The sequence below is a fragment of the Gossypium hirsutum genome, chromosome A11, assembly GCF_007990345.1.
Source record: "Gossypium hirsutum isolate 1008001.06 chromosome A11, Gossypium_hirsutum_v2.1, whole genome shotgun sequence".
Classification (NCBI taxonomy): Eukaryota; Viridiplantae; Streptophyta; class Magnoliopsida; order Malvales; family Malvaceae; genus Gossypium; species Gossypium hirsutum.
Window position 1 is genome coordinate 111,810,765 of NC_053434.1, and position 64,920 is coordinate 111,875,684.

The following is a 64,920-nucleotide window of genomic DNA, read 5'->3' on the forward strand; positions in this document are numbered from 1 at the left end:
AAAGCTAAATAAGTTTATACGGCAAAGAAAACCCTATCAAACTTCTCAATGATTTTTTTTAACAATCTCGTTATAAGTTCTGATCATATCTGTTCTTTTTGAGACAATGAGTAGCCAAGGGCCATGACCCCCTAAAATAATTTTTTTTTCATTTAGGCCTTTTATATTTATAAAATTTTAAATTAGTAATGATAAAATTACACTTTAGCCATCCCAAAAACAATAAAAATTTGATTTAATCATTTAAAAATTATAAAGATATAGACTATTAAAATAGTAAAATTACATTTTTACTATCGTAAAAACATACAATTAAATTCCACTCTCCTCCCAAATTTTTTTTTTGGCTTCTCCACTGCCTAGAACTACTCATATCTCCACGCTTTAGTGCACTCGAACCCACGTCTTCCTACATTGACCACAACACCTTACCATCGAGTTAAGACTCAATGGCCTTTTTTAATTATTGAATAGCTATGTAAAGACTAGAGGTGATCATGGGTTAGGCTACCCGGCCCGGCCCAAAGGCCCGCTCAAAAAATGAGAGAGTTATGGTAAAAATGTAGGCTCGAAATATGAATTTGGACAAAAAAACGGGGCCCGTCTAGGCCTGGCCCGGCCCGAATTATATACTAAATAATTTTTTTTTATTTTTAATCATATTTACTTTTTTATTTTCAATTTTAATATAACCACTTTTTATTATATTTTCAATTTGTGTATTGTTTTAAGAATTATTTTAGTCTCATTTTTTATTTGTTTCTTATTTTAATATTTATTTTTATGTTTTTAAAAGTATTTGATTTATTATATTTTAATTTTTTTATTTAATGAAATAAGCTAAAAAAATTAATATGGGCCGGGCCAAGCCAAGCTCGGGCTTAGCAATTTTATTTTGGGCCAGGCTTGGACAAATTTTCAAGCCCATATTTTGGGCCGAACCAGGCTCAACCCTAAAAAACGGGCTTAAAATTTTGTCTGGGCCTGGCTCGAACCCAACCTGGCCCGGCCCATGATCACCTCTAGTAAAGGCTATTTTTTTTAAACAAGTGTGTTTTATCCTAGGGCATAATTATGGTTTAAATACTTAAATTTAAAAATTATCAAGAACATTTATGATTTATATTTCTCATTGCAGTTAATTTAATTTCATAATTTTCATGAAATATAATGCTGTACATAATGTAATTACCCTACAAACAATAACTCATCATCACATCTATATTTACAAGATTTAGAAGGCGGAAATTTCTGGATTAAAAAAGATGGACAATTTTGAAAGCGGGAATCATTGTTTAGCAATGGGTCGAGTGTTTTTCCAAAGCCATTGACGAGCAGAGCCTTCCAGCAATGGTGAAACCTGTGAAATCAACTTAAGTTAGCTTTATCATGATTTCAAACTCTATAAGGAGGAAAATAAAAATTAACCAAGAACGTTTATCAAACTGAAGGTTCTTCAAGATTGAAGAAACATGAGTTTTGGGAACTCGAATTCATACGTAAATACCTACCTTTTCCCATACTTGTGAATGATAGCTGTTCAGCCATTGCATCTCTTCGATAGAAAGTAAAGATAAGTCAACCAATTTAGTCTGCACCCAGATATGAACATGATTAGGGAAAAAAAAACAAATTCTTAAGTTCTTTTGGACAGGCAATGAGATTGGCTATGAGACTCAAAAACAGAGGTAGCGTTGATATTGAATACTACAATGGTGAGATTAAAAATAGTGGTGGGATGTGATTTGGATTCTACGCAATGGTTGCGGTGAGATAGAAGTAGAAAATGACAAGGGAATGAAATTGAGTACTATGGTCCTAAAAGTTTTGTTGGGCTTCATTATCAGTATTTTCCAGGTAGACAATCAGTCCCCTTCTCGCCCTCTCTAGAAGGAGATGCCAAGGTTGCTGATTTACCTCTCTCATTTTCTTGTTCTTTCATCAGCTGACTCGTTACTTTGAGACCAACTAACGTCTCTACTGTTTGTATGAGGATCCATTTTCTTTCTTTTCTTAGGGTTTTTGAAATGAATAGAAAGATAGAGAATAAAAGGTGTTGACATATTTGAAGTTGCTGCAATGTGTCAAAGGAAGTGCTTGTTTCCAGCACCATTGCACAAAACAAGAAGTTGTCATATTTAGAAGATTGACAAATTATTGAAACAAATCTTTGGGCTGTGCTAATATCGTGGAATGAGCAAACCTATCAATGAAAATCAATTCACTTGGAGAAACATATCCTTATGATCGGACCGGATCGGATCGATTACATCAAATCACTTGGAGAAACAAGACTTCTTTGTCAACTTTTTTTTATTTTTTTAGCTTTGGTCATTAATATCATATTGTATTTAGTTTTTTTAGTTGCTATTTAGAAGAGATTGTGATTGATCTTTTAGTCTGTTAGCAAATCTAAAAAGTCTCTATATATTTAAGAGACTTCTACGAGTTTATGTATTGATTATTGTAAAACATGTTTGTGATTGATTTTACAAGTTAAGTTTCCAGGAGAAGAATTTAGTGGTGAGAGCTCTAGTCTTTGATATAAAGAGTGAGATTCTCCTTTGAGGTGCGTTAAAATTAGGATCACTGGTTGTATTTGTTTCAAAGATAGCGATTCATCTCTCTAAGCTAGGCTTTGTAGACATAGGGAAATTGAATTGCATAAATAATTTTGTTGTCCCTGTTTTTATTGTGATTGTCGCAGTTATAGCGGGAATGCCCACTTCCTTTGCCACTTCTGCTCATACTTGTTTCTTGCAGTTTATCAACTGGTTCATGAAGAAAAATGGTTATAGTGAGAAGAAAGAAGATAGTGGTTGGGTTTTGAATTCAGACCGTAGGGAAGGTTTGGATAAATAGATAGGTTTTGAGTAGACGTGGGGAAAGACAAAGGGAGCTCTAGGTTCTTGATAACTATAGGATATCTACACTAAGGAATACTACAACTAAGAAAAAAGACAGAAAAGAAGATAGAAACAAAAAGCTAAAAGATTAATCACGGGTAACTAAAAGCCAATGAAAATAAGGAAAAGCTAATAAGAAAGAAGGAATCACAGCAGCAAAAGAGAATGGAAAACACGAGATAGGGGCTACTACCACCCCTAAGATACTGCCTAGCCTAAGAGAAAAGGAACGATTCAGAAAAGATTACAAACGAGAGGCAGAGATTTGTGAAAAGGTATAACAGGTAATCAAGCAGAAGAGTGGGGCACAAAAGGTTATAGAAAGTTAGGAGAAAACTAAACAAAGCTTTGCACGGTGGAAGAGCAGTAACGGAGAAACCTTTTAGCATGCCTAATCCATATATGAAACCATAAAACACACTTGACCAACATCTAAATTCTAAATGAAACTAAAAAACCTCAATACAAAGAAAAGACCAAGATACAAGCAAAAGCATCAAAACATTGTAGTAAATGTATCATAAAAGCATCCTAAATTCTTTTACAAAACAACTATGTATTGATCACCGCAAATCTAATTCAATTTCATATAGTCCTCTTGTTCAATTCAATGTTTGTCAATTTCGCAACTTCTTCTTCTACTCCCATTGCATTGAGACCTAATCATCTCTTCCAAGATGCTATGGTGACATTCTTTCATTATTTCTTAATACTTTAACATCCTTGTTGAAATAAATTTCTTGTCACCCTCCAATATATTTTTCCCCAATGAACCATTGGTCTTCACCTTTCCAATATATTTAAGTTTTGTGAATCAGTATTCATTACTATTATCCAACCTTTTTTCTTTGATCTCACCTGTCGTTGCACATATCATAGCTTCCGATTGGCCAACCATATTATTAACTAAAAGGACCTCAGCTTGGTTTGTTGCATCAAGGCCCTCCACTTCAAACTCCAAAATCGCTTCATTAGGCCCTTGATCCATTACAAAACTTTACACCTGTCATCAGTTTTGAGCTGTTTCATACATGTTGTTCCCACATCATCAACCGCCATTTTGTGGATATTCAACAAGCTCAAGATCTTTATGATGCTCTCCAAGATCCATTACTCCAGTATAAAAGCCTCCAAACTCAGTTTCTTCAATACGACCAATAGGAGCCACCGGAGTTTTTTTTTTTTTTTTTTTCCTTATTGTCAGAAAATATATGACGGCCTATATCACTACCTCTTACGTGATCATAATCGCAAAGGATTGAACAAACATTGACCCATCATTAGGAAAAAACCCTCCACCTCCTCCACCCAAATAAAACAATCCTCCCTAGCACATGAAACCGGAAAAACCTCTTTTATTTTCTCCCTATGTTTAGTTTCAATTAGAAACAACCCTTTACTAAGGTCTGAAAAACTCACCGTTCTACTATCAACTTAATCAGGAAGCCTAGAAAAACTGCGAAATTCTGAAAAGTCATAATATTCCGAGCTTGAAGGGGAATACCAAAGCAACAAATCCACATAAGTCTCTTAGTAGGATTGAAACTTCCTGATCATACCTCTACATCGGCTAACCATTCATTAAGCCAACCCTAATCATCATTCTTAAAAATGTCAATGTGTTAGGTTTTGAAATTTGATTGAGAAGTAGCCAGCATCCAGTTTGATTACATCGACATAAGCACAACCTAGTTGAATAAAATTTCCAATCATCAATCACTGCCATAAATTCCTTTTGCTTTCCCTATAATACTCCTTGAAAGCTTATTTATCATTTCATCATTGACAATTGTATTACGGGATTTTATAAATTAATATTTTCCGATATTGCATATATTCATGTTATTAGCAGATTATCATTCCTAGAAGATGGGATTTTTTACACTTCCTCACAAGTCGATATTTCAACTTAATCTATTAACAAATTTGAGTTTTAGATCCCAACTAAGTTTCTTAAAACGCATCTAAAACCAGTTGTGAGTCCTGTGACGAGTAATTTATGCCCAGAAGAGCTTAAGATATTGGAGTTAGTGGACAGAAAAGTGGGTAGAAAAGCATATTTTAACATACAAAGGAATATTCACAAAGAAAGAGAGATAGTATACCTGAATGGGAAAAAATGTTAGTTTTTCGAATCCAAGATATTCGATTCCTCCATAACGATTCGGTGTATTAATCTCTTGTACACAAAGGAGATTCTGCAAAGATGAGAAGAGCCTAAGTAACTAGAGGGTTTCTTATAATATTATAAAATAGTAAACAATGCCTGACTCTGATATAACTTTTAAATTTTAATCACCATGCATTTCAAATAATGTGTAGCCAATGGCGCTAGACTAACTGACATTTGGTTTTACACTAGCAATAAGAACATTAAATGAATTCATCAAGAGAATTCAGCTAGAATTGTTATAGCTATTTCAAAGTTTAAGAACAAACAGATATGGCCGAATGACTTTGTACCTCAATCCGAATGCCAAAGGCATGATCTTCATAGTAGCCAGGTTCATTGCTAACAATCATGCCTTTTTGTAGGGGGGTCATATTTCCATATCTAAAGCTAATACTTTGTGGACCTTCATGGACATTTAATGCAGCTCCAACACCATGTCCGGTACCTGCATGAAATGAGAAAGACAATCAAGTCACAGACCAATAATAGACCAAGCTTTTTGATATGGTTGAAAGTCAACAGAAAGATAGGAGAAATACCATGTCGGTAATCAAGTCCAATCTTCCAAAGGGCAGAGCGGGCAAATGCGTCCAGCACAAAACCTGGAGTGTTCTCAGGGAATACTGCCTCATCAAGAGCAATGTGACCCTGCAATTTGATGATGTATCAGGAAATACTGACAATAACCAACACAAAAAGCAGTTGCGGCCTCATAACTTGCAAGCAAATCAACCAATATTCTCAAATATTCTAAATGATCTAACAGAAAATTTTCGCATACGAGTCACTCGATCTCTTAATTTAACAAATACGTAGTGCTCCTTTGCAACCAACAAAATAGATGAAAAATGAAGCAGCACCTTTAGAACACGAGTGAAGCATTCTTTTTCCCTTGCAGTTGGTTCACCAAAATGTACTGTCCTTGTTATGTCGGTCGTTCCATCAACATATTGCGCTCCGCTATCCAATAGGAACAATTTATTTGGATCCACAACACTACAACTTTCTGCTTCAGGTGTGTAATGAATAATAGCACCATTTGCACCCGAACCTGAAATATCATTCTTAATGTCAATTGTGAAAAACCAGAGATTAGGTTTTTTTTTTTTTCTTGACAATTTTGTCAACATACATATTCCATTCCAAAATAAAACAAAATGGGACTATTTCACGTTTTTCCAGCATTCAAGAATTAAACTTGTCAGACTTAGACTGGAATGTCTAGAGCTGGAAAAGAGGGGATCAAGAAGTCAGAAATTAATATACCGCTTATTGTATCAAAGCTCGTATCTAGGAAACCATCTTGCTTCGAACGGAATTCTAGAAGTTTGTCTGCAAGGTCTACCTCAGTAAGTTTCACGTTCTTATGAATTTCCTCTTCCAGCCAGCACCAGAACTGTGCCAAAGCAGCTGCATCCCTGCATTTATATTATGATATTATTTATCACCATAATCATAATTCATTAAGTTTTTTCTCTAAATATTTTTTTCTAGCAGACAATAGCTTTTAGCTACGCTGAAATAGGAAGTTTCACAAAGAAGGGCTATGGTATGTTTGCATGTCCACCGACAGTGGTAAAAACAAGAGTTGCAAAAACATAAATGCGGCTTAAAAGGAATAACCTACAAAAGCAATGTGTCAACAAAGGCCTGCAGCCCATTCTTATTACTATTACATGGAGAAATCAGATACCTCAAGTGAGAATTCTGCATCCCTTCTAACTCAGACGGATTTTTCAATGCCTTGGCCAAGGAGACAGGGGATTGCATATAAACTCCAGAAGGACCAACAGGGAGACTGTCGGATTCAAAATATTGCTTATTCTTTCTTTTGCCTCTACTCCCACGGTTCATAAGATATTTATCGCAAGCAGCCTTATAGGTCTCCACAATAGCAGCATTAACCGATGATGTATCTAACCAAAGGTGAGCCCCTTCCGCCGCCAATCTGAAAAAGTTATTTCAAAAGTAAGTTCAGATGAGCACATCCAGGGAAAATCAGCTAAGACTATATCTAAATGACAATGTATGAGATCTTTTGAAAATCTGGTCCAACGAAAGATGCTACTTCATGATAGGATGAAAAAACATGCCCGATTCAACGCATATATAAAAATAACAGTGCCCCAAACGAACCTCCTTATTTCAGAAAGGATGGAGTCATATGGCCTTAGATCTACACCTGCTTTTTTCAAATGATACATCACCTCTGACGTGACTTTAGAATCATCTACAAATAACTTTGCCGCATCGACCTCAACAATCAAGTATGCATACATAACAGGTGAATGTGGGACATCACTTCCTCTCTTCAAAACAATATGTGGGACATGCATAAATATTGCTTTTAGCAAGTTGAACGATCAGATTTCTTGCAAAGTACCCAACATTAAACAAATCTTGACAAAACAAAATTGACCAACATTTTTATTTCTAGGAAAATAACCAGTAACTAAGTGCTAGTATCAATACCAAGTTCAGCAACCAGGCAACTTCATCAAGCATGGATATAACAATTGCAGATGAACCAGCTGCAACTAGTTCGGCCCTGAGGGAAGATAATTTGGACACAACGTCTATACCGGCATATTTCAGATCATGAACTCTAATTGGCTTGTTTGGGGGTTTCGGTCTTGATTCCTTCCATATTTCATCCACAAGATTTAAATCGTACAAGTAAACCAACTCAAGGTTCTTCTTAGATATAACCTCCTTCAATTCTTCTGCAGCATCATAAGAAAAAAGAAACTGCTCCCTTCAAATTATCAGATATCGTCCCAAAGAGCTAAGCATAAGTAGAGGGTATACCGAGTGCAAATTGTAAGCTAGATGCACCCGTTTAGGAGGTTGAAAAGATTGCTCACAGGATCAATACCGACTCGTCCACCAGGAGCCAAAACATCATTAAGCCATTCACTAGCTTGTGGGACTCCAAAATTACCAGCACGCATGAGCTTCCAGCTTGTATTCAATTGCTTCTCAGCCTAAATGGTCATAGTCAAAGAAGAACTACCGTCAACAAGCACTCATACCATATTGCACCAAACTCGATAGAAGTAGAACTCCATTAAAATGACTATAAAGTTTGTCAACAAATAAAACCTGCAGAAAATAGCGACCATCGGTCCATAAAGCTGCTTTATCCTTTGTAACAATAGCAGTCCCTGCGCTGCCAGTAAAGCCTGATATATAAGCTCTCCTCATGTAGCATTCAGCAATGAACTCACTCTGGAAGCCATGCCAAAAATGTTAGAACTTGGATGCTCTACTAACATAAATTTTTAGTCCTACTTACAGAAGCTCTTTTGCATAAAATAAACTTGAAAACAATCATTGAATCAACTTCCAGGACCAACAGGCAAAAAAACAAAGAAAAGTACATCAAAATGATATCTTTTTTCAATTACAAACATGCAAGGACCAACGTACATGATGAGATCTGAGACAGTTCATATAATTTATATCAGTTTATCATCATAATTCTCAGATAACATTTCACCTGTATTTTTTTCCCCTAAACAACAAAAAGTTATGTCTTTTTGAGCAATTAAAAAGTATATTAAAAAGAAAAAGAATTGAACCTGATGAGCATCCTGAGAAGGGATGATATAAGCATCAATACCAATTCCAGGCTTGGTAAAAAGCTGTCGAAGAGCATCAACCTTTTCATCTGGTTCTTGAACAGCAGCACGGTTCCTACGAAGCTCCCATGAAGGCTTGGCGGTTACAGAGCCTGAACCACAACATCTTATGCTAAAAAACGGAGGACCCTTTTGTGATTTCTTATAAATTGTGGGGTTGTTTTTGAATTTGTGGAAAATGGGGATTGAAAAGGAGAAGAAAGGGAAACGAGAAGAGCAAAGAGATGGGTTAAGGCATAGAGGACGCATCGCATGTGATGGTAGGGAATGCATAGCTGATAATAGCAGCTAAATTCCAATATAAACAAGGAAAAAGAAAAAAAAAGATAGCTTCCTTTTTTTTTTCTTCAGACAGAGAAGATAAGGTATTTTAAGGTTTCTGAAAGAAGATAAAGCAGCAGAAGAAATTATGGAAGTTGGTTGAAAACTGTGTCGTATAAGGAAGGAAGACAACAAAGGTTGCTTTGAAAGTGGGCACTGTTTTTTACTGAAATACTTACCAACAGGCAACAAGTTACAACCAACAAGAAGACACTTTAACAGTGTCTGTTTCGAAATGGAAAAAGCTTTTTCAGAGTATAAAAACTAGATTGCTGAAACGTTGTCGTTAAGGACTAAAGATAATTTTCATCATCATTCTAAAAGAAATTTGCCAATGGATTAGACCAGGGGTCAGTTTGTTGGGGAGGAAAACATCTTTAGGAAAAGCTTTTCAGCCTTTTCGCACGTTTGTTTAGCTAAAAATAATTTACCAAGTAAAATGAATTACAAAATATGAGAAAACAAAGCCATTACTTTAGGAAAATGTCTTACCGTTTTTATTTCGGTAAAACATTTTCAGGAAAAGAAGCAACACGATCTTTCCTTTCTCTTTGCCTTCCCCTTCCCCTTCCCCCATCCTTTTTGGGAAGAGTTTGCTTTGATTCGTGATAAATTCCCCCAAGTTTCTCATCAAAATTGAAAATTTTTAATCGTCTTCTCTTTTAATCTTCTTGATTCCGAATCTCTCCCAGAAGGTAATCTTCTCTTTACAGCTTCTTTTTCTATTTTGGTTTTTATTTCTTTATTCATGATTTCTTTGTCTGTTTCTTATTTTTAATTTTTTTCTAGGTTTGGGATTAAATTTTATTCTTGTGCTTGTTGTTTTTGTAAATGATGCACCTTTTAGTTTTCCCCAGAACATGAGCTGCATGTGCATGTCTCACACTCTATTTTGGTCTACTTTGACTCAATAGGTAAATGCTGAAAAAGTTGCTGTATCTGGAAAGAAAATGACACAAAAGCTCTACAGAAGGCATTCAGGAAGACCAGGTGGCATGAAAGTGGAAACATTCAACCAGCTGCAGCAGAGAATTCCTGAAAGAATTATTGAGCACGCTATTCGTGGTTCCTTCCTAAAGGAAGGGTAAGTTCATTGGTTTCAAACTAAAGACTAATAATATGTAGATCTATGTTATCCTGACTTGGTTTCTGTATCAGAAATAGGTATGTGCTAGTTATGCTCAACCTTTTCTAAGTATTTTCCATATATTTGGAATGCTATATCTCCATATCCATGTTTGAATGTGTTAGACATAGGTGTAGGACACAAGAACTTTAGAGAAAACGAAGAATCTGGAACATATAACTTTAAATATGAATTGGTATACGGATATAATTTTTTCCATCCCTTACATCATTAATTTAGCTCGCTTATTAAAGGGATAGTAAATCCTCATAACCCCTTGGAATTTATCTATTTGTATCATCGTGTGCCTGGTTTCTTTGCATGTCTAACTCTCATTCTAAGCTTATTAGGAATTTTCCAAATATGGCTAGACTTCTGGTATCACATTTTCACTGACTAGGTGTTATCAAGAATGAGAAAAAAACTTATTGTGGGCTTTCTATGCCCACTACCTTGAACTTGGTGATTTAGGTACTCTACAAATAGCTTTACATTTGTAATAAAGACAGCAAAAAAGGCCCGTTACAGTCATAGATGATGGAGGAGTCTAAAATGTACAAGTGCTGAAAGAATATTAACCCCGAAATCTGAGGAACTCTGTTAATGGTCTATGTAATGTGCAAATTTCCATGTGCCAACCTTTGAAATGAAGAAAATAGGATATGGTAAACAATTTGACATCAGCTAAGCAACCTCAATTTGTGAATACAATCATGATAATTCTTAGTAGAGTGCATTTGTTAAGGTTTATAAAAGTGAATAAATCTAATTCAAGCCAATAATTACAATGACTTGTATTGGCTTTTACATTGAATCCATTGGTTGCAATCTGTTCCAGAAGTTTACTCCAAGAAACAATATGCTGTTTCTTTTGTATACTGCGTACATGATGTTCAACATCAATTATTGCCTAACCCAACACTAATATTTGCCTTCCTCAACTTGGTAGAGCATTGTTTAACCACTTAAAGGTTTACAAGGGTCCAGACCATCCACACGATGCTCAGAAGCCTATTGAGCTGCCAATACAAGACAAGAGGGTTCAGAAGCAGAGATAAACAAAATATAAAGCAGGGTTTGGCTTGAGAATGCGCAGACAATGCTTCACATCCTGCTTGCCATTTACTCATGTTTCTGAAAATAAATCATGTGACTGGTTAAAATTTAATAGTAGCTATTAGAGGGTATCCGTAATCATAATATACTTTTATTTATGTAATTGATGAAAAATAATTTCATTTCTAAATTTTTGACATTTACTATCCCTAATTTGAATATATTTTGCTGAAATTTGATAATAGGTTCAATGGAAATCAAATTGTATATGAAAGCTCTTTCTATGCAGTGATGTTGTACTTGTCTTGGATTGGAGATAAAGCAGATATAATGTGTAGACATGCAGTTGTACTCTTCAAATTCTGTAATGATGTATGATTGTTCATTATTGAGTGGGATGCATTTGAGCAAGTTTGCTGAAATTACGGAGTGGTCCGATCAACCATCGATGAAGGTGGCGGTCACAGTTAATGCACCTGCTGTTCTCAAATTGGTTATGGAGAGGTTGATGGAATGATGATAAGGATGGTTGTATTGTGTAATCAGTGTAAATGTTTAAGACTGTATAAGCTTTGTCAGTGGACTAATTTGTTCTGTTACGGTAGCTGTTATTGTTTCAATAAAAGGTAATAATTTTATGCTATTTTTAGTTACTATTGTAATAATTTTATGTTATTTAACACATGTTTTATAATTTTTAGATATAAAATAAAGAATAATTAGTACACATTTAAATATGCAATAATAAAGATAAGTAAAAACTTTTGTAAAAAATAAGACTTCTTCAAAATAAGTAAAAATTTTCCTTTTTTTGCCTCAAGCAAGTCGTACCAATAGCTAAAAGTTACCAATTGTAAGTTCTCACCATATTATCATCTAATTCATGTCACAAAATATACCAATGCATCATCATCAAAATATACTAATTCATCATCCCTATACCATACCAAACATGCCAAAACACAAGGCTATATATATATACATCATATATCACTTATAAATCTTATGAATTAAGCCAACTTAAATGGCTAAATACTCACCAACATTTACATCATATAAAAGCCAAACTCACATTCAACATTACCAAACACATTTCCACATAACTCAAGCCTATACATGCCATATAACCAAGTCACAAGTGTATAAATACCGAAATCAAAAACTGGATAGTGTGATATGATCTCCGTCGACTTCCAACCCGAGCGAACGTCTGAATCACTATAAAACATAGAAAAATAACACAAAGTAAGCTATAAAGCTTAGTAAGCTCGTATGATATTAAACTTATCTTATTAAATGAACACATATTAAGCATTTACATATAATATAATATAAATTCATTTGATTTCATCTTTATACCATAATTCCAATCACATAATTAACAAAGCTTCACAAGTTTATTTATTTCTTTGCTCATGTGGATCAATTACATTCTTATCCAATCATTCACATTTACATGTACATAAGCGAATATATATATATAACTTTATTTAATCCAATATTAATCACATTTTATTTAGTAAAGATGAATCATCTGAAATATCATCAAATAACAGTATTTCCTCCACTATGTGCCATATGTATATTTAGTTAAAACATCTATAACTCATATCTCACACATCATTCAATTCATACCTCATTATAGCCAAATAAACACATTTTTGGCATAAAACATACTTATACATAAATCTTTCTCATTTCATAAACATGATACACTAAGAACTCACCAAATTACCTCCATTTGATTCTCATATAGGTTTTGTACGTACCTAATACACTTAATTTGATTGTACTTTCATTCTCATCTTGACATGCCCGTTGAACCAATCGGAATCTCTAAGGATACTTGGAAATCTCATATAACTCATACAATGCCATATCTCAGATATGGTCTTACATGTTATAATATATCGATGCCAATAGCCCAGCTATGGTTGTACATGAATCTTATATCGATGCCAATGTCCCAGACATGGGCTTACACAAATCTCATATCGATGCCAATGTCCCAGACATGGTCTTAATCTCATATCTCGGTAATCCTAATGTCATGACATTGAGATCCTAAGCTATTCTTAAGGTTCATAAGGGACTTCCGAACATCATAACTCTGTCGATTGTGCTTGTACTCATTTCCAATCAGCATTATAATTTAATTTAATAGTAATGATAAATTTATAGCACAATTTAATAGCATTTGTTAACATACGAACTTACCTCGTTCGCTGTAACGACGAATTAGGTCAACTAATCTGATACTTTGTTTTCCCTCGTTCTAGATCCGAATCTCATTTTTCTCCTTCTATATAATAACAAAATTTGCTTATTTAATCATTAATTCATTAAATTTAACACAATTTACATATTTTGGCAAAATTACACTTTTGCCTATTAATTCACATTTTTACAATTTAGTTCTTATCACATAAAATCACAATTTCATGCAATTTCATCCTACTCATGCTTAGCTGAATTCTTCTTATTGCCTTATCAGCCCACATTTTCCAAATGATCAAACTTTTAACCATATAATTTCAATAGTTCACAATTTAATCCCTAATTTGCATTTTCATCAAAAATCACTTTATAAAATATGAAAATCAAACATCAAATATTCATATTTCACCATTAAACATCAAAGTACACATAAGCTCATCAATGGAAACTATCAAAATCTTTAACAGTTTTGAAATCAAAGACACGGGCTAGCTGGTACTAGTTGCAACGATCTCAAAAACGTAGAAATCATTAAAAATAGAGCTAAAACCGTACCTAATCGAGCATTTAAAGTGTGGCCGAACCAAAAGCTTCTCCCATGGCTACCATTCTTTCTAATTTTTGGTGGAGAAATGGTGAAAAGATGATGATTTAATTTGTTTTTATTAAACATTAACTTTGTTATCTAATTACCAAAATATCCTTTAAAAACATTAGTAATTACACAAATGCCACTCCACTATCATCCATTAACTCATAAATGGACTATTTACCACTTAAGGACCTTTAATTTAATGTTTTATAGCTATTTGACACTTTTAGCTAATAGAACATAAGTTTTATGCTTTACACGATTTAGTCCTTTTTACCAAATTAAGCATTCAAACAGTAAAATTTCTTTAGGAAAATTTCACATAATAATTTTATCATGCTGTAAAATTTAATAAATTAATAAAATAAATATTTTGACTTTAAATTTGTGGTTCTGAAATCACTATTCTGATTTGACCCAAAAATGGGATGTTACATTAAAAGAGATCGATCCTTCGTCAGCTGAGACCTAGCTAGAATCGAAAAATCAAGTACCACAACACTAGAATGTACTCCACGAGAATGTGTTACATGCGTCGTTTCTCTTCTGCAAAAAGAGACATACCTATGGTGGCAAACTGGTACCCAACACTTATCTGCTAATCATAGTGGTTGAGATTTCTTCCAAATTGAATTTCAAAAAAAATACTTCAATGGGTTATATTTGGAAGACTGGAAAAAAGAATTTATGACTTTCAGACTGGGAAAAATGTCAGTGTCTGATTATAAGCGTGAGTTTCTGTAGTTCAGTAAATACGATCTAGAACTTGTGCCAATAGAGGAGAAAAGTTGTAAGGGATTCCTTAAGGAATTGTGAAATGAGCTCTGTGTTCAGCTGGTCTTTCAAAGAATGTAATAGTTTGCTAACCTAACAGAACGAGCCAAAATGGTGGAACATGCCATAAGTTTTGAAAAGAAATTCGAACCATTTAGAGCTTTTGGGAAGCATGTAGGGACCTTTAGTTCACATCTATTACTTAAGCGAGCTAAAGAGTCTTAGTAGTCTAGGAGAACATCTTCAAGGTTTGTTAGAATAGAAAGAAATTGAGATTACCAATCGTCCATATCAGTGGGCAACGTGAGAGGTCCTACTAGAGATCTTGATATTTTGAATTCTGAACACTAAGGGAAAAAGCACCAAAGCGAGTATTGGAAATTAACGAAAGCTTGTTTCTGTTGTGGATCCCTAGAGCACTTTGCTCGAGAATGCCTGAAGAATGTTAATGACCTACCAATCACCACTCAGAGATCTACTTCTACTGTTAGTGGCCGAGGGAATATTCATAGTGGTTTTGTATCGAGAGATGGTTTGAGAAGAGGGATTGAGGCATCTGCTCAACAATTCGAGGCCAGAGCTCTAGCATAAGCCTATGTTGTTGGAACCCGTGAAAAGGGTGATGCTACAGATGTTGTAGCAAGTATATTATTTTTTATATTTGACGCTTGTTTATGATTTAATAGACCCTGGTTCATCTCATTCTTATATAAATGCTAAATTGGAAAAATCGGGGGGTCAAAAACCCAAAATGTTGAAAGTAGCTATGGTTGTATTTAGTCCTTTAGGAAAAATTGTGTTAGTTGATAAGGTGTATAAGCGGTGTTTGTTAGAAATTCAAAACATATCATTCTCTATTGATTTCTTAATTATGTCATTCGGCTCCTGCATCAATTTTTTCGTATCGAATGGCGTCAATAAAGTTAAAATAATTAAAAGTTCAATTGCAAGATTTGCTAGATCGCAACTTTGTACAGCCTAATATATCGCTCTGAGGAGCCCCTAGTGTTATTTGTTAAGAAAAAAAGATGGTTTGGTGCAGCTCTACATATATTATCAACAATTGAATAAGCTGACAATAAAAAATCGATATCCCTTGTTGTGTATTGACGATTTGTTTGATCAATTGAAGGGAGCTTCAATTTTTTTCCAGAATTGACTTGAGATCAAGATATTACCAGTTAAAAGTGAAGGATAGTGACTTACCAAAAACAATGTTTAAGGATATAATTTTTTGAATTAATGATATATTATCTACAAATTATTATGGTTAATGTAAAATTAAACACTGATAATGATAATATAGAATGATCGCAAAGCAATAAGAAAGAAAAATAATAACACACAAATTTTACGTGAAAACCCTTTCGGGAAAAAATCATGGGCAGAAGAGAAGAAAATTTACTAATTTTGAAATTCAAATGATACAAGAGCAGTTTTAACTACTTCTATTTATAGGTTGAAAAACATTATTCTAATCAGCGTCAAATAGAAGGAGAGAAGTTCTATACAGATTCTACTTGTACAATCAATATCAAATAGAAGAAGAGTAGTTCTATACGGATTCTACTTATATCATTTCTTTAATAGGAATTTAGGTCACACGACTCTAACTTTCAATTTATTGATAGTTAAGAAAATAAAAATAATAACGAAAATTGAAGAGTTTAATTTAAACTATAAAAGTGTTTATAGTCTTATGTTGTAATAACAAATAGAAATTTTTATTAATACTATATTTAAATTATCAAAATAATCTATTATTAATTATGTTAATTAATTTTTATTTTAAATAATATTGCTTTGCATTAATTACATGGAGTAAATTTATATTGTATAATGAACACGTTAAAAATGCTTTAATTATGATTGATTTTTTTATTATAATATATGAATTTTTTAAATAAGTTAATATATTTTAATTATATTCAAGAGTCCAAATAAATAATTTTATTCGACATTAATTATAGTAATTAAAAATAGAATATTTAAAAAATTATTATAATATATGAATTCTTAAAAAAGTTAATTAATTAATTAAAATGTATGACACATAACTACTTCTATCAAGAATATAGGCTATCCACCTAAGATTACTTCCCATATAATTATGTACCATTCTTTGTAACACATAAAATTACAAAATCAATAATTTATATTAGGTTAAAATATGTTATAGGATTTTGTACTCTTTATAAATTTAGAATTTGATCTCTATATTTTTATTTCCAAGAATTTAGTTTTACTTTTTAGATTTTAAAATTCAGATCCAACTGTTACCATAGTTAAGATTTTTTTTGTTAAATTTATTAGTGTGACATTTTAAATTAAAAAAAAAGAATCACCTTATAGCAATGTAATTAAAAAAAAGACGTTGTAATCAATATAAATTTAACAAAATAATTTTAACACTATTAATAGTTTGACCAAAATTTTGAAATCTAAAGAATAGAATGAATAAATTCCTAGAAATAAAAGTGAATGAACTAAATTCTAGATCTACAAAAAAATACATGAACTTAATAAGTACTAAATAGGTAATACATCTGTCTATCTTCCAAAAAAGGTAAAAACTCATAAAAGAATAAAAGTACAGATTTGGAGTAAGTTTAAGATTATCACCGTTACTTTTCTATACATTTATTATCACCATTTCCATGAATTATGTAAGTCATAATTTGCGATTAAATTTATACCGAATAGTAATAGAATAAAAAATAATGAAGAGAAGTTTGACCTTAAAAAATATCTACAACTTTTTATTCTTGCTTGAAAACCTCTTATAAAAAGGATGCATTTCTTTGTTTTTGAACAAATTAAAATACATAATTGAAAGCATTAAGAGAGAGAATGGCAAAGAGAAAAGTTGCATATCTTATGGTTCAACAAATTTTGAGAATAATATGCTTGATTTTAATATCAAATTTAAGTAAACACTGATCTCTTTATCATCTATATATCTGAATTGAGTCTTGAAATATTCTTTATAATGATTGGTGAAATATTGTATGATGAATTGCAAGGGCGATGGCAGTGAATTCTTTACATATACCACATTGCTTGGGTCCTTCTTCAACAATTAAAAACTGTTTCCGTGATTGTGTTGCCCAAGGTTTCCCCAAGGGAGGTACCTGCGTGGGAATTACACTAGCACATATGGATTGTTGTCGCAAATGGAGTTGAAATCCACTCTTTTTCTCATTAATGTCCTATCTCCATCTTCATAACTAGTTCTTGAGATTTTATCAATTAATAAAGTGATCTACATTATATTTCTTCGCATTATTTCTTTATCATTCTCTTTATTACTCTTCTTTTTTTTTCTTTATATTTCATAGAATAATATCTTCAAATTCAAAGAGTTTTTATTGCATATTAATATATTTTTAAAAAAAATAAAAAATTTGTCAAACAACACAAGAAATGTCGACCCATATTTAAAAAGAATAAATCATATCAAATTATTTGACGGAATTAATAAAAATAGATTCATCTTTGAACTAAAGATACACAATTCAAAAATGAAAAAGACCTAAAAATATCATATTATATTAGAAAAATTGAATTCATCAAAAGCATGTAATACATGAGAACGTATTATAATATAAACAAGTATTGGATTTAGTGGTAAAACATATTGCACCCTAAAAAAATAATATAGGTTATAATTTTGAAGATAATATTGTTGAGAGAGACAACCACTACAGGAAAATAGGATTTTAGCGGCGTTTTATCAAAAAACGCCACAAAAATTGTAAAACACAGAGCAATAGCGGCGTTTTTGGTAAAACGCCGCTAAAAATAGAGCAATAGCGGCGCTTTTGGTAAAACGCCGCTAAAAGTCGGAGCAATAGCGGCTCTTCTGGTAAAACGCCGCTAAAAGTCGGAGCAATAGCGGCGCTTCTGGTAAAACGCCACTAAAAGTCGGAGCAATAGCGGCGCTTTTAGTAAAACGCCGCTAAAAGTCATATAACCCCTAAACCCCAAAAAATCATGAACGCTAATCTATAACCCCTAAAATACTAAACTCCTAAACCCTAAAAACCCTAAACACTAAACTATAACTTTTAAAACCCTAAACCCCAAAAAACATCACATGGATGTTGATGTGTATATACATATATATTAATGTAAAAGCTTATGTTCATAATAAATTATGGAAGCAATACTTAATATTGATTAAATTTATTTTTTGGTTTACGGTTTAATATTTAAGGTTTAAGCTCTATAGTTTAGAGTTTTATGGTTTAAGGTTTAATGGCCATGGGTATATAGTATGTTAATCTCAAGTGAATCATATTCAATAATTAAATCCCAAACCCTATAATTAATTATTGTTATCAATAATAGATATCTTGATTTTGATAAAAAATATTTTTTATATATTAATAAGGTGTTATATTGTTTAATGGATTGAAGGGATATTTTGTGGAAAATGTTTTAAATGATAAGTTTACCTTTAAATTTTATTAATATGTTTTTGTTTATACTATTTTAATATTTATCTATACTGTGTTAACATTAATGGGAGACAACATTAATGGCAAACAATACAAAGTGGTGCAAGTTTAGCACCCTAAAGTTGACTTTGAAAAAGTGGCATGGGATAATTTTTTTTTGGTCCTTGAGATAATGGGCTATTTATTGTTTGGTCCTTAAATCTCAACTATAAATAGGCCTTCTCATTTCAATTCATCCCAACCAATCTTTCTCTCTTAGTTTTCTCTCTTCTCCCATTTGAGAATTCTTAAGGAATTCTATTTGTTTGTAATACTTTGGAGATAGTAAAGTTATCATCTGGTGTTAGTGCCTGAGGACGTAGGTATAATTTACCGAACCTCGTTAAAACTCTTGTGTTCTTTCTTGTCCTATTTTTCTTTCAATATTTGAGGGTATAATAGTAGTATTTAATTGTGCTATTAAATTACTATAGAAGGGATATTCTGTCTAAGGAAAGACTTGGTATTTAAGAGATCCATGTGATCCACCTCTCTTCCCTGGGAATTGAACTTTGTGTGATTTTTTAGTACAATAATTTACACGCTTCCGACCCTATTGGAACAACAAGTGGTATCAGAGCCGAAGGTTAATCGTAGTATGCTCTGTGGTTGCAGTTTAAACTGATCTTCCACATCAGAAAAGATTTCCTTAGGTATATTGAAAGATTATGGAGAAAACGGTCGGTGTAGGAGCTTCAACATCGTCCATGTGGACAAGACCGACAATTGCAAATGCAAGATTGGCCGTGGAGATCTTTGATGGCACGAGCCATTTTGGTATGTGGCAAAGTGAGGTTATAGATGCCCTTTTTCAGCAGGGTCTAAACATTGCCATTGATAAAGAGAAACCAGATGATGTACAGGAGAAAGATTGGAAGGCGATCAATCGGTTGGCATGTGGCACAATTCGATCATGCCTTTCTCGAGAGCAGAGGTATGCTTTTTCAAAGGAGACTTCTGCAAATAAGTTGTGGGTGGCACTTGAAGAAATTTTTTTGAAGAAAAACAGTCAAAATAAGCTCCACTTGAAGAAAAGACTGTTTCGATTCACATACGTCCCAAGTACCACAATGAATGATCACATCACCAAATTTAATCAGTTAGTCACTGATTTGCTGAATATGGATGAGACATTCAAAGATGAAGATTTGGCTTTGATGCTGTTGGGGTCACTTCCTGAGGAGTTTGAGTTCCTAGAAACTACTCTACTTCATGGCAGGAGTGATATATCTCTGAGTGAAGTCTGTGCGGCCTTATACAGTTATGAACAGAGAAAGAAGGACAAACAGAAAAACTCAATCAGAGATACAGAAGCTTTAGTAGTCCGAGGTCGTTCATACACTCGGAAGAAAACTCAAAAGGGGAGATCAAAGTCAAAGTCCAGACTCGGGAAAGATGAATGTGCTTTTTGTCATGAGAAAGGCCACTGGAAGAAAAATTGTCCAAAGCTGAAGAATAAGAGAAAAGCTGCTGTAGATGCTTGTGTTGCAAAGCATGATACTAGTGACTCTGAACTATCACTGGTTGCATCATCATCGTCGTTCCATTCAGATGAGTGGATATTGGATTCGGGTTGTACCTATCATATGTCCCCTAACCGGGAGTGGTTCTCTGATTTAGTAGAACTAAATGGAGGAGTTGTTTATATGGGCAATGATAATGCCTGTAAAACTGTTGGGATAGGTTCAATTCAATTAAAGAATCAAGATGGATCAACCAGAATTCTGACTGATGTTTGGTACGTGCCCAGTTTGAAGAAAAATCTCATCTCATTGGGAGCCTTGGAATCCAATGGTTCAGTTGTTACTATGAGAGATGGGATTTTGAAAGTGACATCTGGCGCACTTGTGATATTGAAGGGCATCAGGAAAAATAACTTGTATTACTACCAAGGTAGTACAGTTATTGGAGCAGTCGCTGCAGCTTCCGGCAACAAAGAATTAGACTCAATACAGTTGTGGCATATGAAGTTGGGACATGCCAGCGAAAAATCCTTGCAAATTCTGGCAAAGCAAGGATTGTTGAAAGGTGCAAAGGCTTGCAAATTAAAATTTTGCGAGCATTGTGTTCTGGGAAAGCAAAAGAGAGTGAAATTCGGCACTGCTATCCATAATACAAAAGGTATTTTAGAATATGTTCACTTAGATGTGTGGGGGCCTTCCAAGACACCTTCATTGGGAGGAAAATACTACTTTGTTACTTTTGTTGATGACTTTTCCAGAAGAGTTTGGGTGTATACCATGAGAACTAAGGATGAAGTGCTTAGAGTTTTTCTTAAATGGAAAACTATGATCGAAAACCAGACTGACAAGAAAATCAAGCGGCTTAGGACGGACAATAGAGGGGAATATAAAAGTGATCCGTTCTTCGATGTGTGCCAAGAGTATGGTATTGTTCGACACTTCACAGTTAGGGATACACCACAGCAGAATAGATTGGCAGAGCGTATGAATCGAACATTGCTGGAGAAAGTTCGATGTATGTTGTCCAATGCTGGGTTGGGCAAGCAATTTTGGGCTGAGGCTGTGACATACGCTGGCCATCTTGTTAATCGTTTGCCATCATCTGCATTAGAAAGAAAAACTCCTATGGAGGTATGGTCTGGAAAACCGGCTACAGATTATGATTCCTTACATGTGTTTGGAACCACTGCATATTACCATGTGAAGGAGTCAAAGTTAGATCCGAGAGCAAAGAAAGCTCTCTTTATGGGAATCACTTCTAGAGTGAAGGGATTTCGTCTTTGGTGCTTAAGCACAAAGAAAATGATCTGTAGCAGAGATGTTACCTTTGATGAATCTGCCACATTGAAAAAGGTAGCAGATAAAGATATTCAGACGAGCAATACTCCACAGCAGGTGGAGTGTACTCCAAAACAGGTGGAGTTTGAGCAGATGGGGATTTGCCCAGTTAATAAGTCTAATTCTCCAGCCACAATGGAGGAATTAGAGGTTGAAGAGGTTCTGACCCAAGAACCACTAAGTACACCAGAACCAGTTGCAGTTGCAAGGCCACGGAGAGAAATTCGTAAACCTGCTCGATTTACTGATATGGTGGCCTACGCCCTTCCCGTTGTTGATGATATTCCTATCACTTATCAAGAAGCAATGCAAAGCTTAGAAAGTGATAAATGGAAAAGCGCCATGGATGAAGAAATGCAGTCTCTCCGGAAGAACAATACTTGGGAGTTGGCGCAATTACCGAAAGGTAAAAGGGCAATCGGATGCAAGTGGGTATTCGCAAAGAAAGATGGATCTCCTAGCAAGAAGGATATTCGCTACAAGGCAAGATTGGTAGCTAAAGGCTACGCTCAGAAGGAGGGAATTGACTACAATGATGTATTTTCCCCTATTGTGAAGCATTCCTCCATTAGAATTTTGTTGGCCTTGGTAGCACAGTTGAATTTGGAGCTAGCTCAACTTGATGTTAAGACGGCTTTCTTGCATGGTGAGTTAGAAGAGGAGATCTATATGACTCAGCCAGAAGGATACACAGATGCTGGTGGTAGAAATTGGGTTTGTAAGCTTAACAAATCGCTATATGGATTGAAGCAATCCCCGAGGCAGTGGTACAAGCGATTTGATAGCTTTATGAGAAGGCAGAAGTACACAAGAAGCAAATATGACAATTGTGTATATTTGCAGAAGCTGCATGACGGATCTTTCATTTATCTACTCTTGTATGTTGATGATATGTTAATCGCTTCGAAGAGCCAAAATGAGATAGATAAGCTGAAGGCTCAGTTGAATCAAGAGTTCGAGATGAAAGATCTAGGTGAGGCCAAGAAAATTCTCGGCATGGAGATAAGTAGAGATAGACCGAGAGGCAAGCTCTGTTTAAATCAGAAGCAATATCTGAAAAAGGTATTACAATGTTTTGGTGTAAATGAAAACACAAAACATGTAAGTACCCCACTTGCTCTCATTTGAAACTTAGTGCTCAATTATCTCCGAAGACTGAAGATGAAAGAGAATATATGGCGAAAGTCCCATATGCTAATGCAGTTGGGAGTTTGATGTATGCGATGGTGTGTACGAGGCTTGACATTTCACAAGCTGTTGGAGTTGTGAGCAGGTATATGCATGATCCTGGAAAAGGACATTGGCAAGCTGTGAAATGGATTCTACGGTATCTTCGAAAAACCGTAGATGTTGGTTTAATTTTTGAACAGGATGAAGCACTTGGTCAGTTTGTAGTTGGATATGTTGATTCCGACTTTGCTGGTGATTTAGATAAACGTCGTTCAACTACGGGGTATCTGTTTACTCTTGCGAAAGCCCCAGTGAGTTGGAAGTCTACCTTACAGTCTACAGTAGCTGTGTCTACTACAGAGGCAGAATATATGGCAGTTACAGAAGCTGTTAAGGAGGCTATTTGGCTTAATGGATTGTTGAAAGACTTAGGAGTTGTTCAAAGTCACATAAGTTTATATTGTGACAGTCAGAGCACTATTCATTTAGCGAAAAATCAAGTCTATCATTCAAGAACCAAGCATATCGACGTAAGATATCACTTTGTGCGGGAAGTCTTTGAAAAAGGAAAAATTCTACTTCAGAATATTCCGACAGTAGATAATCCTGCAGATATGATGACCAAGGTGGTAACAACAATCAAGTTTAATCATTGTTTGAACTTGATTAACATCCTGAGAATTTGAGCACCTTCAGGTGTATGGCGCTCGAGAGCGCATTTGTAGGCACTACAAAAGATAGCTTTATCGAATTTGGGGAGTTGAAGGAAGTGTGTGAAGATGTGATTATCCTAATCAAATCTTCAAGGTGGAGATTGTTAACATTAATGGGAGACAACATTAATGGCAAACAATACAAAGTGGTGCAAGTTTAGCACCCTAAAGTTGACTTTGAAAAAGTGGCATGGGATAATTTTTTTTTTGGTCCTTGAGATAATGGGCTATTTATTGTTTGGTCCTTAAACCTCAACTATAAATAGGCCTTCTCATTTCTCATTTCAATTCATCCCAACCAATCTTTCTCTCTTAGTTTTCTCTCTTCTCCCATTTGAGAATTCTTAAGGAATTCTATTTGTTTGTAATACTTTGGAGATAGTAAAGTTATCATCTTGTGTTAGTGCCTGAGGACGTAGGTATAATTTACCGAACCTCGTTAAAACTCTTGTGTTCTTTCTTGTCCTATTTTTCTTTCAATATTTGAGGGTATAATAGTAGTATTTAATTGTGCTATTAAATTACTATAGAAGGGATATTCTGTCTAAGGAAAGACTTGGTATTTAAGAGATCCATGTGATCCACCTCTCTTCCCTGTGAATTGAATTTTGTGTGATTTTTTAGTACAATAATTTACATGCTTCCGACCCTATTGGAACAACATACTGATTAATTAAAATATATATTTATTTATACGAACGAAAATTCTCTGCACTCATTTGTGTCTCCACGTTTTTTAATTGTAACTCATTTTCTTTTTAAAATATATATTTGTGTCTCCACGTTTTTTCATTTTCTTTTACACAATTATTGATATAACATCATTTTATATTTATATATTGCATGGATACATAAATATTTATATTTATTCAATATAAAAATATATTGATGTATTTATTTTTTTAAATGTGTATGATTAAATCAAAATTAAAGTTTCAACTATACATTTAAACCACAATTAGAATTTCACGTCTACAATTACACATTAAACCGAAATAAAAAATAAACTCAAAAAATAAAAATTAAAAAATTAAAATTTAAAAATAAAAAATTTAAAATTAAAAAATTAAAAACTTAAAAATTTAAAATTAATCAATAGTGGCGTTTTAAAAACGCCAAAAAAATTGAGTTATAATCGATCGTGCGTCTACGGATTTGGGAGTAAAGTGTGCAGTTTATTTTCCTTTATTTATTTCCCCTTTTTATTCTCTGTTGTTTTTCCATTCTTTGATCTCTGTTAATCCTCTCTTTCGTTTTCTTTATTCTCTTTCCCTTTCTTGTCCTTTCGTAACAAACCCTAGACACTTCCGCGCCATCAACACCTTCGGGCGTCTTACCTCCGATCAAAGGTCAGTTTCCTTCCATTATTCGAAATTTGAATCCTCAAGTCTATCTCTTCTATCCATGATACCCTATTTATTCGCCGACTCCCTCTCTCTCTCTGTGTCTGTTTTGAATTTCTTCCTCTCATTTTTTTCTAGTTTTGGGTCACCGAATGCCAAAAAAAAAAACACAGAAAGACGCTACACTAGGTTTTCTCTGCCGTTTCTGGTTTTTGTGATTTTTTTGAAATTCTCTACTTCATTGGAACTACTTTGAGGTATGAATCATCACTTGTACTTTGTCTTTGTCTTTGCCATTTCATTTTGTTTTAGTTTCAGATCTATTCATATTACTTGAATTTCAGTTGGTTTTTGTTATGATTTTTTTGTTTTCTTCTTTATAAATCCTTTGTCTTTGCCTGTTCATCTTTATTTTTTTGTTTCAGATATATTTATTTATCACTGCTTTATTCGATATGTAGGTTTCTCTATGAATGCATCATGTGCAAATTTGAAAGGACATGCTAATGTGTTTTTACCAGGGAACTATATCTAACTCCTTGTGCTATTGCAGATGGATATACCTTCCAATTTGGCTTTATCTTTCCTTTTCTTTCTGCTACTATCTCGTGCTTTGAGTAGTCTTTACATGCATGTCACCTTTTAGCCTGCTTTTCTTGCATAACACAAATAATGAGCTAAAACATACAGGAACAAGCTCAGTTAACATCTGTAGATCACATGAGAGGGGGAAATATAGAAAGTTTGGTTGCAATTCAGCAGACTAAGATGCTTGCACATACACTTTCTCAAAACGGTGATCCTAAGTTTTGGGTTATTTAAAACTGTTTGGCTGAATACTTGCAATGTGTCAAAGATAGCTCTTAATGATATAATCTTTACTATGCATGAGTTAATATATGCACTTATGTGCTGTATGTTTTGGGGCATGCAGAATTCAAAATTTCTTCAATTTGTATCCAAGATGAGTAGTGGCGAACTTATCATTGATGATAATCAGGTCAAACCAGGATTAGAGAACCGGGCAACAGAATATCAGCAACAGTACACTGTAGGTGCTTCTTGGGCTGATGAATTTGCCCATGATGAGGCAAGTAGAGATCTTGTGGAAGCTAAAGAAGCTTATAGATTAATATGTCCCGATAATCGGTCATAAATTCCTTTTAGCAGTTTCCTCCTTTTTTTCTTCTGCCTTGCCTATGTAGACTAAAATGGAACTAACATTTCTGACCTTAGGTAGTAATCTCATTCATCAACCCTAGGTGGTTGAAACTAGTTTTGATGATTTGAGAATGTCCCAAATGATAATGATGGTTTGGTTAGTGCTATTATCTATATATCTACTATAATTTAGCAAATAAAGTGTGAATGACTAATGATTCTGTATTGTTACATCTTCAATTGAACTTTTAAATCAACTAAACTTGTAAATCTTATATGAGATTATCTATATTTGTTTTTTATAAAATATGCTACTCACTGTTTTGGTGGTTCTTAGTATTTCTATGGGCCAAACCAATGGGTCATGGGGTTTGCTACTATATTGAGCAGTGAGACATTATTGATTATAATAAGTTAGAAGATAAATTTGCTTATTAGTTGATGCTTTTTTACTTGTATGTTAGTGGGTATTTTTGTGATTTTTTTTCTGCTTTATAAATCCTTTGCCTTTGCCTTTTCATCTCTGTTTTTAGTTTAAGATGTATGCTTCTTTTTACTTCTATTTTCAGTGTGTTTTTGTCATGGTTTTCGGTTTCACCTTTAGAGAATAACTGTTTCATTCCTTATTGTAAACGATAGATGTTAGTGGTTAGAGAATCACTGTTTCATTCCTTATTGCCTTTTCATCTCTGTTTTTAGTTTAAGATGTATGCTTCTTTTTACTTCTATCTTTAATTAATGCAGGACTGAGCAATGCTTCCTTTACAAGTCAGTTTCCTGTTTCTTTGTCATGGATGGATGTATTTATTGGAATATGGGACTAAGTAACTTAATAGAAAGAAATTTTACATTTGTTTTTCTATGCCTTTTAGATCACCTCTAATTTTAGCATGACAAAAGCCCTCTCTGCTGGGTTTTTTCACCATTGTTGCTACTATCGCTTTCATTTAGGTGTCAACTTTATTGACAGCAATGTGGGAAATAAGAGCTCGTCAGAAAGGGTGGAGAGAAAAGGTCGCCAAATCTAATGCGCAGACACAAGGTAACCTCCAGTTTGTCTAAACCATCCACCATGGCCTGATAGGAAGAAAATTAGTAGAAAACGTATTTCTTTCCTTCTTTCTTTTCCACCGTTCAGTGCTCTGTGACATGTTCTGTCAGTTTTGGACCGCGAAGCGGAATTTTGTAGTCATCATGAATTTCAGAGTTAATATTATAGGCAGTCTAATTTAACATTGTAGAAAACATTATATTTGATATTTTTGGATACGATATATAAGAAAAACGATTAAAATACAGCATGATATGAACATCTCAAACAATAATTTGTATGGCGAAAATGGTAAAATTTCCATATTAAGAAGATATGATGGAATTCGTATGGCGAAACGGTAAAATCCATTTATAAACCAATAATTTGTATGGGAAGATGGTTGAAACAGATGGTCAAGGCATTTAGTTGGCAGTAACATCTTATAAATGTTAACTATCAATAATGGAGGAAAAGATAGAAAGCTCCATGTCTAGTAGTATAATCTTTTATTTTCTTTTCCACGTTGAAAATGTAGGAAGATGGGTTGCTTCACACTGCTTGCGGGACTCCAAATTATGTTGCTCCGGAGGTTTTCACTCATGAACTCAGAAAATAATTAGCTGTATTGCTGTAACTCTTCTTTTTTTTTTTTTACCTTTTTATTCTGGTATCTGATATTTTTATTTTTAGGTGCTCAAAGATAGAGGTTATGATGGTACATCATCTGATATTTGGTCTTGCGGAGTTATTCTCTTTGTTCTCATGGCTGGTTATTTGCCTTTTGATGAGCTAAGCCTTATAGGCTTGTATAAGAAAGTAAGTACCCTACAGATTTGGCCAGTCTTTTTAGATGAGAACTTCATTAAAATTGTTTGTACCTTGATAAATTTCAGATCTGGGAGGCTTTTTTCAGCTGTCCATCATGGTTTTCATCTGGTGCTATGAATTTGATTAAGCGTATTCTTGATCCAAACCCTCTTACGTAAGTGTCAAATTCAATTCATCCTATGAAAATTTGTGATTACATGCAATCTTTGATCACAATATAAGCTTTAGCGCGTGCATTTTGGTTGAAATTCTGCATGTTCTTTTTGGCAGCGTATAGCTATTAGTGAAATTCTAGAAGATGAATGGTTCAAGAAAGGGTACAAGCCACCAAAATTTGAGCAAGATGAGGATGTAAATCTTGATGATAATATCTTATATTTTACATGGTTATGATTTAAGTCCTTATTTCATTGATATCTTTATATTCAATCTAATTTTTATTATTTATTTTAGTTTTGATTCTAAATTTTTATTTTTATTTTAATATTTTTAGTTAAAATTTTAATAGAAAATTTAATTTGATAATGAATTTTAATAGAAAATTTTTATGTTTATATCATGGATATTACTCTTCTCAATATTTTGATAATGAATTTTAAATTTTTTATATTTTTCATGACTTTTATAATATATATTTTTAAAATTTCATTACCTTTAGTGGCATTTTTGAGTAAAGTGTCGCTAAAGGTCATGACATTTAGCAGCGTTTGTGGGAAAAGTGCCGCTAAAGGTTATGACCTTTAACGGCGTTTTTTTTTAAATAAACGCCACAAACTTTAGTGGCACCATCTATAGTGGCGTTTTTTGCAGCGCTTGTAAAAACGCTACAAATAGTTTTAGCGGCGCTTTTAAGCGCCACTAAAGACATTAAAAAACGCTGCTAAAAGTCAATTTTGCTGCAGTGAACCAATGAATCACAAACCTTGAATATAAATTGTAAAAAGAAAATAAAATATTTTAAAAAACATATAATACATGAGTAAAATGACCTCTTTAGTCCTTTATAATTTCAAATTTAAGCAAATTGGATCCTCTAAAAAAAATCAGAGTAATTTAATCTTGTCAATTTTGAAAGTAAGCAATTCAGGACAATTAATCACAGTGTTAATGCTTTTTGTCAAATGTACATCATTTTGATTTGTATAATAATAATTTTAGCATTATATATTTACATATTTTGTTAATCTGGTCTTTATTCTGAAAAAAATCAACAAATTTAACATCAACATCTACACAAATAATATAGCCTAAATTTGTTAAATCATTACCAAATTAATAGAATGTGTAAATTATGATAGCTAAATTTGTTATTATACCAATCAAATTTGTGTAAATTTGACAAAAATTATTAACATTGTGAGTAATTGTCCTTAGTTGCTCACTTTTGAAAATGACATAGATTAAATTGCTTCAATTTTTTTTAGAGGGACCAATTTACTTAATATTAAATTTGACTTTCAATTGGGTTGATTCATGCTATTATACATATGAAATGACTATTTTGTTGATGAATTGAATATGGTGAATTGTGTTATTAAACTATATTCGGAATTGAATGGTTATTACCCTATTAACTGTTTGGGCAGAGTCAGATATAATTGACATGTCTTAGGATATTGACTATGGGTTACTTCGAGTACGTGTTGATGAGTGCTGGACACAACTTTTACTTTGATTATACAGATGAGAATTGTGCGCAATTTATTTACTTTAAAATTGTCTGGTAAGACACTAAGTGTCAAATTAGTGTGTTGGTTGGATCTATGTATCCGTTCGAGTTCGAGTTAGGTTAATAGGGACTTTAAATGTAAAGTTTGAAAATGGCGTTTGAAATGAACTTTTATGGTGAAATACTATGTGAACCGGATTTTCAGCTCGAAAGATTGATATGAATTTGGATGAATTAAATAATTCGATTTGGAATATGATATGCTAATACGATTCCTCCTAATTTAATTTTTTGAACATGTTAGATTGAAACATATGGCATAAATGGTGCATATAGTAATATGTTTTGCATTTGATAAAATGGCATGATTACTAATTTGCATACACTAGCTTAATTGCAATTGTCATTTGAATTGTAGGAATACCACTAAGTTTATCACTCAGTGTACGGTTTTGTTTTTTGTGCACAAGTTAGATTAAATATGAGATCCCAAGCATTGACTTTAGCATCCAAATAGAATCCTGAACTCAACAAAGTTGGTGAATTTCTTTTAGGGTAAACTAGACCAACAGTTACTCAACTTTCAACCCAGTCACTTCACTTTAAGAAAATAACAAATTAGTCACTAACGTTATCGAAAAGTGACAAATCAATCTCCCACTAACGTTTTCGGTTACAGGCCTAACGGAACAAGTGATGTGGCTAATTAACTAGCTGACGTGGCCCATTAACTTTCCATATTGGACATGTGCACTACACTTCAGTCCGTTTCCTTTTCAATTACTACTACTCTCTTTTTTTTATGCTTGCTTTGTTCTTTTCTACTTGTTCCATATGCTTATAATTTTCATTCCCCATCCTAAACCTCTTCTTATCTTTCTCCCTATTCTCATTTCTTCTTCTTCTTCTTCTTTTGCCTTTTAAGTTTCTAGTTTATAGTTCACCTACAACATGTTGCATTTATCTATCTAATGCCTTTGAGAAAAGAAAAAGAAAAGTTGCAATCTTTCATGCATCATTTTCCAAGCTGCAATATTTCATGCATCATTTTCCCTAGGAAAAAAAACTAAAGCTTTGAGTTTTTTTTAATCTTTCTCAATATGAAATACAAATCCGGACTTGGCTTCTGCTTCGAGATTTTTACTTTTATTATTTGCTTCTCTTCAATCTTCATTTGTTAAATCCCAGGCAACTGCAAGCGATGATTATGCTACCATGTTAGCCCTTTAGAAGACCCTCAGTCCCCCTGAACCTCTCGAGTGGACCAACCCAAATCCATGCAACAGGAAACACATTTTCTGATTAGAGGACAAACCCGTCACTTGGATCCAAATCGGTCATCAGAACCTGCAAGGTACACTTCATTCAGATATTCAGAACCTTACTAAACTTGAGCGTTTAAAGGCACAATAGAATAACAATTTGGGTCCCATACCTATCTTCCTAATTTTTGTTTGAACACTTTATTTGGTTTTTTTTTTCATTTGAAGAAGGAGAAAATGAATTGGACCTAGATCGAGTTGGGTTGAGATGTAACACACCAATCTCATATAGTTAATTGAGGCATTACACATAAAACAAACTTAAACATGGTTTGATATTAGTTTAGTTATGGTGCAAAACAAATTGAAGTGGGTGATACTTTAGAAAGATTTTAAAGTAATCAAAGCAATTGAAATAAGTATACACCACTAACCAAAATTAAATAAGTTTAAAACTTTCACTGAAATAAAAATAATTTCTTTTTAAAATTCAGTACTAGAGGAAATCATATCGTAATAATTAGCTTGGCTATAGAAACAAAAAGCATTTCACCAATCATAGTTCATAAAAAATTAATTAATCTTTCAAGATAACATTCTTTTAAAACTATAATTAAATTAAAAGATACCTTTACACAGGTTCATATTCAAATAGAATCACACACTACCCTCAAAGACCATATGCATGTTACAAAATAACATAGGCTAAGCTCGTAACAAATGTCACTCTTTCTGGCTGAGTCCATTCAACAAGCCTACAACAAAGTTCCACATGAAAGAGGGGAAAAGAATGGGGAGTAAGTTCAAAAGAACTTAGTGAGCACCAACAAAGAGAATTACACATCCCTTAGACAAATACAAGATTTCAATAGATATCACAAATATTCATACATACATACTCTTAATAATACATCAATACTTCGGACACAAAGTTATTTAGGCTCATACTCTCATAATATTAACGAAAATTCAAATTATGGTAGATAACATTACCGAGCGGATTCAAACATCATATGTATACTTACTTCTTCAACTTCAAACGTATAACCACATCTTTACAGAGCTTACATTTCTTCATTTAACCCAAAACCTTTCTAACACTTACTTTTACAACCCAAACATCTTATAAGGCTAGGTTATACAAGCCTTCCAAACTTTCTTTCATTAGGGCAGATTCTATGTACATATCATTACTCTTAACACATACGCTACATTTACAACACAATAACAGAGGTCAGAACTTACCACTTAACATTCCACTTTTCTCTTCTAACAACATATACAAATATCAAACACATGTATGAAACCACATTTTCTTACTCTCTTAATTCATAACATATAACATATACAGAATCATATTTACTTACTTTTTTCATACCCTTCCTTAGCTTAATCATCGGATCCGTCAATTACATATCAAATCGCTTTTCACTTTTCGTATTATTTCAAATTCATATGTTTTTATGTGAGTTCAGGGCTCTTTGTCATAGTTAACAACTAACATGTCTTACCGTAGGCAATACCCATTTTGCTAGGATGATTAATGATCTACCACAAATCGATGTGGAAAATTAGACTTTTCCGATGCACCTAAGGAGCTTTTTCTCGAGCAAAATAGAGTATTTAGCTTAGTTTTTCACTATTTTTGTATTTTCATATTTTTCAGGTAATAAGTGAAAATATCTTGTTTTTGTTTATTTTTTTACCCAAATTGGCCGCTAGTGGCATTTGGAGGCCTAACATGTGTTTGAGTGATGTAGGAACGAGTCGAAGATTGAAAATGAGTGAGAATGGCACCAAGGGTAAGGGTATTGCGACATCCAACTTTTGGAATCACGATACCTCCGACAGTGTAGAAGATCAATGATTCCATTCAATGGTATCGCAATATTCCCTTTGGGTATCACAATATTCACCTCCCAAGAAAGACCCCAAGTTTCAATATTGTTTGAGATATCGCGATATCCTCTTCTGGGTATCGCGAGATCACTTTTGTTATGGGGACAAACTTGGACAAAAAATGGCAACTTTTGTCTGTCCGACCCACAAATCACACAAGGCTCGTGTAGGGGCATTTTTTTGCATAAAAAATTCATCAAAATACACTTCAAAACAGCTAAAAGTTGCTGAGGAGGAGAGAGACATACATTAGGTTAATTTTAGGATTGGTTTTCTCTAGGTTTTCTTTAGTTTTTTTTGTACTTTTCTAGGGTTTTTATTTTTCTCTTCTTCTACCTTAGATTAGAGTTTATTTTTCTACCATTACTTCTTGTTCTTATTTTTCTTAGTGTTAGTTAACACTATGGCTGAGGTTTATTTACATTTCCAATCCCTGTACCTTACTTTCAAGACGCTTTAAGCTTTAGTGTAATGTATTTCAGTTTATTTTACTTAAATATGTTAAAGCTTGTTCCTTTTATGTTCTTGCCTTAGATTTCTCTATTCAATGCTTTTGGTTTTATGCTATTTAAGTTTTCTTGCTTTTTTCTAAAGCTTTACTTTCATGGTGCCTTGTTTTCCACTGTTATGTTTATTTTCTTTACTTTGAACATGTGTAGCTAAACCTTTAAGGAGGTTGGTTGATGGAGATGTGGGTAAACTAAAACCCCTTGGACAACGAACTAGATTGTAACAAATTGGACTAATTGAAATAAAACTAAGAACTTAGGTAGTGATGCCCCTCAGGGAATATTAAGATAAAGTGAGACCGAAATGTAATCTTTTCTCACACCAGTTCGTTAGTCTTAGATTAACTAATGAGATTGGAAGATAAACCAAACCTAATTCGTCTAAGTCAGTAAAATTATGATCGAAAGATAAAATAGAGCCACTTAGTAATTTACATGATTTATGTCCCTAGTCTGAGATTTGGTAAACCACATTAAAATCGACCGACCCTCATTAGTTATTTGTTGGATATTCCCTCTAGTTTTACATTTCTTGCAATTTAGTCTTTAGAGTAGAATATTTAACTTTCTTACAAACTCATCTTGTTATGAATTGTTGTACTATGAAATTAGATTATTAGCCATTCAGACTCTATTGTGTATGCTAGTTATTGCTCAATTGGCTTTTCTTTGGGTTCGACCCTTGGAATACTTCGTGTTCCATCAAAGCTATAAATATTACAACTAACATTGTACGCTTGCAGTTAAAACCCGCTCTTTAAATTATTTCATAAATACATGTTTGTTTTCAACATGCACGCGTTGTGTGGGTCAGTTAACAATTAACATCTCTTAGCAAACCTAGCACTCATACCAACTGGTTGGTAACTAACATACCCTACCAGTGGCTGCTAATATGGTTAATAACTAGCATGTCCTACCAGTGGCTCGTCATATTTTTCATCTGGATAGGAATTATCATGCCCTACCAGTGGTCTTACACATCTGCCAATCTGGTTTGCAATTAACATGCCCTACCAGTGGCTTTTCGTATCTAGATGTCGAGTTATATCCCAATAAGGCATTACCTATTTCATGTCACAAATATGCACATATAGAATATAACATGCAATAGACTTACAAAGTTCTGTATTAAGGGTCTCATTTGAATTTTAAGTTAGAATTACCAAATGTAATAATAATAATTCGTGATGGAAGGAAACTCAAAGAAAAGTAACTTAGACTAGATATTCAAAGAAGATCTCAAAGAGATTTACTACGGTATCTTTATTGATACAAGTACAACCACTGTCTTACTATATGATCATTTGTTGATTCCTCTCTAATGTAGAAGTTTTCTTAATCAGGACATAGGAGAAAAAAAGAGAGCCAAAGGAAAAAGAAGAAAAAATACCTACAAAACAAAAGTCATACCGATATAAATAGCTTATAGTTCTCTTACTCAATACAAATACAAGGCCAACATGCAAAACTAACTCACTATCTTAATATGGCCAACATAATCATTTCAAGTACATAATATAATAAAATAATCATAAAACTCCATTTTGTTCCTAACTAGGTCTTATCAAGGACTTAATAAAACTGAACAATAAGCACACGTGTTTAAACAAAAAAATAATCAGCTTCACAATACCATAAAACTTATCAAAAGAAAACGCCAATTGGTAGTTCCTTTCTAACAACTACGCCAAGACATAAAGAACTGTTAGAATTAAGTGACCCGAATTCTTATTTAAATAAAATACGATGGAAAATAAAATAAAAGTAAAATCCATATAGAACTAGACTTCTTTTATTTTATTTTAGAATAATGTTTTTTAAACCTTATTAAACTCCATCTATTTTATATTGATTAGGATAAGGTGTTTCAATCCTACTAGAATATGGCTTTACAAGCCTATAAATAGACATAGTCTATTCCTCTTGTATTGATTCAAATTTTTGACATAGTGAATTTTCTTCTCCTCTGCCCGTGGTTTTTTTTCCGAATGGCTTCCACGTAAAATTTGTGTGTTCTTTATTTTATTTTTTATTTTATTTTATTTTTCACAAATTGGTATCAGAGCTTCCGGATTGTTCATCTCAATCACAGTAATGGCGTCTTTGAAGTATGAAATTCTGCTGTTGGATCGCAACACCAGATTTGCATTGTGGTAGATTAAGATGCAAGCAGTTCTTGTACAGATGGATCTAGAGGATGCCCTGCTAGGGATAGATAAGATGCCTTCGACATTAACAGATGAAGAGAAGAAGCGTAAGGATCGAAGGGCGTTAACACAATTAAATTTGCATTTGTCCAACGAAATTTTGCAGGATGTGATGAAAGAGAAGACTGTCGCTGCATTATGGAAGAGGCTAGAACAAATATGTTTGTCGAAAACTCTAACAAGCAAGTTGCATATGAAGCAGTGTCTTTATGCTCATCGTTTGGAGGAAGGTGCGTCTGTACATGAACACTTAACAGTGTTTAAAGAAATTCTCTCAAACTTGGAGGCCATGAAGGTTCAGTATGATAAGGAAGATCTAGGGTTGATTCTACTTTGTTCATTGCCCCTGTCTTATTCCACCTTTAGAGACACGATTTTATATAGCCGCGAGTCTCTCACAGTTGATGAGGTTTATGATTCTTTAACCTCGTATGATAAGATGAAGCATCTTGTGGTTAAACCCAACTCTTAGCGAGAGGGTCTCATTGTTCGTGGGAGACAAGATTGACATGCTAATGATGATCGTGGTAGGACACAGGAACGGAATCCTCGTGGTAAATCTAAGGGTAGATCAAAGTTTTCAAATAGAGGTAAAACTTGTAACTTCTGCAAGAAGAAAGGGCACATTAAATCTGAGTGCTATAAGCTACAAAATAAGATTAAAAGGGAGGCTACAAATCAAAAGGGAAAACAACCAGAAAATTCCGGTGAAGCTGATGTTGTAGAAGATTACAGTGATGGTGAACTTCTAGTCGCTTCTGTCAATGATTCTAAAGTAAGTGAGAAGTGGATACTTGATTCAGGCTGCACCTTCCACATGAGTCCCAATCGGGATTGGTTTACAACTTACGAAACAGTGTCTGAAGGTGTTGTTTTGATGGGAAATAATGCTTCGTGTAAAATCGCAGGTGTTGGAACAATTAAAGTTAAGATGTTTGATGGAGTTGTCAGAACACTTAGTGACGTACGGCATGTTCCAGAATTGAAAAGAAATTTAATTTCATTAAGTACTCTTAATTCAAAAGGGTATAAATACACAACTGAAAGTAGGGTTTTAAAATTTCCAAAGGGTCCCTTGTTGTGATGAAAGGGCAGAGAAAGATTTCCAAGTTATATGTTTTGCAGGGTTCTACTGTTACTGGTGATATAGCTGTCGCTTCCTCTTCCCTGTCAGATGATGATATTACTAAACTTTGGCATATGCGCCTGGGGCATATGAGTGAGAATGGCATGGCAGAATTGAGCAAAAGAGGACTTCTTGATGGGTAAGGAATTTGCAAACTGAATTTCTGTGAGCACTGTGTTTTTGGGAAGCAAAAGAGAGTTCGATTCACTAGAGGAATCCATAACACGAAGGGAACGTTGGAGTATATTCATTCTGATTTGTGGGGGCCATCCAGATTGCCTTCGAGAGGTGGAGCTAATTATATGCTAACCTTTATTGATGATTTTTCCAGAAAAGTTTGGGCGTTCTTCCTGAAGTAGAAAAGCGATGTGTTTTTCGCATTTAAGTCTTGGAAAATTATGATTGAAAAACAGACAGGAAAACAAATAAAATACCTCCGCACAGATAATGGCTTAGAGTTTTGTTCTGATGAGTTTAATAGATTGTGCAAGTCAGAAAGGATTGTGAGACACTTGACAGCTCGTCATACTCCACAGCAAACCGGCATTGCAGAACAAATGAACAGAACGATCATGGAGAAGGTTCGATGCATGTTGTCAAATGCCAACTTACCGAAGTCGTTTTGGGCAGAAGCAGCCTCTACTGCATGTTTTTTGATCAACCGATCTCCATCCGTTGCCATTGAGAAAAAGACTCCACAAGAGGTATGGTCTGGTAATCCTGCTAATTATTCTGATTTAAAGATTTTTGGGTGTCCTGCGTATGCTTATGTTGATAATGGAAAATTGGAACTGAGATCCATTAAATGCGTTTTTCTTGGTTATAAAGCTAGTGTAAAAGGGTATAAGTTATGGTGTCCTGAAAATAGAAAAGTTGTGATTTGCAGAGATGTTGTTTTTGATGAAATTGCTATGCTACTTAACTTATCTCTTAAAGACTCTTCCAAAAAAGAAAATCAAAAGCAGGTGGAGCATCAGATTAATACAGAGTCAACTTCTCAAGCCAGAACAAAAATTGAGAATAGAGTTGCTTCTTCATCACAATACTTTATAGCCAAAAATAGAACTAGAAGAGAAATTAAACCTCCAAAGAAGTATAGCGAGGCTGATCTAGTTGCTTATGCTTTAAATGTGGTTGAAGATATAGATGCGAATCAAGAGCCACCTAATTATTTTGAGGCGGTTAGCTGTGAAGACTCAGAAAAGTGGATGTTTGTTATGCAAGAAGAGATGAAATCACTCCACAAAAACAGAACATGGGACCTTGTGAAACTTCCTAAAGGTAAAAAGGCTGTTAGTTGTAAATGGGTGTTTAAAAAGAAAGAAGGGACTCCAGGAGTTGAAGAACCCAGATATAAAGCAAAGCTTGTTGCAAAGGGTTACAGTCAAATTCCAAGAGTGGACTTCACAGACGTGTTCTCTCTAGTTATTAAGCATAGTTCGATTCGAGCTTTGCTTGGTATTGTGGCCATGCATGATTTGGAACTTGAGCAGTTAGACGTAAAAACTACATTTCTGTATGGAGAACTTGAGGAGGATATTTACATGCAACAACCAGAGGGTTTTATAGTCTCAGAAAAAGAGGACTATATTGCTGAGAAAGTCCCTTTACGGTTTGAAACAATCACCAAGACAGTGGTACAAGAGGTTTGATTCCTTTATGACTTCTCATGATTTCAAAAGAAGTAGTTTAGACAGTTGTGTTTACTTTAAGAAAAACAGTGATGGTTCTTTTGTGTATCTACTTCTTTATGTTGATGACATGTTGATAGCAGTAAAAGATAAAGGAGAGATAAGAAAGGTCAAAGCCCAACTAAGTGAAGAATTAGAGATGAAAGATTTCGGACCAGTAAAGAAGATACTTGGTATGGAGATTCTCAGAAATAGAAAAGCAAGTAAATTGTACCTAAGTCAGAAGGGGAACATTGAGAAAGTTCTTTGCAGGTTCAATATGCAGAGTGCTAAGCCTGTTAGCACTCCTTTAGCAGCCCATTTCAGACTTTCATCGGCTTTGTCTCCAAAATCAGATGATGAGATTGAGTACATGTCACATGTTCCATACTCTAGTGCAGTGGGATCTCTCATATATGCTATGGTTTGTTCACGTTCAGATTTATCATATGCAATCAGTGCAGTTAGCAGATACATGGAAAATCCTGGTAAAGAACATTGGAAAGCAGTTCAGTGGATTTTAAGATACTTACGAGGCACTACTGATGTTTGCTTACAGTTTGGAAGAACTAAAGATGGAGTCATAGGGTATGTTGATGCTGATTTTTTTGGAGATCTTGATAGAAGAAGATCTCTCACAGGTTACGTCTTTACAATCGGAGGTTGTGCAATTAGTTGGAAAGCCACTTTGCAAACTACAGTCGCTTTGTCTACTACTGAAGCTGAGTACATGGCGATTACTGAGGCTTGTAAAGAAGCTATTTGGTTGAAGGGACTATTTAGTGAACTCAATGAAGACCTTCAAATCAGTACAGTATTTTGTGACAGTCAGAGTGCCATCTTCCTTACAAAAGATCAAATGTTTCATGAGAGAACAAAACATATTGATGTTCGGTATCATTTTGTTCGTGATATTATTGCTTGTGGTGATATTATTGTGAGCAAAATTAGAACTCATGAAAATCCTATAGATATGATGACTAAGTCACTTCCTATAACCAAGTTTGAGCATTGCTTAAACTTGGTTTGTGTTCATTGTTGAAGTTAAACCCTTAAGGGGTTTTATGGAAGAGGTGGAGAACTTGTTCATTAAAAGTTTGCGATGAAGAACTTGTTCATTGAGAATTTGTGTCAAGGTGGAGATTGTTAGAATTAAGTGACCCGAATTCTTATTTAAATAAAATACGATGGAAAATAAAATAAAAGTAAAATCCATACAGAACTAGACTTCTTTTATTTTATTTTAGAATAAGGTTTTTTAAACCTTATTAAACTCCATCTATTTTATATTGATTAGGATAAGGCGTTTCAATCCTACTAGAATATGGCTTTACAAGCCTATAAATAGACATAGTCTATTCCTCTTGTATTGATTCAAATTTTCGACATAGTGAATTTTCTTCTCCTCTGCCCGTGGTTTTTTTCCCGAAAGGGTTTCCACGTAAAATTTGTATGTTCTTTATTTTATTTTTTATTTTATGTCATTTTTCACAAGAACAAAAACTTGCACTTTGCCAAAAGGCGCATTCCTTAACCATAACACCAAAAACTTACCAAGTTAATCAAACTGTCCACCACTCATGGCGTACAAACATTATAAACCACAACACAACATTGGCTTATAGAACACAAATCAAACTTATCCTGGATTAAACTTAATTACTATTTACCCAAACGAACCATTAATTAATATTATGTCGGGTAGAGTGTAACAACCCAAACCCAGCCTAGACGTTATGGCCGAATCTGAGGGTGTTACGAAGAAGGGTTTTGGAACCGACGTTACATTGATAAAACCATGTTTAGTTATTTGATAAAGCATCCAAGCATTAGAAAACATTTTCATTACTGAAACTGTTATATGATGTTCTTATAATTAACTATTTATTTCGCAGCGGAAGTTTGAAATTCTTTTAAAACCAAAACCAAGCTCGTTTTCAAAAAATTATTTGTAAAAAAAAACATTTGTTTACGTAATGTTTTTGTCAACATTGTTGAAAAGAAAGCAAAATGAAATCCAAATCCAAAAGTTAAAACCACACAGTCCAAAGAGTCCTAAAAATTACAAACTCTTAAGAAAACCAGATTTTAAAATAAAACTATTATGACAAAAGAAAATCATATCTTAGTCCAGTGGTCACCGTTGAGCCTCCATCGCATCAACTCGCCTAAGTCTATAGATTACCTAAACAGTACAGACAAATAGATATGAGTTTTTATAAACTCGATGTATAACCCAATAGAAATGGTCATGCAACAAATACAGAATTCCACATATAGTCAGATAAAGATTCAGACCTAAGTCCATATCAGATACAGATATCAGAATCAGATAAACAAACCAGATATACAGAATCCTATCCTCATCCTCTACACACAATCGCTGACCATCCCATCACACCATGTAGGGTTAAGAACACCCACCCATCCCTACACATTATATAGTGTCGATGCGACACATAGCAGATAATATGCAGTCAAGTTGCCAGAATATTGGCGAAAGGTCACTGTATAGATCACTTCCTCCATATTCACAATTCCCACCCCAATCACAGATGCATAATACATATACATAATATTAGAATTAGTATGCTTAACATGCTCGCACACAGATAGATACATACTTAAACAATACAGTCAGACATGCATACCAGAATCCTACTCAGATAAGTCTATCAGAATACCAAATCACATGAGATAAGGTTTGATTAGCCCTTACCAACCCTACAATAGGTCCACTGTCGATCAGAATGCTAACACCCCTAACCCATAACCGTTGTCAAAATAGGGTTACGAGGCATTACTGAATAACACATCTTATTCACATACATTTATACATTCATGCTCAAAATCCATTCAAATCATTCACAATGTCCCTTGTAAGGCTCTACAAGACTTTAAAACATGTTTAGAAGTGGTTCGGGACTAAACTGATAACATTTGCAAACTTTGGGAAACTTAGAAAATTTTTAAACATATAAGGGTTACACGCTCGTGTGAACAGACAGTGCGCCTCACACGGTCACCAGACATGCCCATGTCACAGACCGTGTGAAAATAGGGCATACATACTAGCTTGAACCACACGGCCGAAGACACGCCCGTGTGCCATGGCCCTTGGAAAAACTGGAGGGGTTACTGACTTGGGTCACACAGTCGACCACATGCCCATGTACCAGCTCGTATGCCACACGCGGCCAGTAGACACGTCTGTGTGTCTAGGCTATGTCAAAACTGTCGGGTACACTGCCTTAATTCAAAAGGGTACCCTAGGGGACACACGGCCTTGTAGCATGACCGTGTGTCGTACACGGCTAAGACACACGCCCATTTCTCTACCAATGTGGAAAAAATTGGCCATTTGAAAAGCCAATTTGTCTCCCTTTTCTCACGCACACAAAATAACCAAATTGGTACCATTTCAACAAATATATAGGCAGCCAAAACATGCCAATTCATACGCTGATCATGTCATCTATACTCAACCATTTCAACTATTTAATTCCATATTCAAAAACATACCAAATCAATGCCCACAATCATCAATCTCACATAACTTTGTAATATATTTTTATCACCTTTCCATCAACTAAATCATGCCTCCCAAACATATCAATTCATCATCTACAAAACATACCATAATATACCATTCCTTAAGCATTAATACACCAACTTACAACTATCCAAAATAGCCAACTCATAACCATACCAAAACAAGCCAACATATAAGGCATTATATACATCACATATACCACTTATCAAACATATAATTCAAGCCAACTTAAATGGACATATACATCAACATTTACAAGCCAAATCTCATGGCTAAATCATAACTCAAAACATACCAATATGACACTAGCCTATACATGTCATATACCATATATACAAAACTCTCAAAAGTACCAACGAGATGATCGACAGTGTGATGATATTTCCCGACGATTCTCGAATCCGAGCTAGCTTCGATAATCTATAAAACAGTGAAAGAACACACAAAGTAAGCTTCAAAAGCTTAGTAAGCCATATACAAATAAAGTCAACACATGAATATTTGTATATCAATTCAAATATGTTAAACATAGCTAATCACATTCAAATGCAAAAACCTTTCTCATTGAACATATATTCAATGTCTTAATCGAGTTCATCAAATATTTCCCCTTTTCAATACTTGTATGAATTTCGTATGTACCTAAATCACTTAGCTCTTTCACATATTCTTTCTCGACTTGACTTTGCCCGTTGAACCATTCGAAATCATTAAGGATACTCAGAAATTACATAAAGCTCATACAATGCCATATCCCAGATATGGTCTTACATGTTATTATATATCGATGCCACTGTTCCGGACAGGGTCTTACACGAAATCGATTAATGATGCCAATGTCCCAGACATGGTATTACACATAATCTCAATACAATGCCAATGTCCCAGACATGGTGTTACATGTAATCACATCTCGATAACCCAATGTCATGACATTCGTATCTTATTCTATTCTTAAGGTTCGTACGGGACTTTCGGATATCGTAACTCTGTTGATTCTTACTCGTAAGTGCTCCTTCAAAATTTATAACATTTTCAAGACAAGTGAACATGTCTAATTCAATATAAATACATTTATTTGCATCTGAACTTACCTTGTAGTCGGAATAGAGGGGTCGGATCGACTATTCAATAACTTTCGACTTCTCCCGATCTAAATCTGATTTCTTTCGTTCTTGATCTATATACATTAAAAATTAACTCTTTTATTCATCAACATATTCAATTTAATCCAAAAACACAAATTTGGGCATTTTTGCACTTTAGCCCCTAAAGTTTCACATTTCTTACAATTTAGTCCTTATTTCACAAATACACAAAATTACACAATTTCTTTCAAATACAAGCTAGTCGGATTCTCCTAGTATATATAACAACTCATATTTATCATTTATTCACACATTTAACCACATATTTTTACATTTTCACAAATAAATCCTTATTTGATATTTTTGTCAAAAATCACTTAATAAGACTTGATAATCCATCAACAAATATCTATTTTCATCATCAACCATCACAAAGCTCATATATTCAACAATGGCACTTCATAAAATCATCAAAAAATTCAAAAAATAAAGCACGGGCTAGATAGTACTTGAAGCAATGATTACAAAAACGTAAAATTTATCAAAAACCGAGCTCAACAGATACCTCAATCAAGCTAGAGAAGTGTCAAAATTCAAATCACTATTTAGCTTCTTATTTTTTATTTTAGTGTAAAAAGATGATAAAATGGCTACCCTAATGTTTCTTTTAATTAATATTAACTTAAATCACAAATTACTAAATTAACCTTTATTTTAAACATTAATAATTCATTTAATGGATGGCTATTGATGTCAATTTCCACTAATCGTGGTCTAATTACAAAATAAGGACCTTTCATTTAATAAGCCATGGAAATTTAGCACTTTTAACATATAGAATGCAACTTTTACATTTTATGCGATTAAGTCCTTTTCTCAAATGAACCACTTAAACGATAAAATTAGCACATGAAATTTCACACATATATAATCACATGTTGTAAACACATAAAATAATATTAAAATAATTTTTTGACCTCGGATTGTGGTTCTGAAACCACTGTTCTGATTTAGCTAAAACTAGGCTATTACAAGAACAACCCGTGCGACCTTAAGGAAAATTTCAAAATTGTGGGCCCACACACCAAGACTGGCATTGCTCGTATGGCCTGCACACCCAATCTGGCCTAGCCCATATGGCGTCGACAGACTCTATTTTTGGCTTTCATTGAAGCTCGATTTTTCGTGTTAGGAGTATACACTTGGTTCATTTTCGAAGCAAACGCACCCCCGAAGTGAATAGAACCTAAAATTATCACAAAACGCCCACAATCAAAGTGAGTTCAGAAATCCAAACGAATCTTCATTCAAATTCACATAACCAAATGCACACCTTTAAAAGAAAAATAGCACTAAAATGTTTGGAAAATTTACCCTCGATGACATCGGCCTCTAAACTTAACTACTCAATCAAAGAGTCTCGGTTTTCCTGAAGAACACCTAACAAAACGGTATGACGAATTAACCTTGTACACCAACAGGGACTAATGTATAAATCAAAACTACCGTAAAACACAACGAACTCCTTACCTACTCAGCAACACGAAGGAATCAAAATGTTAAAGTATCGCGAATTGAAAGATAAAATTCGGCAGAAATCGGAAGAAGGAAACATCAATTGAAAGTGGGAAAATAGAAAGAAAAAAATGTCAGAGAAAGAAAATTTTGAGAAAAGAGAAAAACTGAAATTAAAATTCAGAAAACCTGATAATATATCCCTACTTTTCCTCTCATTCCCCACTAACCCACTAACTCTCAACCACCTCAGAATTTTGGTTCCTCCAAACCTCTATCAAACACCCGAAGCAAAAATTAACACTCACGCTCGCGCAAGGATTCAAACACAAAACTTCCAACACACTAACACCTTACCACTTGAACCAGTAAGCTCATTCTGTGATAAGTTAATAGACAATTTTATATAAGCCCACCCAACAAGGATGAGGCTTGGATAAAAAATAACAAATTTTCCAAAATGGAGACTTGAACCCAAGACATCACACACCCAGAACACTTAACCACTGAAGCAGATACATTGCAATGCCCTGAATTTTGGGCCTAGAAGTTTTGGGATTTGAGCATAGGGACAGTGAGGAGGCTTCACGTATGAGTTTGGCTGCGCATTTAAGTGGCAAAATAGGCCTGCTGGTCTGGTGGTTGAGTGAGTGTTAGCATACCTTAAGGTTCTGAGTTCGAGTCTCTGTATGGGCATTTTGGAAAAATATTTTATTTATTTATTTTTTTAGGTTAAATAATTATTTTTATGGGTTTATTATTATATGTTTTTATTTTTATTTTGTTTTTTTCTATTTTTTTCACGTTCTTTTCTTTTTTTATTCTTCTTCGGTTTTCTCTTTTTGCCTCTCTTTGTTTTCTATAAAATCGATTGTTGACTGATTGTGGAATTTTGCTCATCTGTTGTCATCTTCGATCACATATTAGGTGTGGGATTTGAACCTTGTTTACAGTTTCCTTTTCTATTTATTTTGTTTGCGAACATTTGTTTTTGGCTTTTCTTGATTGAATGTTAACCCCTTGATTTTGGGTTTTTAGTCAATGGAAGTGATGAGAAATCGTCACTTTTTGGTGGTTATTGATAGGGAAAAGGTTAGGGACAAGTTTGGTGGCTAAAATAATGGTTTTAGGGTTGTTTTGGGTTTGTTTTGTGACCTCCCCGACAGCCACACGGGCGTGTACCATGGTACATGGTCGTGTGGATTTGGGAATTAGGGTTCCGAGCAAAATTTGGGTGCGATTTGGGGATTTTTGTCAAATTTTCTTCACAAGGCCGTGTCCCTTAGGTACACGAGCATGTGGGTTTGGGAATTAGGGTTTTGGGTGAATTTTAGAGCCACACGGCCTGACCACACAAGCATGTGTCCCACACAGGCGTGTGAGAACTCCACATGGCCATGTCTCCTCTATTCTTAATTTTTAGCATTTTTGGATAGTGAGTTACACAGACTATTCACACGGACGTGTGGGGCCTTCACACGGGCGTGTGAGGCCTCTATATGGGCATGTAGGCCTCCACACAGCCTGGGCAATTCCACACGGCCGGGGCATACGGCCATGTGGTTCTAACTTGCAAAATTATTGTATTATGTTGATTTAAGTGTAATTGTGACTCTGTGGGTGTCAATCCTCAACTGAGCTTTACCGAGGGTAATTATGACTCTGATCTAGACTTGATATATGTGTCATATGTGATTGGTTGTGTGACAAGCTTGATACTGAACTTGAGTTATGAGTGTATGCACGTTTGATTTTATATTGACTGACTGAATGTGAATGGTTGTTCTGATTAAATGTCTGGAACTGGTATTCTGAGTTGGGCATCCATATGCATACATCTGCATACAAAGCTTTTGGGGTGGGATGTTGAAGAGAAGAGAGATTTACGATTTGGCAGTTTATTTGCATTCTGATAGCCCCTAATACCCAAAGGGTCGTGGGCGGTCCCAATACCCTGAGGGTTGTGGACATTACTGATAACGGAATAGTGGTTTGTTGTCTTGTACTATATTGTGTGTACGTTAGCTACACTACATACCATTATCTGATCTGGCAGTTATACTGCAAGTCTGTACCGCGGTTCACCGCATAGCACAGTACAGCTTATACACTAGCGTTGCTGCGTAACATATCTGATCTGGCAGTTATACTGCATGTCTGTACCGCGATCTTCCGTACGGCACCGTATAGCTTACTGATAGCCTTAATACCCAGTGGGTCATGGGCGGTTCCAATTTTAATAGCCGACTTTCAATGATGTCGGGAATAGTGATTTGAGACCACTAAATTCGACAAATAAGCTCGTAAATTTATTTATTTAATAATTATGAGCCAAATATGATTTGGAGAGATTTTTAAATTAGTAATTTGTGTTTTATAAAGATTTATTAAGTCAAGAAATTGAGGAAAACAGGTATCGAGATCTCAATTTTATAAATCGAGCCGTGTTTGGGTGGTTAATTAAATAAAAATAACTAAATTGAAAAAGGTGTAAAAGTTGCTAAAAGGATTAAATAGCTCAATTGTCAAATGAGGAAGGACCTAAAGTGAAAATAAGCCCATAGGAGATATTTTGGGTGGCAATAGCTGAGAAAAATCAGGAAATGGGTGAATTAAGGGCAAAATTGGAAAATTTTCAAAATTAACTAAATAAAAATGGGACCCAAATGGGAATATCTAGATTTCTCTTCAATGCTCTTCATTTTCATCAGCTGAAAAATAGCCATGGAAGAGGGCTCAAGCTGGTTTTCACACTCTAGCTTCATGTAAGTTTAATTCTTGCTTTCTCCTTAAAATTTCTATATTTTTGAACTTTTACAATTGGGTCCAACTTACTATTTCATTAGTTTTTGATTTCATGGCTAATTTTTAATGTTGTTATGGATGAGTTCTGGAATCACATGATGAATAAACATAGAATTGAAGCTTTAGTTTTGATATATGATAATTTTATCAAGTAAAATTGATGGAAATTGATTTGAGGACCTAATTGTGAAAATCTTTGGAATTAAAGTCTAGTGTTGAAAGTATGATCTCCAAGGGTTGTAAAGTAGTTTAAAGTGATAGAATAAAGTGTTAATTGAGAAAAATCAGCTCAATTGAGAGGCTAATTGAGTAGGGACGAAATTGTTAATTATTAAAAGCTTAGGGGAAAATGGCAATAAACAGCTTGCACTAAAACAAGTTTGGACAGCAGCAGTAGACTAACTTTGAAAAATCATCATAAATTTTATAATTCGAATTAGAAGATGAAAAAAATGAAATTAAAGCTTATTGAGTCTAGTTTCTCATAGAAGAAACGGTGTAAACAATGGATTTGTAAATCATGAGATATAATGAATTTTGTGAAACAAGGTCAGAATGAATTCGGGTTTCCCTGTTTTGATTTTGAAAAATCATAAAAAATTGAATAAAAATAATTAAGGGCTTAAATTTATATGTATAGAATTCTGAATGAGTCTATTTTTAATAGAAACAAACGAGAACATCATTCAAATCCTGTATGAAGAGATAATTAATTTTTAGTGAAGAAGGATCAGAACTGTCAGATAGCAGAACAGGGGTGACTTTAAAGAATAAACTGTACTTATTGGCTAAATAAAAAATTCTGAAAATTCTATGGTAAGAAGATACGTGAGTATAGTTTCATGAAAAATTAGAAGATCTTAATTTGAAGTTTCGTACCTCTAGATATAAATAATTTAGTGACTATGACACAGGTGGATAGCTTGAATATTCACATAAGTAATTAGTGAAAATTATGGATAAGGTTAGTTACAAGTGTGTTATTTATATCAAGGATGTGGATGGAGAGGAGGAGGAGAAAAAATATATATGAATGACTCGTGTATAAATTGATCACATGCCCGATTATAATTGATAAGTATTGAATTAGAAATGATATAATGTTTTATTTGGAATATTTATTATGAAATTATGATTATCGTTATAATACAAAAATTGAACTTGTGAGCTTATATGCCTAAATTTTAGTGATTATTTGTTAATTTTATGAATTTCATGATGTGTTATTTCATATGTATTGATGATAAAATCGTGAATAATGTAAATGCATGAAAATTGAATAAATGATCAAATTGAGCACTTCAGTTTAGTGACAAGGTGAATTGACGGAAAAGAACATGGTTGGACTATGGCAACCAGTGATAAGTGATAGCTTTGTCTACACTTATCTGATCAAGGATAAGTGAAAGTGATAAGTGATAGCTTCGGCTACACTTATCTGATCAAGGACAAGTGAAAGTGATAAGTGATAGCTTTGGCTACACTTATCTGATCAAGGACAAGTGAAAGTGATAAGTGATGGCTTCGACTACACTTATCTAATCAAGGACGAATGACAAGTGAAAAGTGGCAGCTTCAGCTACCTGATCAGTGAAAAGTGGTAGCTTCGGCTACCTGATCAGTGAAAAATGGTAGCTCCGGCTACCTGATCGGTGAATAGTGGTAACTTTGGCTGCAAGTGACAAGTGATTTCCATATAAGACCATATCTGGGATATGGCATTGGTGTAATATATGCTACTGTATAAGATCATATCTGGGATATGGCATCAGTGAGATATGTGATTCGTGTAAGACCATAGCTGGGCTATGGCATCGATATGTGATATGTTATCCGTGTAAGACCATAGCTGGGATATGGCATCGATATGTGATATGTGATTACGAGTAAGACCATAGCTGGGCTATGGCATCGATATGTGAATATGTGTAAGACCATAGCTGGGCTATGGCGTCATTATGTGAAGATGTGTAAGACCATAGTTGAACTATGGCATCGAGAAAATGAAGTACTCAATTCCGTAAGACGTTCACTAATTTGACAAAGTTTTGGTAAGTGTTACATGGAACTATGTGATATAAGGAAGTACAAGTTGATATGACATGAGTATAGAACTTGGTTGATGAATGAATTCATTTGTGATTATATAATTGTTCATCTTGAGTGTACTGTCCATATGTATTGATATTTCAAATGATTTAATGAATAAATTTTCGACATGGAAGAACTAAACACGAGACAAATAATTATGAAATTGAACTCGAAATTCATGAAAATGACGGTTATTGATATATGGAGACATGAGACATTGATATATGAATATGGAATATGTTTGATAAATGTGTTTATTCATAATTATGGAATTATGTATCTCATGTGTACCATTTGAATAAAGATGATATTTCAAATACTTTGGTTATTTAATCTCAAATATGAAATAGTATGAAATCAAAATAAGTTGTTATGAAAGTATATTTAAATTACAGAGATATGGCTAATATATATTAATTGATTAGTCAATGTCAGCTTATAAAGATATAACTGTAACTATCCATTGGTATGGCTTGTATTTAGTAAGTTTGATATTCAAATTATTATGATTTTATCATGATTGATATGGCTACGAAATGAACAAACGATGATAATTATAAGGCTTGGTTGAATACCTTAAATTGATTCATAAATGTATTAAAATGATGGTAAAGATAAATGATTAAATGGGTGAGAAATATGGCTTGGAAAATAACTTAAGTGTTAGCCACACAGGTTGAGACACGGTCGTGTGTTTCAACCGTGTAAAGGACACGGCTTGGAGACACGGGCGTGTGGCCCGACCGTGTGGTTCGATTTGCATGCTGATGTCATAAACAGAAAGTTACACGTCCTGAGGACACGGGCGTGTCAAAGACACACGGGCGTGTGACTTGTTTTTTTGGAAAAATTTCCTAAGTTTTTCCTGAATCTTCTCAGAGCTCTCAATTTAGTCCCAAATTAGTTCCGATGCATGTTTTGGGCTTCGTAGACCCAATTAAGGGACAACATGTATGTGTTTGAAAAGTATAAATTAAAAGATTTTTTATGGCTCGAGTTTTGCATGTATGTGTATGTTTAGGTCCACTAATGCCTCGTACCTTGTCCCGACATCAGATACGGGAAAGGGTGTTACACCAATACCCTGAGGGTCGAGGACAATATTGATGATCATCAGTGCCGAGCAACCCGGGATGACGTTCTGTGGTGTATAAGGTTGGATGGGATTTTTGAGGTCCTGTTCGGAGTGCAGGGATGGGTGGGTCGATTAAATCCCCACAGGATGTGTAGGGTTGGATGGAGATGGTGTGTTGGTTGGATGGGTGGGTTCTTTTATAACTCATTTGCACTCATATGCATCTGTGTGATTCTGTGACTACAATATCTGTTTGACTATTTGACTGAAATATTTGACTGTCTGATTGACTAAGAAGACTGATTGTATTATTTGACTGAAAGACACTCGTGTCTAAAGGAACCTTATGTGATAGGCTAAGGCCCAACCGATTCTGATTCTGGTGACTACTGAAAATTACCATTATTGGGTCTAACAGAGCCATATGACTGTAAAGTTACATATGGTCTGTTTTGTTATAGTCGCTCTGTAAGTATGGTCCGCTGCTGAACTGTTTTCAGGTTTACTATATATGTTTCTACCTCGGTAGCTAGTTGGTTTAATCTCACACTAATCTCGTATAGCTTAGCCCCTCTTCTATTTCCCCTTTCAGGTACACTTCAGAATTTTGGATGCTGGGCTCGGTATGCGAAGGACTTAGGCAGTATAAACCATTAGTTTGTGATTTCGAATTTTTATTTTGTTATTCAGTTGAAATGTAAAGTTTTAATTCTGTGGTACTATTTTGGCTTTAAGACTTAATTGTTTTATTATTCCGATTTTAAATACTTGATATTAATGTTTTCAAAAAATTGAATTAAGAGTGACTGGTTTTTGTAAGATTTTCTCACGATCACTTCGGTGATCAATGTAGCATTCCGAAATCGGTCTAAACTTCTAGGTTAGGTTTGGGGTGTTACATACATATCTGTCAGATTTCACAAAAACGGATTTAAATTATTCAGGGTGTTACATAGAGTGTATAAAATTGGTTAGTGAATATAAAAGTTTTTAGGGTTTTTGTGTCAGAGAAAACACAAAAAGAGCAATTTCATCATCATCATCATCATCATCATCATAATCTTCTTCTTCTTCTTCTTCTTCTTCTTCTTCTTCTTCTTCTACCCAGCCTAACTAGGGTTTCTAAATTGAGGTCATTTCCACCGTAAGATGCCAATGTAACAAGTTAACATGACAAGTTTTGTTATTTTAATCAAAATCGAGTGACAGATGGTGTAGTTTACCCTTTCTTTTATTAGTTAAATGGCCTGTACTTAGTTTAATAGAGTCCTTTTGTATTTTGTTATGTTTGGAATGTTTGATTTGGAAGCTGATTAATGTTTATAATTATGTGTATGTAAGATTGGTATTGAAATATGGTATAAGTTGATGCATAGTTAGAGATGGTATGTTTTGGTAATGGCTGGAATGCATATAAGATATATGAATTGGTATTTGATATTTGAATTGGTATGGAACTATCTATTAGTTGATTAATTTCCAACATGTATTCTTGATAAGGAATTGATTGGTTAAATGAATGATCGAATGTTGAAGTTGGTATTGTAGGTGAATGTAGTCATTTTTTATTATTTTGGATATGTTTTGGTATGTTTGTTGTAGGTAAGACAAATTATTTAGGTATATGTGATGAAAGGTTGTGATGGTTTAGCATTTGGTACCATTTAGTACTTTTTTTTCCAAAATAGTATGTTATGTTGCTACGTCAAGTGATGGTCATTGCGATGAGCTTGAACTTCAGGCCACGGTGCGACAAGGAACCCTATCGTCGCAACAATGCCAAGTCAATAAGTCACGTCCTGACAAGGAACTCCCTCACTGTTGATCTTGTATTTTGAATTCTTTTCAAAATAGTCCTTTTTCAATCTCAGGTTAAATTTTAGGGCATTAATATGCTTGTATTATTGGAAAAATTTCAGTTCAAAAACAATTTTCTTGCATAACGAAAAATTAAAATTTTAAACGTCGACCCGAATTGTAATATTTAAAGCAATAAACACTAGACCAAATTTATATTTATCTTTTTAGCTAGACTGATGTTTGCTGTTCCCGACTTTCAACCCTCTACTATTCTCGTACCACGAACTATTTTGAGTGTGGGCTCGAACTATTCGAATCAAAACATAGAACTAGAAATAATTTTCTAATTATTTTAGGGTAAAAACGAAAATTCTCTTCTTAAATAGAAATCATCAGAATCTTTATTCTGGAAAATATGTTTAAATCTAAGAGAATCTTAGTCTCTCTATTTTTGGCCAAAATAACATTATTTGACAATAACCCTTGTTAGAATGTAGAAATTTATTTTAACGGAAAAACCAACTCTTAGTCTAACTAGGATAATAGGTGACAATAACCCTAGTTAATTTTACTAGGCTTTGTCATTCACCCCATTAACACAATGGGCTTTTGGGCCTCTTCCTTATCAGGTGCAATTATAAGTACTTTTTGATCTTTTAACTCAATACTTTAAAATTCAATCTAACCCAATATTTACTTTTTATATTACCCAAAAAAATTCAATATTTATTTTCAAATGAATAATTTTTTATCCCAATTTTATCCTCGTTAAAAGTATAACGATTTCACCCTAGTAAAATTTTGAGAAAACATATTTAATATTTCACAATTCAACTTGCTCATTATGATCAAATGACTTATTTTAATTTTGGGGGTTTAAAATAGCTCAAAAACATAAACTCATTCTTCCGATCATTTTTTAGTAATCCATCTTCATTTTCAATTCCATTTCCATTTTGAGAAACCCACATTTACTTCCAAATGAATCAATTTCTCCATTTTGGAGAAAATCATAATCATTTCTGAATTTTTTCATTTTTATTCATTCTGTTCATTTTGATTTATCATACAATTCATTTCTAGTTTCAACAAGCTAGCAGAGGGACCGAGTGCACATATGTAATTAAGGCTCAAATGATTTATAATTAATTTCTAACTTTTCACTTATTAATTATAAACTCATTTAGTCATAAAGTCATTCCGCTATAATATCGTGACTAAGCTATCCCTAACGACATATCATTATAAAAACAACTCGATTAGTGCCCATCTAATGACCTTATCATAAGTGTGTTACCCTCATAAGATATCATTAATCTCTTTGGGATAATATCTACTCTCCCAATACGATTTTATTTTATCTCATGGTAACCATTATATCTTCCTTCATGAAAAGTCAATTACTATCAAATAGTAATCAAGTCATTCGTTACAAAGATGAACGACCCATGGCACCCTTTACTTTCATCAACCATGTAATGGAAATGAGAGGATATCATTTACCCATGTCTAGGCCTATGAATTTCACTATTGTGAATGACGCTACATACTACAGAAGTCGTACACCTAATGCACCAATTTTCGATTCTTTATCTATTTGAACTTACACTTTTACTTACATCAAAGTGTATAAGTCATGCATACATAGTCAACCATCCACTCAAGATTTAGGTATGCCACATTATGAAAGTCACAAGTGGATAAATTCATAAACGAATTTAGGATCTATTCTTCTTGGGTCCAGTCCGATATAGTGTTAGTCCAACCAACCACATCTATGTCTCTATCTTTTGGGAGTCATCTGCTTCGATGCTCAAGACAAAGCATTTCTCCAATTGGACTTGATAGATGCCATTTAGTCTTTCGATTAGTTTTCTAATTTTCGAATAAACTAATGACATGTTTAGGTTCATCTACTAATTCAAGTTATCTTTCTGTATTATGATCCTGCAACGTAATATATTGGGAAATGTGCCCATATTGTAGTAAATATGTAATCTTTTTCAATGTATTTGAACGATGAATAAATAAATAAACTTAATTTCACATTTCACTATTATGTCTTTTGTGTTTTTGTCTTTAATGTTTTCCATGCATAGCGAAATTGTGACAAGAAAATATTAGATCATTGATTCTCTAAGTTCAAATTGATGATAAGTGGCACTATAAGAATGTTTACATTACAAGTAAGACAACTTACTTCATTAGATAATCCTGTAAAAGAATCAAAGTGATCATTTGATTCAAATACTTAGAAGGATTATTCTGTCGTCTAAAATTCCAATTGGCTATCGGAGTAGTTAACTCTACGGGTAAAGAGACATAGATGTATTAGTTGGAAGAATGATACATAAGATTGGACCCAAGATAAATTAATTCTGAATTTGTTTTTGAATTAATTCACTTGTGACATTTATGGTGTGATTTACCTAAATCCTGAATTAGTCACTAACCATGTGTATGTAACTCATGTGCTTTGATATAAGTGGAGACTTATGGTTTAAAGATGATCGAGCTCATAGTCGATATATTGGGTACATGACTTGTGTATGGCATGACTTTACTTGCAACAATAGAATTCATAGCTCGATTAAAGAGTTAACGATAACCTCTCATTAACATTGTGTGGATTAATAAATATAGAATGTGGCCACGGGTTATTTGTTTTGAACGAGTAATTTATCGTAGTCATTGGTTGATAGTGATCATCTTAATCATTAAAAACATACAATGGTAACAATGAAATAAAATAGGGTTGTATTGAGTGAACGAATTTAACTAAAAAGAATCAATGATATCATATGAGGGTAACACACACATGACGAGGTCATTGGAAAAAGCAGTTGGATGAATTGCTTTCGTAAAAAGTATACAATAATGATTTTTTAATCATGTTACTTCCTTTAGACTGACTCGTAATTAAGTAAATTGCAAATTATCAGAATGATGCTTTTAGGTATAATTGCAATTACTAGAGTCTAATTGTATATGTTCAATTAGTCCCTCTGTTAGCTCAACAAAAGCTTGATCGGACTGCATTTGAATCAGATGAGAATTCTACGACTTTGGAAATAATTTAATTGAGTTGATTTATTCAATGTGAAATTAAATTAGGTAGTCATGAGAATTGTTCAACTAGAAATTTTGATTAAAGAATTTTATTGAAAATTTAATTTGGAAAATCTTAATAATTTTTAGGAAAATTAACTTTGATCAGGTAAAATTAAATCAATTAAAATTAATATGATATTTTAAAAATTAATTTTCAAGTCGGAAAATTGGTCCAACAAATAATTGAAGATCGAAAATTGGACCTGAAATCGAAAATTGGGCACGTGAACCCAAAACCAAAATTGAGACCCAGAAATTGGTCGAACCAAGCCTAATATGTGAAACCGGGTCAATGGTCCAACCGATGGCTGTACCAACTGAACTGGCTCGGAGTGCCATGAAGGTGCCACACCTGTGATGACACAACTGGACATGACGGTGCCAATGGCGACAACAGCGGAGTGGCCAACGAGTGGTCCTTCGGCGGTTGAGCAGTAGAGGGATCACACTCCTACTGGGACTCTACTGGATAATTTGATTTTAGATTAACTGTTCCAATAATAATATTATTTTAATATTTTTAGTATTAAATTTAATTTAATATTTATCTTGTAGATAAGTATTCTATTAATTTAATAAATTTCTATTAAATTTAATCTAATATTTATCTTGATAAGTATTAAATTAATTTAATATTAAAGTGATTAAATTTAATTATAGTTGAACTCTCTAAACTCTCTAAACTCTCCCTATATTGAGAAAGGCTTGTGCCATTATTTTTCACACAACTGAATTCAAGAGAAAGTTGTAAAGAGAAAATTCTCTAACTAAATTATTTCAGAAAATTTATAAAGATATTTTCCATATTTACAACTTAGCCTCAAAATTTTAAAGAGATTACAAAATTGCCCCACAAGTAATTTTGTGAAAAATTTTCTAATTTTAAGTGAGCCCAAACCCGATAGACGTGAGCTTGAGGATAGCGAAGAAAACTACTTAGTCAAAGTGTTCATCCTAAATGAATTGAAAATGTACAATTTTGATTAAGTGTTTATTACTTTAGATATCACAACCAAGTTCTAGTTTTGGATTTTTTTTTAAAATTCTGATTTTTCATCAACTCTATTTTCTACCGTATTTTCCAAACTTGTTGTTTCCAACATAATACTGCTTAGTATCATTTTTTACATTAAACAACCAATGAGCAATATTTGCTTCTATTTTACTTTGCGTGTAAAAACCATATGAGGACAATAATACAAAGTATATTAATTTTAGTCAATGAATTTGTTTTATTAACTAATCTGTTAAAAATATTACAAGTTTATAAACGAATATACTACACTTAGGGCACTAGATCCAAGACGTATAAGATCCAGAGAAGGTTGTTCATAATATTAAATGTGTATGTAATGTTGTTGTTTTCCTGGATGATTATTTTACTATGAATTTGACAGAAGTTGCTTTGACAAGGAATGTGACATCTCGTAACTCAGACCCGATGATTGGGTCGGGTATTGAGGTGTTTCATTTATCTATGCTTTAAGTTTAGCCGATTCTCCAACTAAATTGAGTTAAAAATTGTGTCTAAAGGAACATGACAGAGTCAACTTTGAGTCCGGATTTAGATGTTGGTTATAAAATTTTCTTTGTTTTATAGCTAAAGATATCTAGTGAATCTAGAAAAAATAATGTTGATAATGATGTGTATAGTAGCGGTCGTTTGGCTGAGAGTGAAAACATGATCAGATTTGAAGCACCTAGCATAGATTCAGTTGGTGCTTGTCAGCCTAGAGTTGCTAGACATAGACCTAAAGGTCAAAGAGATGAAAATTTACTTCATGTACAATAGAAGTCTTTCAGTGAGTCGAGAGGGATACTCCTTTGATTGTATCGGTGCCTGTGGTCCAAAGAGCTTCGATAAATGAATTACAAAAATATGGTACCACTGAATTTATGGGATTAAAAGGGATCGATCCTTCGTCAGTTGAGACTTGGCTAGAATTAACGAATTGAGTACTAAAACAGCTTGAATGTACTCTACATGAATGTGTTACATGTGTCGTTCCTCTTTTGCGAGGAGAGGCATACTTATGGTGGTAGGTTACTACCTGACATGTATCTGCTAACCAAATTGATTGGGATTTCTTCCCGTTTGAATTTCAAAAAATAGGATGTCGACTAGTTATATTTGGAAGATTGGAAGTAAGAATTTAGAATGTTAAGACAATGTGAGACGTTAGTGGTTGATTAGGAGTTTGGGTTTCTACGACTTAGTAAATACGCTTTGAACTTGTATCGATATAAGAGGAAGGTTGTAAGGGATTCTTTCGGGGATTGCAAGATGAGCTTCGAGTTTAGCTGGTCTCTCACAGAATGAAAGAGTTTGTCGGCCTAATCAAACGAGCCAAAATGGTGGAACATGCCATAAGTTTTGATAAGAAATTTGAACCTTTCAGAGCTTTTGAGAAGTGTGTAGGGACCTTTATCTCGCATCCGTTACATAAGCGAGCTAGAGAGTCTGGGGAGTCTGGGAGAGCATCTTTAAGTTTTGTTAGAACGGAAAGAAATCGAGATCTTCAATCATCTATATCAGTGGGTAAGGTAAGAGGTCCCATAAAAAATCCTAATATTTCGAATTGTGATCATTGTGAGAAAAAACACCAAAGCAACTGTTGGAAAATAATAAATGCTTGTTTTTGTTGTAGATCTCTGGAGCACTTTGTTTGGGAATGCCCAAAGAATGTTAATGACCTACCGATTACCATTTAGAGATCTAGTCCTATTGTTAGGGCCAAGGGAATATTTTCAGTGGTTTTGTATCGATAGATGGTTTAAAAAGAGGGATTGAGGCATCTGCTCAACAATCTGAGGTTAGAGCTTCAACACGAGCTTATGTTGTTTGAACCCGTAAAGAGGGCGATGCTACAAATGTCGCAACAAGTATATTCCTTTTATATTTAACGTTTTTTATGCTTTAATAGACCCTAGTTCCTTTCATTTTTATATAAATGTTGAATTGGTAAAATCAGGGAGTCTAAAATCCAAAATGTTGAAAGTAGCTATGGTTGTATCTAGTCCTTTAGGAAAATTTGTGTTCGTTGATAAGGTGTAGGAAGTGTCCATTAGAAATTCAGAACATATCATTCACTGTTGATTTGTTAATTATATCATTCGACGATTTCGATATGATTCTGGGAATAGATTGTTTAACCGAGCATAGAGTTGTTCCGAACTACTATAAAAAGGATTTTTCTGTCCAAAGTCTTTATGGTGGAGTTGTTAATGTGAAATGCATCAAATCAAGTTGTTTGACTCAAATCATTTCATTAGTTTAGCTAATAAGCTCCCGAATCAAGGTTGTGAAGCTTTTCTAGCCTATGTTATTAAATCGAACTCGTATGGAAGTCAGATAAGCAAGATTCAAATCGTGTGAGTTTCTTGATGTGTTCCTTAAAGAATTGTTGGGATTGACATCTGATCAAGAAGTTGAGTTTGCAGTCGAATTTTTCTGTGGTACAACTTCTGTATCAATTGCTCTGTATCTAGTGGCACCGACAAAGTTAAAAAGATCATTAAAACTTTAATTGCAAGATTTGCTGGACCGCAACTTTATACACCCTAGTATATTGCCTTGGGTAACTCCAGTGTTATTTGTTATGAAATTTGTTATGAAAAAAAGATGGTTCAATGACGCTCTACATAGATTATCGATAATTGAATAAGCTGACATTAAAAAATCAATATCCCTTGCTGCGTATTGACAATTTTTTAATCAATTAAAGGGAGCTTGTGTAACACCCCTCGCCCGCATCCAACGCCGGGACGGGGTTTGAGGTGCTACCTGACTTTTACTAACACTTCCATACTAAACAGGGCCATGAAATCTCAAATAATTAAAAACTTTTATTTTCACATACAATCTGTCCCATATACGGGCTTACGAGGCCCAAAACATACATCCGGAGTGGTTCGAGACCCAACCGAGAACTCATGAAAAACTTAGAAAATCTCTTGCATCAAGGCTTCATACGCCCGTGTGGGTATAGAGCACACGCCCGTGTGCTAGGGACACGCCCGTGTCCCAAACCCGTGTCCAAAACCTGGACAAATACAAGGCTATTTTCCAAGCCATTTTGTCACACTCACAATAGATACACGCATACTTATACAATAACATACAACATGGAAAAATTAGGTACTTAAACATTCCTAACATGTCATGATTATGGCAATTTCACATGCAATAGATATCCTAGATTTTACTCACATCTTTACCACATTCATACTATAATCATTATAAACTCATCACATAATACCATAGCACATGCATGTATAATTAAATTAGATTTACAATCCCATAATCAAAATAGGCCAACACATATGGTTAAAGCCATATCACATACTCTAATATTTAAACTCCTATACATGCCATAGGCTCAAAGTACTTGAAATCACTACACCAATAGCGTTAGCTTGACAGTGTGATAATATCTCTGACGGCCTCCAACCCGAGCTAACCTGGAAACTCTAGAAAACATGGGAAAGAAGGGGGGTAAGCTTTCTCTTAGTAAGTTCATATGAAAACAATAAACAACTCATTAACTTGTTTTATCAATGTTTACAACATATTTTCAAATTCACTACAAGTCGTCTTTCTGAGCAACCGTCACTAAATTATTTATATCTGGAGCTACGAAACTCCGAATTAAGTTCCGTTAATTTTCCCTGAAACTAGACTTATTTTCCTTTCTTCCATAAAATTTCCAGAATTTTTGGTTAAGCCAAATAGTACAGTTTATTCCTCAAATTTACCCCTGATTCACTGTCTGACAGTTCCGACCCTTCTATACTAAAGTTCAATTATCTCATAGTACAAGACTCTAATAATGTTCTCGTCTATTTCTCTTGAAACTAGACTTATATGTATACTTAAAAATTTTTTTCTAGAATTTTTGGTTGGGCCAATTAGTACAGTTTATTAGTTAAAGTCTCCCATATTTCAGGGTATGACCACTCTGACCCCTGTTCACTACAAACTGAATTTATCCCTGTAAAAAATCCCAACGACCATGGCGTTTATTTCCCCTAAAAATAGACTCAATAAGGAATCCATGCATGTAATGTATGACTCTTAATAATTTTTGTACAATTTTTGGTGAATTTCTAAAGTCAGAACAGGAGATCTCGAATTCATTCAGACCCTGTTTCACAAGAATTCAAATATCACACAATATGGAATTCTTTTTCTTCCTCTGTTTCTTTCATGTGAAAATAGACTCATGAAGCTTTAATCCCATATTTTATTCTGCCTCTAACTCATTTTCCACTAATTTTAGTGTATTTTCAAAGTTACACTACTGCAGTAACTCAAATCTGTCAAGGCTAAATTACTCATTCATGATCATTGTTCACAAAATTAATACAACATCGTTTGTATAATCATCACCGAGACATTCATATCACATTTTCTTTTACCATCTTACCATATTGTTGTTATGTCGAGTTTTCAACCCGAGGGTTAAGTACATACCTGTTCAAAGTATCCATTTCATAACATTTACCAATACGTCCCTTTCATCTCGAGTATTCCTCCATTTGAGTAGAATTTTACTCGTTGAACACATCGGAATATAATTCAGATACATGAAAAGTTTGCACATAAGTGCTACATATGTAGCCAAGCTACCATGTAACCCGCCCATAAGTGAACTCGGACTCAACTCAACGAGCTCGGGCATTCGCATCCATAAGTGAACTCGGGCTCAACTCAACGAGCTCGGATGCCTAGTTACATCTCACGAACTCGGATTCAACTCAACGAGTTCGAACATTCGCATCCATAAGTGAACTCGGACTCAACTCAACGAGTTCGGATGCTCAACCATCCTAGTGACATGTCACTTGTATCCTAATCTATTCCTAAGGCTCAAACGGGATTTTCCTCGAACACATATCCTTGCCATCTTCCGTAAAATACCGAAACCAATACTCGGTAGCACTTTATATTTAACAGATAATACACATAACTTGCATTTTATTCGAAAATAACCACAAAGCATATATTTCATGATAAAAATCAGCATATCATATATTTAACATCAATAACTTAAAAATAACAAATATGCTACATTATTTACACATGAACTCACCTCGATACCACAAAGGTGAAGAAAAAGACGTAATTATCCCTTAATCGATTTCTTTCTGTTCTAGGTCCAAATCTCGATTTTCATCATCTAAAATATCACATTCAACTTATTAAAACAATGTACTGATCAAATTAGTCCATTGACACACTTGGGTAATTTTTACAATTTTGCCCCTATATTTTGCCAAAATTACCAAATTACCCCTAGGCTCGTAAAATAATTTTTATCACATTTCTTTACTCCTTGAGTCTAGATGAACCATTTTCATAACTATAGCAACTCATAATTTCAACTATTTCACACATTTACAACTCATTTTACAACTTAGCAATCTAGCCCTTTTTAAGGTGTTTTCATGCAATTTCTTTCACAAAAGTTGTTTATTAGACAACTAGGACTCATAATCTTCCATAAAAACACAGAAAACAACACATTTACTCTCATGGCAAAACCCTAGACTCTTCATCATTTTGCAAAATAGACCCCTCATATGAAAGCTCATGCTTTAGGGGTTCCAAAAATGTAAAAATCATCAAGAAAAAGCATTAAAATCACTTACTATAAAGGGAGTTTCTTTGCTGAAAGTTTCCAGCTTCTAAACCCTTTCTTTGCTGCCATTTTTTCGGTGGAGAGAAGATGAAGAAAAGATGATATTTTATTTTCTTTATTTTATTACTTATTTGTCAAATAAGTCACCCAACACTTACCTAACATGTTTGACCATTTCATTCCTTGTCTCATGGCCGGCCATCACTCTTTAAATGGCCTAATTTCACTTTAAAGACCCCCAATTTAAGATATAAGGCAATTTAACACCTTTAGGTATTAAAACTCAACTTTTACCTTTTACGCGATTTAGTCCTTTTTCGAAATTGGACTAGAAATCGCTAAAATTAACTTACCAAAATTTACATGCACTTATAAAATTATATTATAACACAAAATAATACTAAAATAATTTTCTCTGGCCTCGGAATAGTGGTCCCGAAATTACTGTTCTGACTAGGCCCAAAATTGGGCTGTTACAGCTTCAGTCTCTTCCAAAATTGACTTAAGGTCGAGATATTATTGTTAAAAGTAAATGATAGTGCCGTATTAAAATTAGCGTTTTGGAATATAATTTTTTGTATTAATGATATATTACCTACAAATTATTATGTTCAATTTGTTGATCGCTAAGATTATAAAAATGAATAGTGAATAGTTTAATTAAAAATTATATTTTTTTTATAATTTTTAATGATGTTGTAATAAGGTTTAGAAATTTTTATTAATACTATATTTAAATTATCAAAATAATTTTATATATTAATTATTTTAATTAGTTATCATTTTGAATAATATTGCTTTGTATTAATTATATGGAGTAAAATTATATTGTATAATGAATATAATAAAATTGCTTTAATTATGATTGATTTTTTATTATAATATATGAATTCTTAAATAAATTAATATATTTTAATTATATTCAAAAATTCTAATAAATAATTTTATTTTACATTAATTGTTGTAATTAAAAATACAATATTTAAAAAAATATTAAAATTTAACATGTAAATTCACATAAAATGCATGTGACATAAGAAATTAATTAATTAAAATTCATAACACATGACTACTTGTATCAAGAATATAAGCTATCCACCTAAGATTTCTTACCATATTTGTATGTACCTTACTTTATAATACATAAAATTACAAAATTAATCATTTATATTAGGTTAAAATATGATCAAGGATTCTATACTCTTCACAAATTTAGATTTTAATCTTTGTATTTTTATTGTCAAGAATTTAATCTTACTTTTTAGATTTCAAAATTTAGGTTTGATTGTTACCATAATTAAGATTTTTTTTGTTAAATTTTTTTAGTGTGACATTATGAAAATTTTTAAAAAAATCATCTAGTAGCAATGTAATTAAAAAAATGACATTGTAATAAATTTAAATTTAACAAAATAATTTTAACAATGTTAACAATTTAACATAAATTTTGAAATCTACAAAACAGAGGGAATACATTTCTAGAAATAAAAGTAAATGAACTAAATTCCAAATTTACAAAGAATAAATAACGTAATAAGTAATAAAAATGAAATACAACTGTCTATCGTCCAAAAAAGTAAGAAATCATAAAAGAATAAAAGCACAGATTTTGAGTAAGTTTGAGATTATCACCATTGTTTTTCTATGCATTAATTATCACCGTCTCCATGAATTATGTAAGTAGAATGAAAAATAATGAAGAGAAGTCTGACCTTAAAAAATATCTACAACATTTTATTCTTGCTTGAAAACCTCCTATAAATAGGATGCATTTCTTTATTTTTGAACAAATTAAAATACATAATTAAAAGCATTAAGAGGGAGAGAATGGCAAAACAAGAAGTTGCATATATTATGGTTCAACAAATTTTGAGCATAATATGCTTGATTTTAATATCGAATTTAGGTAAACACTGATCTCTTTATCATTTATATATTTCACTTGAGTCTTGAAATAATTTTTGTGTATATATATAATGATTGATGACATATTGTATGATGAATTGCAGGGGCAATGGCAGTGGATCCTTCAAATATACCACATTGCTTGGGACCTTGTTCAACAATTGAAAACTGTTTCCTTGACTGTGTTGCCCAAGGTTTCTCCAAGGGAGGTACCTGCATAGGAATTAGGCTAGCATATATGGATTGTTGTTGCAAATGGAGTTGAAATCCACCCTTTTTCCCATTAATGTCTTATCTCCATCTTCATAACTTGTTCTTGAGATTTTATCAATTAATAAAGTGATCTACATTATATTTGTTTATCATTCTCCTTATTACTCTTCTTTTTTTTCCCTTTATATTTTACAGAATAATTCCTTCAAATTCAAAGTGTTTTTATTGCATATTAATATATTTTTTAAATATGATATTTGTCAAACAACACAATAAATGTTGATCTATATCAGTTCACCACATATTTAAAAAGAATAAATCATATCAAATTATTTGATGGAATTAATAAAAATAGATTCATCTTCGAATAAAGATACACATTTAAAAAATAAAAAAGGACTATAATTATCATATTATATTAGAA

The 64,920-nt window shown here is 33.6% G+C and overlaps 2 protein-coding genes and 1 long non-coding RNA gene across 21 annotated transcripts; 2 read left to right on the top strand and 1 right to left on the bottom strand.

Annotated features, from left to right (window-relative positions):
- Positions 1–1,100: 1,100 nt before the first annotated feature.
- On the bottom strand, positions 1,101–9,169 carry LOC107887404 (aminopeptidase P2). Its single transcript, XM_016811640.2, has 13 exons — positions 8,661–9,169; positions 8,182–8,307; positions 7,944–8,063; positions 7,552–7,827; positions 7,216–7,388; positions 6,773–7,027; positions 6,346–6,497; positions 5,940–6,130; positions 5,619–5,727; positions 5,370–5,524; positions 5,012–5,104; positions 1,512–1,592; positions 1,101–1,360 (listed from the first exon to the last, which is right to left on the bottom strand). The coding sequence occupies exons 1-13, from the start codon at positions 8,991–8,993 to the stop codon at positions 1,289–1,291; spliced, it is 2,136 nt and encodes a 711-aa protein (XP_016667129.1). The 5' UTR covers positions 8,994–9,169; the 3' UTR covers positions 1,101–1,288.
- A 213-nt stretch (positions 9,170–9,382) lies between these two features.
- LOC107887422 (uncharacterized) lies at positions 9,383–11,866 on the top strand. Its single transcript, XR_001681179.2, has 3 exons — positions 9,383–9,736; positions 9,956–10,125; positions 11,117–11,866. It is a non-coding gene; the product is annotated as an uncharacterized lncRNA (long non-coding RNA).
- A 13,265-nt stretch (positions 11,867–25,131) lies between these two features.
- LOC107887430 (CBL-interacting serine/threonine-protein kinase 9) lies at positions 25,132–28,806 on the top strand. 19 transcript variants are annotated; one of them, XM_016811708.2, is made up of 9 exons: positions 25,132–25,338; positions 25,471–25,589; positions 25,794–26,128; positions 26,267–26,422; positions 27,445–27,535; positions 28,062–28,115; positions 28,227–28,342; positions 28,420–28,508; positions 28,625–28,806. In XM_016811708.2, the coding sequence occupies exons 4-9, from the start codon at positions 26,297–26,299 to the stop codon at positions 28,629–28,631; spliced, it is 483 nt and encodes a 160-aa protein (XP_016667197.1). In that variant the 5' UTR covers positions 25,132–25,338; positions 25,471–25,589; positions 25,794–26,128; positions 26,267–26,296; the 3' UTR covers positions 28,632–28,806. The 19 variants fall into 19 exon arrangements, 18 of the variants coding, with proteins under 18 accessions (XP_016667197.1, XP_016667163.1, XP_016667188.1 ...); XM_016811714.2 differs by having other exon boundaries at positions 25,142–25,338; positions 26,023–26,128; XR_005904449.1 differs by having other exon boundaries at positions 26,267–27,535; positions 28,062–28,148; positions 28,217–28,342.
- The last annotated feature ends 36,114 nt before the right edge of the window (positions 28,807–64,920 follow it).

Coding starts and splice junctions, on each gene's coding strand:
- LOC107887404 (XM_016811640.2), bottom strand. CDS start 8,993: ATGCATTCCCTACCATCACATGCGATGCGTCCTCTATGCCTTAACCCA. Junction 7,028..7,215: donor ATCCTTTCTGAAATAAGGAG/GTTCGTTTGGGG, acceptor TAACTTTTTCAG/ATTGGCGGCGGAAGGGGCTC. Junction 1,361..1,511: donor ATTCACAAGTATGGGAAAAG/GTAGGTATTTAC, acceptor TTGATTTCACAG/GTTTCACCATTGCTGGAAGG.
- LOC107887430 (XM_016811674.2), top strand. CDS start 26,216: ATGCATGAGTTAATATATGCACTTATGTGCTGTATGTTTTGGGGCATG. Junction 27,536..28,061: donor ATCTAATGCGCAGACACAAG/GTAACCTCCAGT, acceptor TTGAAAATGTAG/GAAGATGGGTTGCTTCACAC. Junction 28,116..28,226: donor CAAATTATGTTGCTCCGGAG/GTTTTCACTCAT, acceptor AGGTGCTCAAAG/ATAGAGGTTATGATGGTACA.